The 72089-nt window shown below is 42.4% G+C and overlaps 1 protein-coding gene across 1 annotated transcript; it reads right to left on the reverse strand.

Moving 5' to 3' along the window:
- Positions 1 to 11797: 11797 nt before the first annotated feature.
- LOC124776899 (protein takeout-like) lies at positions 11798 to 51391 on the reverse strand. Its single transcript, XM_047252090.1, has 6 exons — positions 51254 to 51391; positions 38764 to 38856; positions 34551 to 34698; positions 27185 to 27318; positions 22253 to 22405; positions 11798 to 12073 (listed from the first exon to the last, which is right to left on the reverse strand). The coding sequence occupies exons 1-6, from the start codon at positions 51345 to 51347 to the stop codon at positions 11916 to 11918; spliced, it is 780 nt and encodes a 259-aa protein (XP_047108046.1). The 5' UTR covers positions 51348 to 51391; the 3' UTR covers positions 11798 to 11915.
- Positions 51392 to 72089: the final 20698 nt, after the last annotated feature.

Here is a 72089-nt window from a genome sequence, read left to right on the forward strand (position 1 = left end):
TCTACATTAGCCCGCATCTCGTGGTCGTGCGGTAGCGTTCTCGCTTCCCACGCCCGGGTTCCCACGTTCGATTCCCGGCGGGGTCAGGGATTTTCTCTGCCTCGTGATGGCTGGGTGTTGTGTGCTGTCCTTAGGTTAGTTAGGTTTAAGTAGTTCTAAGTTCTAGCGGACTGATGACCATAGATGTTAAGTCCCATAGTGCTCAGAGCCATTTGAGCCATTTATTTACATTAACTTTTGTATGTGAAGTTTAATTATCTCGAGAGGGATTTAAGATTCTATGTTCAGATCGTTGTGCTGGCTTTTAACAGTTCATAAGGTCACACTATGAAATTCATGACTAGTTTAACACTAATTATTTCGCCAAGATTACCAAATACAGCTCCTGGGCGAAACAGTAGTTCCTTTTAGTTCTAGATACAGTGTTGAGTATACGTGCAATTTTTCTTAACATGGTGTCAGTCACAATGTGGTCACAGGCCACTCCAAGTCTATCAGTAACTCATTAGCTGGATTGAACTAAGATACAAAAGACGAACGAGCAGCAATACTCACTGTATTAAATGAATCATTTGTGACCTTCTAGAATTTAGCGCAGTCAGGAATGAAAGTTTACCCTCTCGCTAATATCCGTCTGTCTGGTTTCCCTGCGTGTGTGTGTGTGTGTGTGTGTGTGTGTGTGTGTGTGAGAGAGAGAGAGAGAGAGAGAGAGAGAGAGAGAGAGAGTGAGAGAGAGAGAGAGAGAGACTTCCCAACGATAGTTAACTGTCATTCGAGATTATTCCACTTCCCTTTCCTTCAGAGAGTATTTGCAAGATGTTAGTAGTCTACCAAATAGAATGCATAGTGAATGAAACAAAATAGCTTCTTCGCTGCATGCTCGTGCTGGATCTCATCGTATCTGTAGCGTTTGTTTTTCCTTTATCATATCATTGAAACAGGGTATAGCTTAAATGTTGTATTGTAAAAAGTCGTTATGCAGTACAACCCTTGCATTTGCAGTGAACGTTCATCCGCCTATGAAGTGAACTACCCAGACTGAAAGAAATCTTTTCCTGTGTATTGCCCCCGCTGTGACAGCAAACAACGTTCACGATTGACCAATGAACATAAATCCGTTTCCGTGTGGTGACAGCCGCTTAGAGTTACTTTATTATCAATAGTAGCTAAGCAGAAAATTAAGATACCCGCGTTTCAGGTGGTGATAAAGCTTAGGACTGTTTCATGTAGTATTACCATGTACTATACATCAATTTAAGATATCCCTTAGAGCACCTTTCTTGCTAGTTATTTATTTTGCAGCTCTTGCTTGTATAAACAACCTGAAAAACCGTTTCCTAAACAATTCAGAAGACATAGCACTTTATTTTCAAGTAGACTGACCAAACGGGTATGAAATCTATAGTCGAATTTATGTATACCTAGATGCAGTTCTTTCTATGAGCGTCGTGCGCTTTCCTTGTTTATTATGTAGTCAGACGTTGAGACATCTCACGAGATTCTATATATCACTTAATTAGTGACACTAGCAGCCTTCGTGTTATATGAAATCAATTGCTTCGTCTTTGATTTTATGATATTTCCAAAGTGCTTCCTTTTTTATTCATCTTGGGGAGACTGCTGCTGGTAAATATAAAATGATATCGTTCTTTTTTCTCCAGTTTGTCTGGCTTGTAACTGACTGTTTTCGTGTATAAGAAGGCTCCATTTCCACTAGAGCTAGGAAACGGTTCTGTAGATCCAACTGGCACTTCACCGAGTACCTGAAATCTAGCGTAGTTTCTAGTCTCTTTGTAGAATAATGAAGAATTGCAACAGGAAGAAGGAGTTGTGTAACATAAATGAAAGTTGGTAGGGGTGTTTTTAGATCTGAAAGGTGGTGTCTACTCCAATTTCAAGCCAGTCGCAGAAGCGTAGCATTAGTAGCGCCACCATGAGGATCAAATCAGATTTGTTTTAAATGCAAGCTGCAAAGGTCGTGACCGTTAATTACCTTTGTAATTGGATGAGGTGAGTTGATGTTAGTCAAGAATGGTTTTAAGGTGACAAGGACCCCATTATTAACGCCTTACTGAGTTTGAACGAGGTAGTGTAGCAGGGCTACGAGAGGAGGATGTTCCTTTTGCGATACTGCAGAAAGGATTGGCAGGAATGTAACCATTGTACATGGTTGCTGGCAGTGGTGGTCGCGAGTACGTACAGTCGCAAGAAGACCGGGCTCATGAGTCCTACATGGCACTACCGGAAGGGAAGACCATTGTGTTCGGCGCATGGCTCTGCCGCATCGCACTGCATCTGCAGCAGCAATGTGACCCGTAGTTGGCACCACGCTGACACTACGAACTGTTACAGATCTGTTACTTCAAGGATAGCTCCGAACCGATTGTCCTGCAGCGTGCGTTCCACTGGCCCTAAACCACCACTATTTGCGTCTTCGGTGGCGACAAGCGGGAGCTCATTGGAGGGCAGGGTGGAGCTCTGTTATTTTATGAAAGCTGGTTCTGGCTCGGCGCCAGTGATGGCCGTGTGTTGGTTAGAAGGGGACCAAGTGAGCACCTGCAGCAATGCTGTCAGCGTGCTAGACACACTGGACCTAAACTTGCAGTTATGGTCTTAGGTGCCATTTCGTACGATAGCAGGGACACACTCGTGGTTACGCGACATACCCTAATTGCAAAATTGTACGTCAATGTGGTGATTCGACTTGTTGTGCTGCTATTCATCAACAGCATTCCATAGGGTGTTTTCGAAAAGAACAACGCTCATCCACGTACCGCTGTTGTAACCCACCATACTTAAAGAGTGTAGAAATATTGCCTTCGCCTACTTGATCACCACATTGTCTCCTATAAAGCACATATCGGACATCATCGGACAATTCCAGCGTCATCCACAAACAGCATTAACCATCCCTATATTGACCGACCAAGTGCATCAGGCACGGAACTCCATCCCACAGACCAACATCCGGCACCTGTACGACACAATTGATGCACGTTTGCATGCTTGAGTTCCACGTTCGGGCGTTTTCATCAGTTATTAAGGTACCAGAATTTCACATTTACAGTGGCTTTTCTCGCGCCTATGTTAGCCTGTTTACCTGCAATCGTTAATCGCTTAAATATGTTACTTAGAAAAATGAAATTCCTAAAGTTCATCACTCTACATAATTACTTTTTGGTGTCGGGATTTTTTTCCATTGTGAGAAATATCTACACTCATGCTCGTAAATTAAGGATTATTGCAGAATGTGGTGACACAGAATGTGGTGCCACACACAACTGACACTAATAGCATAGGCACATAGGGAACACACGACACAGATCTGTAAGTCCACGGTATTGGTGATAAGTTGAGAAAACCGTACCGAAACACGTGTGCTACAGACCGCCACTGTTTCCTGCGCATGTACCCCGACATCAGTATGGGACATGATCACCATGCACACGTACACAGGCCGCACAACGGGTTGGCATACTCTGGATCAGCTGCTGGGGTATAGCCTCCCATTCTTGCACCAGTGCCTGTCGGAGCTCCTGAAGTGTCGTAAGGGTTTGAAGACGTGCAGTGATACGTCGACCGAGAGTATCCCAGACGGCTCGATGGTGTTTAAGTTTGGAGAACAGGCAGGCCACTCCATTCGCATGATATCTTCTGTTTCAAGACACTCCTCCACGATGGCAGCTTGGTGGGCCGTGCATTATCATCCATCAGGAGGAAGGTGGGACCCACTGCACCCCTGAAAAGGCGGACATATTGGTGTAAAATTACGTCCCGATACACCTGACCTCTTACAGTTCCTGTGTCGAAGACATGCAGGGGTGTACCTGCACAAATCATAATCCCACCCCACACCATTAAACCACGACTTCCTTACAGGTCCCTTTCAAGGACATTAAGGGGGTGGTATCTGGTTCCTGGTTCACACCAGATGAAAAACCGGCGAGAATCACTGTTCGGGCTGTACCTGGACTCGTCCGTGAACATAACCTGGGACCACTGTTCCAATGACTTCTGTGTTCTTGACACCAGGCTTTACGGGCTCTCCTGTGACCAGGGGACAGTGGAATACACCTTTCAGGTCTCCGGGCGAATAAACCATGTTTGTGTTCAGTCGTCTGTAGACAATGTGTCTGGAGACAACTGTTCCAGTGGCTGCGGTAAGATCCCGAGCAAGGCTACCTGCAGTACTCCGTGGCCGTCAGCGGGCACTGATGGTGAGATATCGCGTTTTCTTGTAGTGTTGTACACTGTGGACGCCCCATAGTGTAGCGCCTGTACACGTTTCCTGTCTGCTGGAATCGTTGCCATAATCCTGAGATCACATTGCTGGGTTTGACGAGCCGGCCGCGGTGGTCTCGCGGTTAAGGCGCTCAGTCCGGAATCGCGCGACTGCTACGGTCGCAGGTTCGAATCCTGCCTCGGGCGTGGATGTGTGTGATGTCCTTAGGTTAGTTAGGTTTAAGTAGTTCTAAGTTCTAGGGGACTGATGACCACAGAAGTTAAGTCCCATAGTGCTCAGAGCCATTTGAACCATTTTTTGTGTTTGACGAACCTCCAGTCGCCCTAGTATTCTACCCCTAATAACGTCATCAAGAGGTGTTCTTTGAGTCATTTTCAACATACAGCCATCATTAGCACGTCTGAAAACGTCTGCACACTTACTCGCTGCACCGTACTCTGACATGCACCAACACACTTCTGAGTATGTGGACTGCTGCTAGCGCCACCGTGCGACGACCGCAGCTCAAATGCACCGCATGGTTATACTCCGAAGTGATTTAAATCCGCAAACCGCCCACCAGAGCCTTGTTTCGCCATGCATCAGCATTATCCTTAATTTATGAGCATGAGTGTAGTATATGAAGGAAGCTACATTTACTGTTATTTCCTTCAACAAAGTTTTAGTATTGTGCAGTGGATTTGTACTTAGCGACACGTCTTGATTCCTCTCCAGCCTAGCTGTCCGCATCAGCGCTGCTGTCGCGCTAGTGCTTGCGTAGGGGGCGCTCTTGGCGGCGAATGTGGCGCAGCTGGCGCCGTTTCAGACATGGTCCACGCCACGTCTGTCTGTTGCCACGAGTAGCGCACCGAAGGGACGCGTGGCAGAGGCGTCCAAATGGGATGCTGCTGCCTTCATTATCTGAAGGCACCCGATGCATCTTAAAAAAAAAAATTTAAAAAATATGTAGATGAAGAAAAGTTGCATCCGTCCTGTGGATAGTTTCCCAGTAGAACTCCTACTTTTCCTGTAAAAAATGAAAAACCACTGTTTTGCGATCCATGCGTGTCTTTCTTTATGTGGTTTTGAGAAAACTATTCAGCAATGAAAAAAAAAAAAAAGATTTTTCGATGTCTTACAGTCTGACAGCACAGTTAGATATTGAACTAGCTTTATTTTCGTTATTGTCCATAGTTGTTGTGATAGTTCCTAAATAATTAAACCACTGTGCATATTTTGAAACTTTTACAGTGAATAATGTAGTCGCTGGTCATTCCAGGGCTGCAACATAGTGTACAGGGTAGGATAAATCCGCTGTATTGAATGTATCGAATGATCAGTAATGTTACACACGGGAAGACCATGGGTACAGTATGGCACGTTATGGCTGTTGTGTGATGACATGCTGGTCGTGTGGATGTTTCCTTTAACAGTGAGATCCTTACTGATTTGGTTATTTATACAGTATGAGCGTGATTGATTTTGTATGCGCCACTGAACACATGGTGATCTTATTATTGATAAGCTGTGAGTGTGACTGACTTTGTTTGTGCTAAGCTGGCATGCCAAACTCGGTAACTGCTTTTGATAAAAAATTTAAAATCGCCAATTTTATCTTAAAAATGCATGCTATAACTCTTGAATAAATTTATAAAAACAAACTAACAGCAATTCAAAATTAAAAACAGCAGTCAGACAAATCCAATTTAGCAAAAACACTTTAATTACACAACAACAATTTACAGTGGGACCCCCTTATCACATGTTCTGCACACACCAGTTTTTCTAATGCCGCAATTTAAAATTTGTTCATTTACCCAACAATTTGAAAAAATGGCAGCAAAAATCCTTCGTATGAACATCAAATTAAGAGATACGAAATGTTCAATTTCAAAATATAATCACTTAGCTCAAGAACAGATCTGCAGCATTATAATTCATCCGCTGCTACCTCAATGGATTTACAGAGCCGTAATCTTGCAGTCTTTTTTTATTTCAGACGTCAGTTTCGCACACAGTTCCTGTCAATGCATTACACACATCATTAAATTGGTGTGATAATGCCTGAAACATAAATCAGTTACCACTGGTCCCACAGATGTGTGCAAAATAATGACCCCCGCGAGGGCAAACTCAATGACAGCCATATAACATGAACAGTTAAAACGAACTAATGGCGCCTCACAAGGGCGATTCACTTTCAGTATAGCAAGACGAACAACTGACACATACAGATGGGCAAATACTCAATTATAAGGTTATTCAACTTCACGTGTAGTTATCCAACATTCGTGTGTAAATGTAAGCAGGGTGCAGAGACAGTACAGTGACGACTGTACAGACTTCCAGCCGTTGGTTTAAACGCCGATCTCATTCGGGCAACACCAGCATTGTGCACTCGATTCCCTCCTGCATGCAAAAGGGAGCTCCTTTCCAAATTAAAGCTTTCCAAACAATGGCTCTCAACTACAACTAGGCCGCGCCATCTCTCCAAGTGCGGCCAAGTCGCTTTCCGACACATTCACGAGCTGCCACCTTCCTCGTGCCACTGCTAACACTAGCCCTCCGTCGCTGCCTGCCCCGCGCCGCCTCGCGGATCACAATCCCGTTACAAGCCTCCCTGGCAAAGAGAGGCACAAAGTCGAAAAATACCAGAACTTTATGGAATGTTTCGGTGCACGACACACTGTTGATTATACAGAATCAAGGTTTACCAATTACGAAGGCAGCTGAAACGTAAGGTAAATAAGATATAGATTTGAAAAAGGCAAATAAAGGTGTCAAAATTTTTAAAATATCTCGTAGCATACTGCAAATGAGATTAAAGAGTGGAACAAAAACAATGCGAAGCTGCAATTGTCCGCAAAATGAAATTTAGTGTCAGTTAAATTTTATTACAGCGGTGAAAACTTGGCTAGCTGGGCAGTAATTCACATTTTAATGAAATAATATCTACTGAAGAACTTTGAAAAGCATTTGGTTATTGTCTATAGATTTATAATATCTGGAGAAAATACTAAAATGAAAGAGCAGGATGATGGAGAAATTACTTCAGTTGGGAGATGGCCCCCAGAAGTTCATTTTTGAGATTCGGAAACAGTTCATGAAATAACTGATTTATATTTTTGCATAGGGAACAGCACACGTTGGATTATCGCAACGTATGGTGAGACATCATATTCACTTCTGCAGAGGAACTGAAAATATTAGCCAAATAATAAAGCCAGGTTTCCGTTTATAGTGCATAGCAATTGCGAGACAGGCAAGAAACATATATGTGTAGTATCTTGTTGAACTATTGTGTGTGCACATTACAAATATTTTTATCACATTTTTTCCCCTTATGCAAAGACGTGTTTCGGAGAAGCGATGTGTGCACAATGTGTTTCGTCTCCAAGAGACTTAATACGTACACCTGGGAAGTGATTATGTTTCCGGGACTTCTCTGGGAGAGAGAGAGAGATCCTCTTCCTTGGGATATTTGTGTTATAAAGGAGAAGATGATATGAAAAAACCTTGCTAATGGTTACTAATCACATTTTTCCTGCTGACTCAGCAGAGAGGTGCGAGTATAAAAGCCGGAAGAGTCGCTAAGAGGCCTACAGTTGATGCTTTACCACCATAGAGACAACACTTTGGAGAAAATCTAAGTACAACTTGCACTGCTTCTAATACGAATCTATAGATATATTTTACATATGAAGTACGTGCTGTAACACATTAAAGCATGCATTTTGTGTTACAGAACTTGAAGAATCTGATTATTATACGCACTGTAAGATTGTCAATGTTGAACGCGGAGCGGCCCTAGCCAGGAACGATGTCACCGCCAAATCTGTATCAATGTTGTTGATTTATCTGAAGGACCGCAAGATACGAGGCGTGTTTTTTAAGTAAGTGCCGTTTTGAAATTTAAAAAAAGACGTGCTAAGATATCTTAATAATTTTATTTTTACATGAAAGCCTGTACCTTAATCTATGCACTGACCCTATTACACTCTCATTCTTCCATCTTTACGTTGTGTACTGAGTGTTTAAGATGCCTCCGGTAATCGTGAGTCCCGCCGACTGTGAAGTACGGGCTGTCATAAGATTTCTCAGTGCTAAAGGCCTAAAAGCGATCGATATTCATCGTGAGATCTGTGCAGATTACGGAGAAAACGTTATGAGTGATGGAATGGTAAGAAAGTGGGTGAGAGCATTTAAAGATGGCCGCACAAATGTGCATGATCAACAACGGAGTGGGCGTCCTTCGGTCGTTAATGAAAGTTTGGTGCTGTAAGTGGACAGTAAGTTGAGAGAAAACAGAGCTTTGCGATTTCCTCCTTGCGGGATGACTTTCCTTATGTTTCTCGTAGTGTTTTGTATGGCACTGTGACCGAGCACTTGAATTACCGAAATTTGTGCGCACGTTGGGTATCGAAAATGTTGACGGATGTGCACTAAACCAAACGTTTAGACAGTATGTATACTAAGATGGTATCTGTTCTTTCGGACATGTCCGAATGAATAGATACCATCTTAGTATATATATAGTTAAGGCTCACCGGCCACTTGACCATCTTCTTCTTCTGTGCGAATGCACAAACAGTGCCCGAACTCTTACGGGAATCGGCAACGCGCCGTGAGTAATGAGTACAATGGGCGGGGCACTACGAATGTAGTGCGGGACAATACGTTGAGAATGTTGGTTTCGCGGGAGGCGTGCCAGAGATAAATCCCTGCAGTCGCGCTATCCTCTGTTTTCTCGGTGGCTCGGATGGATAGAGCGTCTGCCATGTAAGCAGGAGATCCCGGGTTCGATTCCCGGTAGGGGCACACATTTTCATCTGTCCCCGTTGACGTATGTCAACGCCTGCGAGCAGCTGAGGGTGTTCATTTAATTGTAATTTCGTCTGGACAGTGCATTGACCTTCCTTAAGCCAAATTGTTACGGGCGATGAAACATGGGTGGCCTACATCACACCAGAATCAAAGTACTAGTCCATGGAAGTTGAGCAAGGGCATCGTTTTGCTGAAAGACAATGCCCGTCCGCATCTGGTGAATCAGACCAAAGATCTCATCATATCTTTTTGATGCGAAACTTTAGATCATCCTCCGTACAGCCCCGATGTTACGCCCAGTGACTACCATCTGTTCCTGCACTTGAAGAAACACCTGGGCGTTCAGCGTCTTCAAGACGATGACGAAGTCAAAACAGTGGTGATGCAGTGGTTAACGAGTCAGGCGGCAGACTTCAATGAGGAGGGTATTCAAAAACTGGTACAACGCTATGAAGAGTGCCTCAATATTGACGGAAATTATGTAGAAAAGTAGATTAAAGTACAGGCTTTCATGTAAAAATAAAATTATTGGGGTACCTTCGCACGTCTTTTTTTAATTTCAAATCGGTACTTACTTAAAAAACACGGCTCGTATATCTACCATCAAGATGCTTGACGATCAGTCCTGCCAAACTCTACTTCCTCAACAGTAGTAGCATGTGCAAAATATATCGCAGAAGAGTGAATAACGATTTTTAAGACATTCATACGTAATTGTTTGTATATAAAAATTCAGTTTCTATTCACTAAGTATCATACAGTCGAAGAATAGGTGATACTAGTATTAGATCTCTAAAAGAATGCAGTTACGATTCTTTATATTATTCGCAGGAGTGTTTAGTTCTCATGTATAAAGTGATTGGTGATTTAAAAGCTTTACTGAAATGAATGAGATGATAATACACTCGTTTCAGAGAAACAGCTTTATTGTTTCTGAACACTGTGCTGTTGCTGACGTATACAATATATATGAAAGTATTTACTACACAGAACTGTTCCTGTTCCATTAGAAGCTGGTAAATTGCTATATTAGATATACATTATTCATACTATACAGTGTTTGTTCATCCCATTCAATGCCATTCGGTTTTATTGAGGCTGATACAGAAGTGAAATCTTGGCTGTACAATGGATTTGTTCAACATATCTTCTTAAATTGCAAGGAACTGCTATTTGCAATATATGATGTTATAAAAAGTGTAGAAGACGATGTAGAATGTGCTTTGAATTCATATATTCCCACTGTGTGACAGTTATATTGTAAAAGTAATGTCTGAAAATTGGTTGTTTCCCATGTTATTCACTCCGGAATATAATGATAAGGTAATTTCAGACATTTGTGTACGTTTGTGTGTGTGTGTGTGTGTGTGTGTGTGTGTGTGTGTGTGTGTGTGTGAGAGAGAGAGAGAGAGAGAGAGAGAGAGAGAGAGAGAGAGAGGGAGGGAGGGAGGGAGAGAGGGCGTAGTATTTGCCATATGAAATACAGAGAGATCACATGTTTGTGTGATGTTTGTGTGTTTGTGTATGTCATTTTACATACATTAGATATACCGTTGACTTCTGAATATTATGCCAGAGATAAGCAGCTACGTGTGCGTAACTAATGCATCACTTTGACGTTAGCATCACTTTAATATTACTTCAGAGATATCTATGTGTACATAAATAATGTAACTTGTCACCGTTTTTACTCCAGAAATAATGTATATCTTTGAGTTTCATGGAGGTTAAACAACTTTTTACTAAGTTTTTGGTGGTTTTTCTGTGTCTCAGATTAATACTATGCTCTGACTGGTTGAAAAGAGAAGGTGGTTTTTAATGTACCATTGATGGAAACGCAGTATTTCCAACATCTCGGATTTTGCATTGGTTGTTTCATTTTAAGACTGTTGGAGTACAGAGGGTGATAAGTTTTTAATTTTCCATTGACACAGTTTCGTTAGTTCTGTCACGTTGAATTTATTTTATTGGCTGTTTCATTTTTAATGCTTCACTGTGATTAGATGGAGACAGTGGTGTGAGAAGAGAGGGGAGGTGAAGAGAGGGAATGTGGTATATAGCACAACTCAGATAGCTAGGATCTTCTAAATGCATATTATTTATTTTATTGAGTGACTGATTGAACTATAAACTGACTGACATTATTGATTGGTGACATCACTGATAAGTGTGATGACAGCTTGAGTACGAGGTCATCGATAACATCACGCATGACCTTCATGATCACATGATCACCTTGAAGGCGATGTAAAGGTCAAAGTGGGCTCTAACATGAGTAATATTACACCTGAATTGTAATATGCCACCTTAAATAATGTGATAAATTATTCTGTATAAATCTGTGGTGTACGAGAGGTAATCATTAAGTTTTAATTATCACCACGAAAAATAGAGTTAAGTAATTAATTTTTCTTTGTTTACAGACCTCCAAATTTAGTACACGTTAGAACGCCGGTGCCATAATACTTCAGGACGCGGCTAGAGGACCCGAAAGAGAAGGGCACAGACCAGTGATATAATGGACAAATGTGCCTTTACTTTTTTTTTTGCGGCAGCAGGAAAATTTTGTAGCTGTGTCACTCCAATATCGAGGGCTGAAGAAGCATTACGCTTAAACGCATTGCAAGTAAACTAAAAACTATTTGATAACTGTCAGCTACCATTGGTAACTATACTGCTGACGTTAGGTGATGCTACTTCAAACGCAGAGTTCACGGTATTAAACGGGTTTTAAGTAAATAATCGAAGACATAAGCAAGAAGTATTTTGGATTTAATTTCACCACTACACAAGAACTTAACAGTGTCTACATCATGTCAATAACAGAATCAAAAATGTGGCTCGTTCTGTGGTGACTGGCGACGGCGGACTACACCGCCTCCGGGAAGACCTCGTCGTAGGGCACGAGGCCGGCGATGCCGGACAGCACCAGCGTCACCACCTGGGACAGCGCCTCGGCCAGGGCGGGGCCGATCTCCTTCACCACCTCCTGCCAGTTCTCGTTCAGGAACTGGTTCGTGTTGTCTCCTGTCCAACACAAGAGGCGTCTCTCAACAACACATCATCACGCTTTGTTTCCGAGAAGGACCAAGTACACTGAGGTGACAAAAGTCATGGGAAAGTAATATGTACACATGCAGATGGCAGTAGTATCGGGTACACAAGGTATCAAAGGGCAGTGCATCGGCGGAGCTGTCATTTGCGCTCAGGTGATTCATGTGGAAAGGTTTCCGACGTGATTAAGGCCGCACAATGGGAATTAACAGAATTTGATCGTGGAGTGGTAGCTGGAGCCGGATGTATAGGACGTTACTTCGAAAATTTTTAGGGAATTCAGTATTCCGAGATCCAAAGTGTCAAGGATGTGTTCAAGAACAGGAAGTGGGCAACGGCCCTCACTTAACGACCGAAAGCAGCGGCGTTTGCGTAGAGTTGTCAGCGCTAATACACAAGTAACACTGCATGAAATAGCCGCAGAAATCAATGTGCGATGTACGACGAACGTACCCATTATGACAGTGCACTGATATTTACAGTTAATCGGCTGTGGCAGCTGACGACAGACGCGAGTACCTTTGCTAACAGCATGACATCGACTGAAGTGCCTCTCTTGAGCTCGTGACCATATCGATGGGACCCTATACGACTGGTCAGATGAACCCGATTTGGACGCGTGGAGTGACCGCATGGTTTGAGGCGCCATGTCATGGAACGTGCGGCCCCTCCCGCCGGAGGTTCGAGTCCTCGCTCGGGCATGGGTGTGTGTGTTGTTCTTAGTTAGTTTAATTTAGTTTAAGTAGTGTGTAAGTCTAGGGACCGATGACCTCAGCGCTTTAGTCCCTTAGGAATTCACACACATACATACATTCATGATTCCAGATTTCACCTGGTAGGAGTCGATGGTAGGGTTCGAGAGGGGCGCGGGCCCCACCAACCCATGGAGTCAGGTTGACAACAAAGGAAGGTGGAAGCTGATGGTGGCTCCATAATGGTGCGGGCTCTGTTTATCTGGAATGGACAGGGTCCTCTGGTCCAACTGAACCGATCCCAAACAACGATGGAACATTTACGAATGACATTACGCCATGTCAACGGATCACAATTTTTTGTTCGACGAATTACTTGGCACCCATATCGCCCGACATGAATCTCATAGAACATTTATGGGACATAACCGACAGGTAGGTTCGTGCACAAAATCCTGCAGCGGTAACACTTTGCCTATGGAGGCACCATGGCTCAATATTTTTGGAGGGGTTTCCAAAGACTTGTTGAGACCATTCCTTGTCGAGATTCTGCAGTATGCCGGAAACAGGAGGTCTGACACGATATTAGACGGTATCTCACGACTTTTGCCACCTCAATGTATAGGTGGGAGGAACAGCGAGGGAAGAAAGTTGGCAGGTCAGGGAAGGATACGTCACAAGAAAGGCGAGGGTTACGGTTACCGAAGACTCGTGTGCAATATAGACCAATGTGAATATTTGTAATGCAACACAGACAGCAGGGGAAATAATACCATGTTTCTGTTTAAAATTCAATTGAAAACAAGAACAACTTAGCTAAGATTTTGAAAAATCTAAAACATTTATTAGCCCTTACGTACAGAAATTTCAATGTTAATTTTATGTATGTTTCCAAGATTGCCGAGAAATTAAGATAGTGTAATGATGGTATTTCACAAATAGGCTAAAGCCTTTTACGCACTCAACGGTTCCTTTACAGAAAATTGTGAGATAAGTTGACTTCGCTGAATATTTCGGCACATCAGTCGATGAAAACAGTAATAAAAAAATGAGAAAAGTGCTATCATGGTCATGCAAGACACGTTTCATTTAAGCTTAATTAACCTCTAACTCGCTGCAACGTATCTGGTATTATTCGAAACAATAATCAATAAAAGTTTCTTCTTATTTTGCTTTTGTTTCATATTAATGCTAGCGAAATATTACGCAGTTTGCAACTCGTTTCTAACGGTGTAAAATGTGATAATCATAAAAATTTCGTGTCTTTTGTAGCACAGAGACATGGTGCAAACTGCTTCACATTTTGTGAAAGAGGTAAAACAATCCATTCCGTTTGCGAAGCCGAGGTATTGGTTGAATTTTATTCACTTTTTGTTCCGACAACATAGTGCGTGTATTGACATCTTCGCGGTGACAAAATGTCATCCACTTTAGGGTACTAACCACATCCATCACATCGGTTTTCGATACGTGGTTTCGGATTAGATTTGTATATTTTTGCTTTTTTTAAAGAGCGTAATTCATTTAACAGCAACATACACTTCTGCCCTCCTCTTTGAGTCTGTAAAGCTAAAAGAGTCTCTGTGACAGAGACATCCAAATTTGAAAAGATCCGTAATGATATTTTCCTCAGGCGATTTTCACGGCAAGTGCTCTGCGAAATACAGTAAACGTTGGCCCAAATCACTTAAATCAGAATCAATTATACAATGAAGAAATCTGATCTGTTAGACCGACATACAAAAAAAATGCTGTGCATCAAAGCTTTTCCATAAAAAACGTACAAAATGCTGTGACAGAGAGAGCACACGACTGTGTCCATTAAAGGTTAAAGTTATAATTTAAACACTTAACTCGCATAATCACGATAGTAGAAATGTAGCCTAAAATTACTATACATAGACACGAAATTTCCAATAATAGCCGATAGTACAACATTACATACTCCTTTCCTAGCAATCATACAGAGAAGATCGCCGAAACAGCTCAATTTAACGTAATTGCAATTACTGACCTCGCGAAAGCAAGGTGCGTCTTTAGAAAACTCAGTTTCATGCACTGGGGTCTATTAGCACTGAGGGGCAGCATAAAAAGAGAAATACCTAGCGTAGAGCGTACACAAACGTTGTAGGTCGATTGAAATAAAAATTAAACCTGTGTGATCTGGAGGGCTCGGATAGAAAGGGATAAGGGTACATTACCCGAATTTTGATATGTATTGGCTTTAATACATTATCAATTATTGCCAAGGTGGTGGTTTCTGTTAAACAGGAGCCCGTTTTAAGGAGAAGCGCGTGTTCACTTGCAATGAAGGGCCTGCAACGTGAAATTCACATTAAAAAAATCTCCATGACCTAAAAACCTAATGTCATAAAGCGGTTGCTTTAGATTTTGATGCAAAAAGGGCCAATTATTCCATTCGTTTTGTGGTTCACGATTACGATACCTCGTATTAATTTAATGAGAGTGGCAGAAATGGGAAAACATGGCAGAGCCATAAAATCAACCAAGCTTCCGCTCAGTCAAAACTGCTCTAGAGCCGCTGAACCATGGCTCATAAATCTCTCCCTCTCTCCCTCACTCGGCTCATTACCTGACCTTCCTTAACCAGTGCAGATCTGCTTTACCTTTACCCGAGCCATGGCAGAAGAGACTGTTTTTATATTTCAGTTGGTTTACGCACTCTCTGCCATCTTTTCGAGATACTATGATTTAGTCCGTGCTCCCTAATTGTCTGTACGTTTGAAGACCATCCTCTGAACAGTGTTTGTATAACACCTTTCTTTTACTACATTTTAACACGTATTCATAACCGAGTCATATGTGACTGATCAGAAAGACTAGGCACAAAATCACCATTACAGTATGAAAACAAATGAGAGCCTTTGGAATATCACCGTTGTGGCAGGAAGTTTCCTATTTTTATTCAGTACTTGGCGCAGGCAGGGGATATTTTAGACACTATCCCGCCTGAACATTGGCCACAGTTTTGCAGATTGTCTCTGGGTGCAGAGAGTATACACACTGAAGTTACTGACTGTTGATTTTATAACAAATGTGGAAACCAGAACCCAATAGTCTTACAGTTATTCATCATCTCTTCTCCGATGTTTCCCCAGTGCGCAGACCCTTGAACTACTTTAGACGTATCGAGAGATTGCCATGCAGAGGAACAAAGAAAAGTATGTTTATTAGAAGGTCCTCAGGAGACGTCATTTGATTTGGTTCCTATATCCCTTGAAATGAAAAACTGTCTGTCCTGAAGTATTCCCCTACAAACTCGTCTACAATACTATCTTTTTATTCTAGACGAAACATGTTTTTTTTTCTCCAAGTGAAGACAAGTAAGCGTGAGTCAGTTCATAGCGACCAAAGCTACTGATCAAACGGGCTTAAGCGTACAGTGATTATAGTGCAGCGTCGAACGCAATTGAGGTAGAAGCCTCAGCTGAGTAGTAGTTTACAAAATTTAACAACGGAAACATTTGTTCTGGTATGTGTGAGCGTTCTGTAGAGTATCTTGAAACTACTCTGAGGGAATAAGTTAGAGGAAATAGGTAGAGGAAATGCTCATGTTTCACCGAATACCACTATACTCACTGGAGTTAAACGACAGTTTTTGTAACTTGTAAGATTTTTTCTGTGGAACATTGACGCTTATAAACACCATCCTCAGAGACACCAACGCTCGCTTATGGGTAAGCAGGCGTTCAGGAAGTTATCATCTTTTGAACAGCCCTCTCTTATGTAGTAATAAAATAATTTCAATGTCGAAGTAGCACAGATTGCAACAATAATTATTACAAAAGGATGGAATTTTGATAAATGAGTCTAGGCCTCTTCTTTATCAAGTGGAATAACATGAAAAATGCAGTGCAAAATTTGCTTCTCAGTGACGGTTTGGTTTGCTGCAAGACCTTTTTTGTATACTATTTAGAATTTCACTCGAATGTATTTGCAAAGTAAATAGTGTCCTGTGATTATCTGAGAGGAAATAAAACGGCTATCGTCATAGATGGTACTTTAGATCAATCTGGCTGCACATCCCCATGAACATGAACAAGAGTTTGATTGGTTTGCATCATCACCGGCCATCCTCCGATCAACGTACAACGAGCACAAACAGTGGGTTGTCACAAACTGTCTGTCTAAGATATAAAAATATTGCGCTAGTATCGATAACGTTGAAATAATACCGGGTGATGAAGAAGTCAGTACAAATTTGAAAACTTAATAAACCACGGAATAATGTAGATTGAGAGGTGAAAATTGACAGACATGCTTGGATTGACATGGGGTTTTATTAGAAGACGAAAAAAAACAAAGTTCACAAAATGTCCGACAGATCTCTTGCGCGCGTCGTTTGGTGATGATGGTGTGCTCAGCCGCCACTTTCGTCATGCTTGGCCTCCCAGGTCCCCAGACCTCAGTCCGTGCGATTATTGGCTCTGGGGTTGCCTGAAGTCGCAAGTGTATCGTGATCGACCGACAGCTGAAAGTCAACATCCGACGCCAATGCCTCACCGTAACTCCGGACATGCTTTACAGTGCTGTTCACAACATTATTCCTAGACTACAGCTATTGTTGAGGAATGATGGTGGACATATTGAGCATTTCCTGTAAAGAACATCATCTTCGCTTTGTCTTACTTTGTCATGCTAATTATTGCTATTCTGATCAGATGAAGCGCCATCTGTCGGACACTTTTTGTGTGTCAATCTGTACCTCTCTATCTACATTATTCCGTGATTTGTTCAGTTTTCAAATTTATACTGACTTTTTGATCACCTGGTTTATCAACCACGGACAGTGTTTCGGTGTCTCAAGAGACTAAAAACGATCCTATCTGAAAGCTTGAAGTATCATCGCCAATAATCGTCTCCTCCGCTCCTACTTGTTGCCTTAATGCTCCAGGACGATGTTCAGCCGTCGGTCTGCAGCCTGTCGTTCCCAGGATACACGACCATCGCTAAATGCAGGGTTACAGGTTGTTACGTGATGGGGCCTATATTGATACTTCGGGTGTTGTGTGATGTCCTTAGGTTTGTTAGGTTTAAGTAGTTCTCAGTTCTAGGGGACTGATGACCCTAGATGTTAAGTCCCATAGTGCTCAAAGCCATTTGAACCATTTTTGAACCATATCGATACTTCGATATTTCTGTAATTTATATGTATAACAACTTGAATTGGACGAGTATTTCCGCTTCTTAGCTTTTTAAGTATTTCGTCTCAATTCCCTGATTTTGAGTACTGGCTGCAGACGTTTATGTATGGCATTCACAAACTTCGCCAGACGAACAATGGTTCCTTATAGGAATCATTGTGTTAAAGACACATAAGGGAATGTCTTTGAGAATTAGCCGCAATTTATATTGCAACGAAGTCAGATCAGTTGAATATTTAATCAACGAAATGCTACAGTCGATTTCATCTTATCAAACAGCGTTCGTATTGCATCTTTAGTGAACTAGTTGTTCACTACACAATACAAGGCTGGGTAAATGTGATATTGTGGGAAGACGATAAATTCATTCTGAAATACGAAGTAGTTGCGGGCGTCTGAAAGTCACATCTTTACTGACACATCTCCTCAGTGAAAATGGCGGTGTGTCTTATTTTTGTGAAGTACGCTGGTAGACCAGAAGGATTTGTTTCCAGCGTTTTTCGAATTTGCTTAAGGACAGAGCGCTATTGATGGATATGCCCTCAGAAGGCATAAGATCTTGCCTTTCCAACAGGCCCGACCAAGAACCTGCACTTCTTGTACACATCTTTGCACGGAATCATTTGACACCGTTTTGAGTTTCAAGAGAAAATTTCTTTCAGAAAGCTAGTGTGTGTACTTTCGAAACGTTTGACTAGTTGTAAGTGAATAACTCTGAGAAAGGAAACATGGAAATGACATTTCAATTAATTTTTTTACTGCCCTATAACCTCTGAGAGAAAATTTTAATAATAGATTTACACATTTAAATTGGTTTTATTTGATTTTAGTATTTTGCATCTTCTTTTGCAATGGACGGAGAAAAGGTTCCTCCTGAATTTCTCTAGGAGCTCACTGACTTTCAGTGCAATCTCACGGTAAGATAGAGTTTAATACTATAGAAAGTTGGAAATCTCTTACAAAAATTATCCTCCTGAAATGTTCCTGTAGTTGTATAAAACGGCAGCTTGAATCTGCAATATCCTGGAACAATTCACTACTGTGAGAGAGGTTTTTCAACATCAAAATTAACTGAAACAATGGAAGTAGTCTCTCTGATGCAAATGCTACTGGAGCAACGACAAATAGTTTAACACTGAACATCGAGGTATCAGAAAAAGAGATGAAAATATGATGATTGCTGTAAAGGAGCGTTTCTTTCTCGCATGTAGTAGGCCTGCTTCGAAGTTAGAGCTTCTGTGTAAGATTAAATGAACGATCTTAGGAAACGTTTAATAAAAAGCATATGTAATTTGCTTGTTACTTTACATATGGGCGACCATAAATTTTAAAATATTTTGGCACGTTTCGAAATTGACTGGACCTAAACTGTGGTCCGAAACAGGATCGTGTTTTCAGCCTGTGACGGGCAGGACAGCTGCAGACTCTGTCAGCGCCGGTTTGGGAATGTTTTTCCACACAAGCGACTTCTCATTTGCCCCCCCCCCCCCCTCCCCAACCCGTTTTCCGTCATACACTTTCAACCGTGTCAATGATACGCAAGGCCCCAAGGGCGTCGCTTGCACCTTAACCCAGCCCTGGTCTCTGCTGAAACTTTCCCTGCAGACAAGCTGCACTTCCGTAACGAGCCATCCGCGTTGCCCATCAGCCTTCCGGGGTCTGCTCTCATGCCCAGCCCCGCAGTACAACACGAAACAGGGAGACAGAGCGAGGCACACGAACTACATCTTTGTATCTGTAGCGACGAATTATAATCTTCTGTTGTCAACAGCTGTACACCAGTACGTATCTGGAGAGCACACGCTCTCCACCTCTGCAAAGACTGTCAATGCAGTATACTTAAGGCTCTTGAGCTTAGAAAATACATTTGCTATAAAGACTATTTTATATGCATCCTCTTAATTCAATCCTTGTCCGAATGGCTCATTCTGCTGTTACCCCAAAGATGGTTTGTTCAACCAAAAGCTTCTTTAAGAACGTTTGTCTTTGAAATGCGTTTCTATACTTTTGTGTGGCATCGACGCAAGGTCAATCTAGCATAAAAATTTAGAATAAAAATAAATTACAGTAGGCCTACTCTGGGACACGAAAATGTAATGGTAGAGGACTGGAATTCGATAGTAGAGAAAGGAAGTGAAGATGAAATATGGACGTGGGAGAGTGGGACAGGGATAGGAATAAATGCGTAAGCCGCCTGGTACAATTTTCCACAGAATATGTTTCAATCATTGCTAACACTTGCTTTAAGAATCATGAAAAAAGAAGAGACTTGCAGACACAGAGAGGTTCCAGAAGACAGAGATTTAGAAACTAGACATTAAATTCCAAAACATTTACAGGGGCTGATGCGAACTCTGACTGTCATTTTTGTTATGAACTATAGATTGAAAAAGAGATATTACTGAAAGGCAGGAAATTAAAGAGATGCGATCTGGATAAACCGAAAGAGCTAAAGGTTGTTGATAGTTTCAAAGGGACCATTACCCAATGATTGACTAAAATAGAGGAAAGGAATATAGTAAAAATTGAATCACGATATTGAAATATTAAATAGTTATGGCAGCATAGATTTAAACTGGCAAAAAGACAATGCCTAGTGGAAAACCTTGATGACACACGAGGCACTGAATTTAACTGATGTAAGGCGAATGTATAAAAATGCAATAAACGGACGTTTAAAAATAGGGAATGGCTATATGGCAAAATCAAGGATATAAAAGCATGCATGATTGTGGGAAAGACCGATGCTGCCTATAGGCAAATTAAAGAAACTCTTGCGGAGAACAGAAGCAGCTGCATAAGTATCAAGAGCTCAGAAGGCAAACCGTTTGAAACAAATAAGGGAAAGCTGATAGGAGGACAATGCCTAGTGGAAAACCTTGATGACACACGAGGCACTGAATTTAACTGATGTAAGGCGAATGTATAAAAATGCCATAACCGGACGTCTAAAAATAGGGAATGGCTATATGGCAAAATCAAGGATATAAAAGCATGCATGATTGTGGGAAAGACCGATGCTGCCTATAGGCAAATTAAAGAAACTCTTGCGGAGAACAGAAGCAGCTGCATAAGTATCAAGAGCTCAGAAGGCAAACCGTTTGAAACAAATAAGGGAAAGCTGATAGGAGGAATGCACAAGGGAAGTAACTAGAAGACAGTACTATAGAAAGGAAAGAGAAAGTAGATGATGAAAAGCAGGGGGTCATGGTACTGCTAGAAGAATTTAAGACAGCATTGAAGGACGTAAGACGAAACAAGACACCTGGTGTAGACGACTTTCCTCCAGTATCATTGAGATTCTTGAGAGAGCCTGCCATGACAGAACTATTTCACGTTGTTTGCAAGATATATCTGCTAGGTGAACTAACCTCAGTATGTAACTATTACGATTCAAGCGAAGACACGAGCTGATAATTGTAATATTACAGAACAACCAGTAGCTCCTACATAATGATACGAATTACAGTTAGAAGAATGAGAAACTGGTATACGCTGACCTCGGGGAAGATCAATTTGAATTTTGAAGTAATGTATAAAGACACTAAGGGCTGGATGAGTACAATACGTAGGTTCAAATTGATATAGGTTACGAGGAGACAGAGGTTCATAGGACAGATTAGCGTTGAAAGCACTATCAAACCATTCTTAGAACTGAAAATCACCACCACACGAGTAGCAGCTTGCGGTGTTATCTGTTGTTGTTAGCTGACAGTTGATTTTGCTGCTCAGAGGCACTGATTTATAAACCTCTCATTCGCATAACTAATAAAATAACAGATTTATCCAAAAATTCATTGAACCCAAAGAAATTGATGACTTTGTCATTATTCACTCTTCTGCACCTTTTATGTTTTACACAGCTGTACGCTTTAATCCACTATGGTCTGTACACCGTAGAGGATTTCGAGATCTTCACGGTTAATTAATAATAAATACTTTTGCATCTTATAACTAAACGCACACATTAAAAGAACGCTGTAATAAGGACATGGACACAAAAAGATTCAGCACTTTTGGTGCCGTCTTTACCTCTCAATAGCCTGTCTTAATTTTGTAATCGACTAATGACGGCCGACTCACCGATTCCTATAATTTGTTTCACTGCCATTCCACTTAGGAGAGCTGCTGTGCCAATGTTGATCCAAAGTTACATATAAAATCAAAGAAGGATACGAATTTTGTTTCTTAGAATTGGGCTTGAACAATGCCCGTAACGAGTAACAGAAGGTTTTACTCAATAGCTTGTGCTCTGACAGTACATTCTTTCCACACAGTAGTCTGACGCCACTTACCGAGAAGCTTGTCCCCGTCGAACAGATTGTCCAGGTACATGTAAGCGCGGCTCATCTCGTACTTGATGTCCGAGTCCACTGGCTTGATGTACTCCTTCCCGTCGTCTTTCGTCTCCAGTTCCCACTGCACCGTGATGTCGACATCTAAGTCAGCTAGGAAAAATAAGCACACTGAGTCGTGTTTACCACCTCTACTGGCAATCCGTGTGTCCAGTGTTGAACCACTTCTTACAGTGTATAAATATGAGTATAATGCGATTCCCTGATGATCATTGAAAATAAATATAACTATTGACGTGAAACAAAGAGCAGTCTAAAATGATTAGATCTATGCTAGATGATGAAGAGGTGTGAACAAATCAAAGTGAACAAAATGCACTGCAGCTATGACCTGTCAGAATGCTTTACTGTGAAAGTTTGGTGTAGCCACTTATGTATGAGCTAAAAATACCTATTTGGAGGTATTATTACAATGTAGTACAGTACTGGAGCTGAATAGGTCGATTCAAAAAAAGGCATGCAGCCGGTGAAAACTTACTTCATAACTCAAATTGCTCACTTAACGTGTTTCGGATTTATTTCCTTCATCAAGTATCGAAGCGCACAGAGGATCAAAGGATACGAGCGCTACTAGATGTAGGTGTATGTAACATAAGTTGACAGATTACTTGATTAGACCGTCGACTTATGTTGCATGTACGTGTAGTAATGACCCTCAGTGCACTTGGGTCTGTTGTTGTTGTTGTTGTTGTGGTCTTCAGTCCTGAGACTGGTTTGATGCAGCTCTCCATGCTACTCTATCCTGTGCAAGCTTCTTCATCTCCCAGTACCTACTGCAGCCTACATCCTTCTGAATCTGCTTAATGTATTCATCTCTTGGTCTCCCTCTACGATCTTTACCCTCTACGCTGCCCTCCAATACTAAATTGGTGATCCCTCGATGTCTCAGAACATGTCCTACCAACCGATCCCTTCTTCTAGTCAAGTTGTGCCACAATCTCCTCTTCTCCCCAATTCTATTCAATACCTCCTCATTAGTTATGTGATCTACCCATCTAATCTTCAGCATTCTTCTGTAGCACCACATTTCCAAAGCTTCTATTCTCTTCTTGTCTAAACTATTTATCGTCCACGTTTCACTTCCATACATGGCTACACTCCATACAAATACTTTCAGAAACGACTTCCTGACACTTAAATCTACACTCCATGTTAACAAATTTTTCTTCTTCAGAAACGCCTTCCTTGCCATTGCCAGTATACATTTTATATCCTCTCTTCTTCGACCATCACCAGTTATTTTGCTCCCCAAATAGCAGAACTCCTTTGCTATTTTAAGTATCTCATTTCCTAATCTAATTCCATCAGCATCACCCGACTTAATTCGACTACATTCCATTATCCTAGTTTTGCTTTTACTGATGTTCATCTTATACCCTCCTTTCAAGACACTGTCCATTCCGTTCAACTGCTCTTCCAAGTCCATTGCTGTCTCTGACAGAATTACAATGTCATCGGCGAACCTCAAGGTTTTTATTTCTTCTTCATGGATTTTAATTCCTACTTCGAACTTTTCTTTCATTTCCTTTATTGCTTGCTCAATATACAGATTGAATAACATCGGGGATAGGCTGCAACCCTGTCTCACTCCCTTCCCAACTACTGCTTCCCTTTCATACCCCTCGACTCTTATAACTGCCATCTGCTTTCTTTACAAATTGTACATAGCCTTTCGCTCCCTGTATTTTACCCCTGCCACCTTCAGAATTTGAAAGAGAGTATTCCAATCAACATTGTCAAAAGCTTTTTCTAAGTCTACAAATGCTAGAAACGTAGGTTTGCCTTTCCTTAATCTTTCTTCTAAGATAAGTCGTAGGGTCAGTATTGCCTCAAGTGTTCCAACATTTCTATGGAATCCAAACTGATCTTCCCCGAGGTCGGCTTCTATCAGTTTTTCCATTCTTCTGTAAAGAATTCGCGTTAGTATTTTGCAGCTGTGACTTATTAAACTGATAGTTCGGTAATTTTCACATCTGTCAACAGCTGCTTTCTTTGGAATTGGAATTATTATATTCTTCTTGAAGTCTGAGGGTATTTCGCCTGTCTCATACATCTTGCTCACCAGATGGTAGAGTTTTGTCAGGACTGGCTCTCCCAAGGCTGTCAGTAGTTCTAATCGAATGTTGTCTACTCCGCGGGCCTTGTTTCGACTCAGGTCTTTCAGTGCTCTGTCAAACTCTTCACGCAGTATCATATCTCCCATTTCATCTTCATCTACATCCTCTTCCATTTCCATAATATTGTCCTCAAGTACAACTCCCTTGTATAGACCCTCTATATACTCCTTCCACCTTTCGGCTTTCACTTCTTTGCTTAGAACTGGGTTTCCATCAAAGCTCCTGATATTCATGCAAGTGGTTCTCCTTTCTCCAAAGGTCTCTTTAATTTTCCTATACGCAGTATCTATCTTACCCCTAGTGAGATAAGCTTCTACATCCTTACATTTGTCCCCTAGCCATCCCTGCTTAGCCATTTTACACTTCCTGTCGATCTCATTTTTGAGATGTTTGTATTCCTTTTTGCCTGTGAGATAAGCTTCTACATCCTTACATTTGTCCTCTAGCCATCCGTGCTTAGCCATTTTGCACTTCCTGTCGATCTCATTTTTGAGACGTTTGTATTCCTTTTTGCCTGCTTCATTTACTGCATTTTTATATTTTCTCCTTTCATCAATTAAATTCAATATTTCTTCTGTTACCCAAGGGGTTCTACTAGTCCTCGTCTTTTTACCAATTAGATCCTCCGCTGCCTTTACTATTTCATCCCTCAAAGTTACCCATTCTTCTTCTACTGTATTTCTTTCCCCCATTCCTGTCAATTGTTCCCTTATGCTCTCCCTGAAACTCTGTAAGGTCTATGATGACGCAAATAAATCCGAAAGGAGTCAGGGGAGCAATTTGAGTAATAAAGCATTTTTCACCGGCTGCATTAATTTTTTAAGCGATCTATTCAGTTCCAATATAGTACCACATTACAATATAACCGTGATTGCCTGCCTCATGTCTCATCTATATAAAAGTATTAAATTTTATTTAATTGTTATATACTTTTTCTTGTTCTTGTTCTTCTTTCTCTTCTCAAGGTGTCGTCTCCCGTCAGAGAGGCGGTTAATATTGTTTTTAACTGTGCATATCTAATCAGTGGTAGGGACGTGCATCCAAACCACTCTCTCAGATTTTGTAGCCACGTTGTTCGTCATCTTTCTCAATTCCGTATTCTTACTGATTCGCGTTAGAATTTCTTCACTGAAAATTATTTGTGTCCAGGATGTTTTTAACATTCCACGATATTCTCACATATCGACTGTCTCAATCTCCTTCATTATTGAAGTATTAAGTGTCATGCCTTTGTTCCATACAAGAGTTCTGCGATTACATAAATATTACATACATTACCTCCTATTAATCGGCACGATGTTACCGACCACTTGGCATCTTTTGATCTTTTAATTTAAAAAATAATCAACAGATATAAAACTATACTAAGTTTAAAAAACGATAGCTTCATAACTGATATGCCTAATACTTTCTCCTATGGAGTTCTTCGTGTTGAGATATGTAGGTAACTGATTGTATGGGGATTCTGTTCAAGATGATGTTTTCTGAAATGATGAGATGACCAGAATTACAGCTTTCTAGAAAAGGGGAGAGTTCAGTGTATAATCTACAGCTAATAATATGTACAGAAACCAAGCGTGATTTTTCTGTCCAGGGTGGGGAGGGGGCTTTGAAGGGCGTTAAATATTCCCTAAGAGAGGATATGGAGTGTTTGCACATGGATGGGGGCTACACTAATATTGGATCGTTGTCTTGTTGTTAGTATAAGACTATAATATTAGACATGTGTACAAGTTCGCAGCTACTGCAGTTATAAGCTTCTAAGTTACTGATTAGATTTTGAATTAAAACTATTAGCAATGGTAGTCGAAGTTTTCCGGTACAAGGAGTCACTAACATAGTAACAACGGTCTTGTGAAATATAGTGGTGTAGTGGATAGCGGTCAAGAGCAACCTCTTACCCTTATCGTGAAAAAATGCGCCTTAAAGAAAAAGAATCAGAAACGCAGAGGGCAAAGAAAACCTCTGGATTAAAGACATGTAGTATGTCTTCAGAGGATACTCACGACCTGTACCAGAAGAAGTACCATAATGATCTGTCCATTGGAGGAAATGTTCAAATTATTTCCACATTCGGATTTCCGAGGGTGGAGTGCCAAGAGAAAAAGATTGAATAACCAACGAAAGGGTAACATTCTGCAAGTCGGAGCGTGGAATGTCAGAAGGCTAAACAGCAGTGAAACTTATGCTATTATAACACTTCCTCATAACACCAGAGGTAAGAGTACTTGCCATACAAAACAAGGGTTTGCTTTGAATTTTGAATTCCCTGTTTAGTGCATGGCTTTAATAGTTATATCTAACATTGTCAGAGAAGGAGAACGCGATCACATACAGATTTCTTAAAAATATATATGTTATTATCTCTATCGCGTACATTATAACACATTAAAATATAATGACTAGTTTCCCTTGACTAAGCAACCATCTTCAGACCACTAGTGGTAAAATGCATGTCACCATACAGTGTACTGAAAACTCTGCGCCGTCTATATATCTGGGAGCATGTCTCCACGTGAATAACAATTTCATACAAAAACTGAATAAACCAGCAAGGTAAAACCAATTAGTTCAAAACTATGCTTAATGAGGTTTCAGTCAATTTTGAAATGGATACAGAACATATCTGCACCGAGAAACCTGTGAAAGTTGAAAAATGTCTGTGTTCAGTAGGTCTGATATGACAGTGACCGACTCACGACTGTAGCAAGACTAACAGGTACGTCGAGTAGTTGATAAGCGCCGGCGAACTTACTGAGTGTGATGTTGGCTTCTCCGCTGCCCTTGATGGGTAGCAGGAGGACTTTGCCGTCCACCTCGTATTTCCCCAGCAGTTGGCCCACCGGGACGGATGCCTTAATTTCCGCTTTGTTGTTGGCGAGGTCGAAGCTGTAACGAAGGCGGAAACACTTGCCATTAAAATTTACAGCCACACGAATCCAAATAATGATGCTACTTAGGCACATAACTTTAATTAAGGCGGAAATAACGCAAAGATTTAAGAGATGTCATACTTGAACAGGTTTCATGGATCTTAAGGAGTGATTTGTGCCTAAGGCCACATCACAAAATACAAATCACGATTTGGAAGAAATTGTCGACGTTGGTCATCGTTTGACAGTAAAAATATTCGTTACTGTTATTTGTATATCAAAATTCACTTTATCATGTTATGAGCTACATTCCTAAAGAATCAGACGAGACTGAGGTATAACTATTAAACTCACTGCGGTGTGGAGCTTACGGACGAAAGTAACTTTCGCAAGATGTGTCACTGCCACGTGACAGAGGTCGAGGAAACTTGGACTATAAATAAGATGAAATGCTACGGTGTAGTAGAGAAAATAGCGCAAAGACATACGCAATGAGACAAACAGAAATGACCCTTTTTTGTTAAGAACTGTAATTGTACTATAGTCACCGCGGTTCATAATGGTCCACTGGACATTACAAACGGTGGTACACTGTTCTTAATAGGATGTCTGATGCATGGTCACCACAGACGGCCATGCACCCTCTACAACGTTCTCCCATGTATTTTGGTAAGGTAATCTTGTGGTAGGGCGTCCTATTCCTCCACTAGCGCGATAGAAAATTGCTGGATGGTCGTTGGTGTATGAGGACGTGCTGTAATACGTCTCTCCAACTCGTCCAACACATTCTCGGCGGGAATTAAGTTGAGGGAACGGGTAGACCAGTCCATCCGCCAAATACATTCGTATTCCAAGAGCTCCTTTACCTGCGGTGTTCGATCTATAAAAATGATGTCAGAGCCGAAACTACTGAAGAGACATACACTCCTGGAAATTGAAATAAGAACACCGTGAATTCATTGTCCCAGGAAGGGGAAACTTTATTGACACGTTCCTGGGGTCAGATACATCACATGATCACACTGACAGACCCACAGGCACATAGACACAGGCAACAGAGCATGCACAATGTCGGCACTAGTACAGTGTATATCCACCTTTCGCAGCAATGCAGGCTGCTATTCTCCCATGGAGACGATCGTAGAGATGCTGGATGTAGTCCTGTGGAACGGCTTGCCATGCCATTTCCACCTGGCGCCTCAGTTGGACCAGCGTTCGTGCTGGTCGTGCAGACCGCGTGAGACGACGCTTCATCCAGTCCCAAACATGCTCAATGGGGGACAGATCCGGAGATCTTGCTGGCCAGGGTAGTTGACTTACACCTTCTAGAGCACGTTGGGTGGCACGGGATACATGCGGACGTGCATTGTCCTGTTGGAACAGCAAGTTCCCTTGCCGGTCTAGGAATGGTAGAACGATGGGTTCGATGACGGTTTGGATGTACCGTGCACTATTCAGTGTCCCCTCGACGATCACCAGTGGTGTACGGCCAGTGTAGGAGATCGCTCCCCACACCATGATGCCGGGTGTTGGCCCTGTGTGCCTCGGTCGTATGCAGTCCTGATTGTGGCGCTCACCTGCACGGCGCCAAACACGCATACGACCATCATTGGCACCAAGGCAGAAGCGACTCTAATCGCTGAAGACGACACGTCTCCATTCGTCCCTCCATTCACGCCTGTCGCGACACCACTGGAGGCGGGCTGCACGATGTTGGGGCGTGAGCGGAAGACGGCCTAACGGTGTGCGGGACCGTAGCCCAGCTTCATGGAGACGGTTGCGAATGGTCCTCGCCGATACCCCAGGAGCAACAGTGTCCCTAATTTGCTGGGAAGTGGCGCTGCGGTCCCCTACGGCACTGCGTAGGATCCTACGGTCTTGGCGTGCATCCGTGCGTCGCTGCGGTCCGGTCCCAGGTCGACGGGCACGTGCACCTTCCGCCGACCACTGGCGACAACATCGATGTACTGTGGAGACCTCACGCCCCACGTGTTGAGCAATTCGGCGGTACGTCCACACGGCCTCCCGCATGCCCACTATACGCCCTCACTCAAAGTCCGTCAACTGCACATACGGTTCACGTCCACGCTGTCGCGGCATGCTACCAGTGTTAAAGACAGCGATGGAGCTCCGTATGCCACGGCAAACTGGCTGACACTGACGGCGGCGGTGCACAAATGCTGCGCAGCTAGCGCCATTCGACGGCCAACACCGCGGTTCGTGGTGTGTCCACTGTGCCGTGCGTGTGATCATTGCTTGTACAGCCATCTCGCAGTGTCCGGAGCAAGTATGGTGGGTCTGACACACCGGTGTCAATGTGTTCTTTTTTCCATTTCCAGGAGTGTATATGGAGATGGTGTACCGCGTCATGATACCGTTGACATGTGAGCATACCGTGTTCAAGATTTGGAGGTCAGTACGTCCATGCAACACCATGTCTCCCCATACCTGGACTACCAAATTTATTGAGCTGTAATACTTGACAATGACATATCATGCGAAAGCTACTTTCGTCTTTAAATTTTGCACACCAGGTGAGAAAGAACTTCTTCCTGATAGTTTACTGATTCGGGGACAAGATTCTGGATTGTACGGTAAAAAAGAAAACAAATATTAGCTAAAAAAAGAAGAGCTGAAGAATAAGAAAAGAAATGAAAAGATCTCAAGAAGTAAGAAACTGAGAACCCTAGTAATAATAATAGGAGTATTCTCACAGGCACGAACCAAAAATTTGGAAAAGTATGAAGAAGGAAACATTTATTTTTAGAAATAAATCTTACAGGAATTAGAAAAGTACAAGCAGATGAATTTCCGGTTAAATAAGAGATACTAAACTTTAATGGCAATAGAATGAAAATACAGGACTTGGCATTATATCTGTAGCACATCACGCTTACGAACGATATGAAGAGAAAGAGTAAATGAAAATGAAAAGATATCTCAACCAGAAATGCGAAGAAACTCAAGATATACAAGCACACCCTACATTAAATGCATGTTTGGTTAGTCAGGCCTATAAGTACTATCATCATAAATACAAATAGGAACCACAGTTAAGGTTAAAAGAATAAGGAGGTGGATACGCCAATATACTGTAAGAAGAGGAAGATCTAGATTGCACGGCCACAAAGGAAAAGTGAGACCAAAGTGAAGAAACAGGCGATATGGGGCTGCCTTCTGAATTCAAGGATGTTCTCAAATTCTCGAGCTCAACCAAAACTAAAAACACTAATACCTTTGGAACTAACATAGGAAATAGAAAGTTATGAAATAAGTTATCCTAAGTACATAAAATAACATATAACATGGACTAAAGACCAAAGAACATATCTAAGCCCTGTTTACGAATTAAAATTACGTTTGCCACCACCAATGACAAAAAATAAATAAAAGAATAAAAATTATAAAAAATGGAAGTAGCGCGTCACAACACCCGTCAACCGACTGTTTTAGCAGTAGTAGTAAATGTGAAGTGTCTTCCTGTCACTGCAATAAATTCCATAGCAGAAATGCGTAGGAATTACATAATATTTTTCTACAAGCAAACCGTTTCAGACCCAACAAATGTAACAAATCCGCAATAGAGAAAAATGCCAGTGAAGGAGACCACAGTGTCACAGTAGCTGACCCAAAAATGATATACATTTTGCAGAATGACTGCAAAAAGACGATTTAGAGGTAATAGAAATTTATATCAGTGGCCTTAAATGAATAACTAGGAGGAAATGGCGCAAATATCAGTTCCCTAACATAATATCACTCATGTTAAACAAAGTAGTTCACGGAATGTAGTACGAACGTATGAATTTATATTTGCAAGCTATATCCTCATGAGTGTAGTAACCGCCGTGACACAAACATATTTATTGGTTGGTTGGTTGATTTGCCGGAGGAGACAAGACAGCGAGGTCATCGGTCCCATCGGTTTAGGGAATGACCGGGAAGAAAGTCGGCCGTGCCATTTCAAATGAACCATCCCGACAACTGCCTGAAGCGATTTAGAGAAATCACTGAAAACCTGAATCAGGCTGGCCGGACGCTAGTTTGAACCATCGTCCTCCCGACTGCTCCACCTCACTCGGTAAACATATTATTAGTTTTTAGATGTACTAAATAGTTTATTAGCTCCATGTTAACTCGCTAAGCCGGCCGGTGTGGCCGAGCGGTTCTAGGCGCGTCAGTCTGGAACCGCGCGACCGCTATGGTCACAGGGTTCGATTCCTCCCTCGGGCATGGATGTTTGTGATGTCCTTAGTTTAGTTAGGTTTAAGTAGTTGTAAGTTCTAGGGGACTAATGACCTCAGATGTTAAGTCTCATAGTGCTCAGAGCCATTTGAACCATTTAACTCGCTAAAAAAAGCAAGCACCGTTTTTTTCGTTGAGGGGAAATGTGTTTTGGATATTTGCCAAAAAACATCCATAGTGAATTGGTACTGACATGGGGGAAAGTTGTTTTTATCCGCTATCTAATTTTAGTAGTCACTGAAAAAATTGGTAGTGATTCAAGCATCCTTACTGATGTTAATAAACCGTTAGTCACAACTGAATAGTTGGATGATACCAAAGCACCCACTACTGCCGAACACAGTGAATGCTCCCCAATAAATCATACTAACAGCAGGTGACTCAGGGAAGTAAGACTTCCTTAGGTATATTGTACTTCTCCTTATCCGTATCGTTTCCTCCGTATAGAAAAGTGTTATTTCTTTCTGATACGTATTTTTGTATATTATACATCAAATGGAAGGAATGTCAGCAACATAAGAAATTTTTAACGGTAGTAGAGATAGAAATGAGCAGGTAGGAAGGGCAAAGAGTTGGTGCGAACACTTCAGTGGTAGGATCATTGACATCAGACTCGACAGGAAACGAACATGTCGACGTCATAAGCAGACGAAAAAGACAGAATATACCAAGAGCATCTTCACCGAACACTACCAAACTTATAGTTCAGTATTTCCATCCATTTGCGAGCATATTTTCATTGGGGAAGAAAGCCGTTCCTATACATAAGAAGTAGTGTGAGCACATGATGGCTACTGGGTGTATCTCACGTCACTGGAACTTTTCAACAGGAGATCGCTACACAGCACGCCAAGAGGATGATCACGTGCAGCTTATCACCGTATTTCACATTGACAAAAGTCGAGCCATTCTCATGAAGAAAAGGAGAGCATCATATCGACATATTCCACTGCCAGTTATCTGACATAACGGCAGAACAAGTGGTGACTAGCTGGACTGAGGGCAACAGTTTCGCAAAGATAGTAGACACGGGTCTTTCCACAAGGACTACACCGCGAGAAGATCGCACGAAAACGCGGACGGCAACAGCTGAAACCCGGCCAGAAGCTACATGCATCACCCATCGAAGACACTTTTTAAATTAATGCTCTGGACAGCCGTCAGATACTTAAGGATATGTACGTTTAACCATCAGCCGTACAGCAAGTAAAGCTTTATTCTTCAGCGGTTTTGGTCTCCCAGAGCTTAATTACAGGAAGAAAATCCAAAACATCATTTTGGAAACCATTTCAACTTTCTGCTACATGTTTCCAAAGTCCATAACGTTACAGTAAATACGCATGACTATCTTTCATATACCAGGACCTTAAACAGCATCAAATTGGTCTTAAATAACGCATAGCCGAATGTGAAGGAACTATCGTGAAGTATGATCCCAGTTAACTAGCGCTGGTCAGCCTACTTAAAAGACCTACCAACGTACAAGTCCGAGCAGACCCTTACCAAAATGCTTAGGTCAGTTATTGAAATATTGATTAATAGATGGAACTGTCTACATCGCTTGAGATCCAAAACTATGTCTCACAGTTTCTTGTATGGTGACTCGTATCAGGAATGATATATGGACAGGGTGACTCAGGTGTTCCTATCGCTGTCGTTTTATGAAACCCGCAACGTTGTAGCTGGCCTTCATAAACCATGACCGAGATTTTCAAATTCTCTCGCTCGCTACGCGCAGACTACTAGTCGTACCGGAAAAAAATGAGCAGCCCCTTTTTCTAGAACATTTATTGCAGTTACATTTTTGTTCCAGGATAAATTTTCTCTAGTGACCATGTTTTGCGAGATATTCTAGGAAAACGTACAAACGTGACCTTCAAACGCACCTCCACTCCACTCTTATTTTCATGAGTTAGGATTTCTAGTATGTTTTTCGTGATACTCCTTCCTACTACTGTAAAAAATTCCCGACTAGACAAACTATTCCCGATATTCGACCTTTTATGGTCTCTATCGATTGGGCCATGAAACCACCAGCATAATCTACTACTTCGTTAACACTGTTAATTTAATTGTACCCGTGACGGTAAAGTACGTAAAACACCTTTCGTAAGCATTAAGTTAAAACTAATTACGTTGACAATTCGATCCAAACTTAATCCTTACAACACATTAGTTTTGTGGTCATAAGCCCTGACAAATACAACGATGTAACTGTTGTTTTATACTGGTAAAATTCACAAAATTGTTAAGTAAAATTTACACAAATGTCAGTTTTACAATCTGTATTTGTTCGACTAAACCAGTGGCATAATACGACCGATAATTGAAGACCAGAAAATGACAGCACAGTAGTAGGAGGGAGGTCTACGAACAACGTACTAGAAATCCTCACCTGTAGGGGTGAAGTATGAGAGCAGAGGTGCGTTTGTAGGTCGCCATTTGTACGTTTCTCTTAATAGATTGAAAACTAGGGCCTCTAAAGAAAACGTATCCCAGTGCAAAATTTTACATTAAATGACCTACGAAACCGTCCTGCACACTTTTTCTATAGGACTAGTAATTTACGCTCGTAACGATTGAGAGAACACGAAAATCTCGCGCTTGGTTTCTAAAGATCAGCTGACAGCTTAAAACGACAGCGTTGGGGACATCTGAATCAACCTGCTGTTGCACACTGATTTACGATCGTAGCTTCGCAAATCTGCTAAACATCGTAAACTAATTAATTTCATATTGCAAACTTTATTGGGCAGAAAGTACAAATCAGCAGGTAATCTAAATCTGCAGCACCTCTAAGAATCTCATTGTCGCGGTGTTTTACGGTGTTGTACTGCGTAAATGATTGGGCATTTCAAAGCTTAGAACTGAACTTAAAACAGTGCGTTATAAACTGGCGGCACATGCAAACGTACCGCCAGACAGCTCAGCCACACTTCCGCAGTGGGTTATCACGGTTGAGGTTTCGCGTACCTCGTGAAAGTAGTTTGAACCAGTACTCACTTAGTCTCCTTGACGACCGCCTCAGTGAAGCCGTGGAAGCTGACGTCACTGAAAGTGATGTCTAGTCCTACGCTGCCTTCGCCGCCGCTCACCTTGATCTCAGTCACCTTGAGCGGGTTCAGCGGCGGAACGTTGTACTGGCGGTCACCTGCGAAACGGAGCAACTGTTATCATACAGGCCTCTTCGGCACGTTTCATAATTGTGTCTCCCCGAAGCCAGTACCAAGGCCATACGTCTGAAACACCACAGTAAGATTTATACACATTATCCATGATTGCTTTTCGCGGGAATGTGTGTTTACTTTGCAAATACAGGAAATATTACAAACATCGTTCATACTTTCATTGGTCTACGAGCAGGTGAAGGAAGCACCAAGATCGAATTCATTTCTAGAGGGAAAAAAGGCTTCCCTCAATCAACCACTGTGTCCAACACAATTCCCTTTTTTCACATATAAAATCTCTCAAATGGTGAACGCAAATACAGGACATTGTACCATACCTTAACCAAGTCAACATAAAACGAACTACCTTCACAAATGTACGATTGATGGGGATTCTCAATAGCTAATGATTGATGTTTTAGTTATCAGTCTGAAGGCCGGTTTGATGCAGATCTCCACGATAACCTCTCTCCTTATCTGCATAACTACTCCACCCTACTTCCTCCTAATACTGCTTATTGAATCAAGTTCAGGCCTACATTCACAAAGTTTACCTCCCTCTCTCTCCCCCTATCCCACGCTTCCCTCTACAACCAAATACACTAATCCGTGAGGCCCTCTATCTATTCCACCAAACTTTTCCTTTTGCAGTCAAGATTAGGAGTACACTAACTCCAGAAATAAACTTAAAAGCAACGAGGAAATGAGGTCACTTGTGGAATTTCGAGAGTGTGGTACGCTATATTTTAACAAATGTAGTGGAAAAAAATATGTCGTCACGTGAACGCGATAACGAAGTTGCACATGGACAAGTACTTCGTGTTAATAGTTATACGAAATGTTCAACACCGATTCGTGCCACGTAAAACTCGTAAACCTGTGTGCCAGTTCAAATGTTTGGTACTAAGTCCATCACGAGAGAGTGGTTCCGCACAAGACGTAACAATGACGATTTAAATAAAAGTCAAAACACAAATGAGTGTAAAGCTGAAGTTATTGCGGTGCTATTGGAAATGGTACGTTCTTTGAAATACGCTCTGAGACGACAAAACAGTAGAAAAGTGAAACACATAGACCTCAGCGAAGCAGTAAGCACTAGATATCAGAAAATGTAATTGATAATCTTTAAGAAAAATGTAGGAAAACGATGAAAATGGCGTTGTGTGTTAAGCGCGAAATAAACTTCATTTTCGAGGTGGGAAGGTAGACCCTTAAATTAAAGAAGATGAAAATGCTTTGAACAAATGAAAATTTAATAGAGGAAAGAATATAGTAAATTCAGACTTTCTTCTGATAAATAGGAAATGCTAAGTGATGACAGTACCTCTCTGTTTGAAAGAAGTGACTGCTTTCCAAATCCGTATTGCTACAAAACCTCATAATGGGCAGCGCAATACCCACCGAGCAAAAGGCGCGCACGTTGTAGAATCTTCCAGCTTCATGGAATAATCAACGAAAACGTGCGAGACACAGAAGAAAAAGGCTGTTGTTTTATCTGACAGCCATGGAACGTATTTGTGTAACTTTATTAGCTCCGAGTTCGAAGAAACTTACAATATACAGCTCACCAGTCCGTCAAATGATAAATAACGTATTCCGGCTAAAGATTTTGGTAAAGTGATACAGTATTTGTTGTGGCCTGCGTAAATGACAGTGAGGCATTTAATAGATGACTTGTTTTATCTGTAAACGGATTTACTCCACGTTTTTGCAATGAATAACAAATATGACAAAGTGGAGACAAGACTGAAATATCACAACTCATCTCTGCGGAAAGAAACTAGTCATCGTAACAGACAAATAAGCCCAATCCCGAACCCTGAATCTTTTTGTTGCACTAATTACAGACTGCGTCCCGATGTCACTTCAGTAGCATATTATTTATCGTTTCAATTGAAAAAATTAGAGATTTTATTCGACCAGGAACATTAGCTGTACGCTTAGCTTCAAATATAATTGCTGGACATAATTGATTATCCTCGTCCTTCTTACTTTCTGTTCTAGTTACTCCACTTAATTAATTTATTTACATTTACTGGCCTAGAAATGAGAAGACACCCAGTATTTGGTTTGTTAGGATCGTAGCGTCTGAAACCCTCCCCAACGGAACCGAGCTAGAAGTGGATCGGCGAGCTGTCTACGAACATCCAGCTGTACTGACACAACAGTGTGGTGTTACAACCCCGTACCATTTCGAAGTAGCGTGCGAGTGCAGGTATTTTTTGTGAAGCCTATGTTAAATTTCTGTAATTATATCTCTATACACGATGGTTGCGGGGCCTCACTATAAAATGTCAAATCAAAGTCACCTTCAGTCGTCTATATTACAATTTTATTTTATTTTGCTGCCAGTTTCTGCGTTGCCTTACGCCATCTTCTGGCACACTGACTGACGTGTAGGACGAATGTCAATCCTTGTACATCCAAAATTACGAGTTCCAGTTGTTAAAAAGAAGTATACGGATACTAGTGACTGTAACATTGCCCCTATTTCAATTTTTAGAGAGGTGGGGTTCTTCCTACACGTCTGTCAGGGGCTTGAAGATGGCGTAGGGTAATACCGATTATTAAATGAAACTGCAAATAAAGACAGATGAAGATGTTACTGATTTGTTTTTTGCGTTAAATTTATCCTGTAAATAACTTCTACCACACAGTCAACAACACTTGAAACTAACGAGACTAATGGGACCCATTTTCGATAGAACTGAAGTTCCTTTGTTCTTCATTCGAGAACAGTTATATTACTGCATTCACTGTAACTTAGAAATTCAGATATTAATTGTTTATTTTTACGAAACAGAATACTATGCAGTGTTGAGATGAATATTTATACAGTAAAAGAAAGTACAATGTATGAGACTGTGAGGAAAAGGAGCAGTTCGTTGTCTGCACCGCCTGATGTTCACTATACGTTTGTAGTTGTAGCAAGGTGATGTCGAAGAATCGCGTGAGAACAATCATCATCCGAATCACACGACCTCAGCCCGTAGGTTCCAGAGCAGCCGATGCCGCCACGAGATAGAAGAAAGTACGAGCTTCCCCTGCCGGTGCTGGTTCCCGGCTGGCGACTACAACGTATCTCTCTGACTGTAGCGCTGCGGTCACTCAGTTAAAGAATTATGTTTCCTAGGCAGCAAAGAAGCCGTTGACGAAAGAAGCAAGGAAGACATCAAAACCGGCCTGGCACTGGTAAAAAGGGCATTCCTGGTCAAGAGAATTCTACTAACATAGACTTTAATTTGATGAAGAAATTTCTGAGAGTGTACCTTTGGAGCATGACATTGTATGGTAGTAATGCATAGACTGTTGGAAAACCGGAGCAGAAGAGAATCGAAGCCCTTTAGATGAGGCGCTACAGAAGAATGTTGAAAATCAGATAGACTGAAAAGGTAACGAATGAAGCGGTTCTCCGCGGAATCGGCGAAGAAAGGAAAAATTGAAAAAACTGCCTCGAACAAGGAAGGGCAGGATGATAGGACATCTGTTAAGACTTCAAAGAATGACTTCCATGGTACTACAAGGTGCTGCAGAGGATAAACCCTGTGGATGTAGACAGAGATTCGAATACATCCAACAAATAATTGAGGACGTAGGTTGCAAGTGCTACTCTGATATGAAAAGGTTAGCACTGGAGAGGAACTCGTGGCTGGCAGCGCCAAACCAGTGATAAGACTGACGATTAAAAAAAATCCCCTTCATAACATAAATCTGCAATTTCTCAAGATCAGAGACGATGCCTCACAAACTCTCCATACGGTGAGTGAAAAAGATATGCCGCTCTTGAAGACAACATTTTAGATTCTAAACATGTTAAAACGTAAATAAGAACAGCTGAATAAATTAAATAATTCTCTGCGAGAAAAATACCGTACCATCACCTTTATCATGGTACGGTCTGTGATTCCCACAAGCAGTTTGTCGCTTAGATACTCTGTTAACTCACTAAAATTATTTGATTCGTTTTTAGAAAATAATCCTCGAGACCCTTTTATATCTTCGCACATTTATATTTATCGATATGCATTCCATTAAGAATTAGTACTCACCTTTTATAAGGTTCGGTATAGCTTCCAGAGCGTTCTTGTATGCACAAGCATTGAGATCCGGATCGTTTCTGGAACACGCTTTGATGTATTCGGCTGAAAGCAAGAAAGAGAGAAAAGTTAAACTGGTGATTATTTCTAGAACCATAGAACAGGAATGCCGGCGAAAATTCTTAAAGCTACAGACAAGATCACTGAAGGATTAACACAAGTCTTTTAACTCGGGAAATCTGAAAAAGTCAAATGTTATAAGCGACGTAGCAGGCATAGTGAAATATGATAATGGTCAATACCTCTGAAATGAGCAGTGCTTTTCGAATTGCTGTTATTGACGGCCAAATGTGTCATAGAATCCACCAATGTAGCGAAATGCAGGCAGACCTACAGAGACTCGACATAGATTGTAGAGCTGGCACTTGACGTTCAACGTAAACAAATGTAACGTACTTCCTGTAAATAAACTGAAATACTCCCGCTATTGTCTAATTACACGATTGCCGAACAATCGCTGCAGACAGTCATTTCCATTAAATATCTAGGAGTACACGTACGGACCGTCTTAAAGTGAGACTACCAAATAAAATGATCGTAGGGGAGGCAGATATTACACTGATTATGGGCATTCTAACGACGTTCCGTAGCTTACAATGTTTTCGTTCGACCGACACATGAGAGTTTCTCTACAGCGTGAGACCGTTACAAGATAGCACTGATATAGCAAACATTGAAACTAGAAAGAAGAACAGGACATTTGGACACGGTTTGTTGCAGTAAGCATGAAAGCGTCACAGAGATTCTCAGCTTTCTCTATTGTCGCAGGCTGCTAGAGAGGAGAGTGTCATCAAGGTATGGGCTACTGATCCGTTTCCACAGACGTATATTCCCAAACGAGTCTATCAATATATTGATTCTGCCTACACATATCTCAATAGAGGCAATAAAGGTAAAGTTAGAGATTCGGGCTCACATACAGAGTAACCAATATTCGTTTATCCGCATACCATCATTCACAACTGGAACAGGAGAAGAAAAAAATGGTTCAAATGGCTCTGAGCACTACGGGACTTAACTTCTGAGGTCATCAGTCCCCTAGACTTAGAACTACTTAAACCTAACTAACCTAAGGACATCACACACAACCATGCCCGAGGCAGGATTCGAACCTGCGACCGTAGCAGTCACGCGGTTCCGGACTGAAGCGCCTAGAGCCGCACGGCCAGAACAGGAGAAGAGCGAAGTGACAATGCTGCGCGAAGACACCTGCAATCAAGACGGCTTGCATAGTATGGATGTGAAGATGTAATTCTTCGCTCTATGCAGCTCCACTCTGTTGTTCACCATAGGATGAAAGTTTGAAAATCTCTGTCTGACAGTTAAGCACTCCGTTTTCTTAAGTAAAAAAGTACCCATTCGTCACTGTAGTTCGCCTTCTAAATTAACGCACTATGCCCACCGACTTTCTAATTAGTGAATACTATCTCTAACGTCTGATTCCTTGACGTGTGCTGCATTCCCATCAGTAACAGTGACAATTTTTTCAAAATGTGCAGAGTATATTCCAGGCACAGGTATGCTTAGACATGAAAATAACAGGAAGTCCAACGATCTGGTGATTGCCCTCTTAGTAATTAATCGGCACACGGCATCACATACATTTTTCTTAAAGTCTTCAAATTGTGCTGATAAGCACTTTTTTACTTTTTTTCCGCGTTCAGTTGTTGCGATACCCATGTCGCAAACTGATCCCGCAATCTCTCTTGTGTTATGTCGTAGGCGCCGTCTATTTCATACACCTTCAACCCCTGATTACTAAAAACATACTGCACTCTTTCCCATTTTCACTTGCCGTTGCGGTTTTGAGAAACCCTTATTAGTGGGTCACCTTCAAATGAAATCGGACACGTTTTAATTCATACACGTAGCTACAAACTGAGAAACACATTCCTCATTAACCTTCACTAAGTTTGGCTACAATTCCACTATTAATGCAGTTTCTGGAAAGAGACTGTGTCGCGCATACTATTCGAGGTAATCCATTTGGACTACTGATTTGAAATGCTGTATAAGTGAAACAGTTTCACAGACCAAGTTTAGTATTAACATACGTTACTGAAAAAACATTTACCGACGCAAAAAGGAAATATTTTGTTGATAGCCATCTCTGCGTCATTCCGATGAGTATTCAGATGGCTCTCATGTTGAGTGACGGGCACCATGGTGCGCAGCGCGCTTCAGTCACAGTAACGTGTGGCCTTCTATCTGGACGTGGATAAATAGTATGCAGGCTCCATTAACTTCTTTCATTGTTGCTCTCACAACGAACTGAAAATGAGAACCAAACGACGTAGTGCAATAGCTGTGATGCTGGTCTGTGCATAGTCGTCCTCGTTCAGATTTGTCTCTCCCTTCCTTAAGCATATTACAATCAAGGAAGAACTGTTACTTCGAAGAAACCACATCCTTGTTGCAGTCGTAATAGTACTTGGAATACTTTTTGTAAATCTACAAGTAGTGAAATTCCATTGCGTTATTTAAATGTTATTAAGCCATTTCCAATGGTATTTTTAGCACCATAACGTATAAACGATTGAGAACTTGCAGATTATTACAATGAAGGAGTGGATGTAAATGACGAGAGGTACAGATTAATGCAACTTTGGGATGAGTTGCTTATATTGTAGCGTTTCCTAATTTATACCATGGAAAAGTGGTACAACGGCAGTAGGAGTCGATATGAATAAAGCAGAATGAATAGGGGAGTGAGTGAGTTATTGTCAGCAGTTAATTGATAGGATTGTTCTCATAAGAATTGACAGCAAACCATCACCGACAATAGTTCAGGTATGCATACCGACGTCACAAGCAGAAGAAGAAGCTATGAAAAAAGTATATGACGATGTAAAACATGTAATTCAATACGTAAAGGGGAAATCCGATAGTCATAGGGGATTGGAATGTGGTCGGAGGGGAAGGAATAGAGGAAAGGGTGACTGGAGAATATGGGCTTGGTAGTAGGAATGAGAGAGGCGAAAGACTAATTGAGTTCTGTAATAAATTTTCTCTAGTAATAGCGAATACTTTGTTCAAAAGCCACAAGATGTAGAGGTACACCTGAAAAAAGCAGGGAGATACGGGAACGTTCCAGTTAGAGTACATCAAGGTCACGCAGATTCCGAAATCAGACACTGATTAATGCAAGAGGCGTACCCAAGAGCAGATACAGACTTTCGATCACTATTTGGGAATAATGAAGAATAGGATGAAGTTGAAGAGACTAGTCAGGCAGATTCAGTGCGCAGGGAAATGTGGTACGAAAATGCCAAGGAATGATGAGATACACTTGAAGCTCTCTGAGGCTATAGATACTGCAACAATGAACAGCATATCATACAGTTCAAGTAAAGAGAAATGGACATCTTTAAAACGGCAGTCACAGATGGTGGAGAGAAAAACATATGTACACAGAAAGGAACTGTGTAAAAACCGCGAGTACAAGAAGAAATACTTCAGCTGATCGACGAAAGAAGGAAGTACAAAAATGTTCCGGGCAATTCAGAAATACAGAGATACAAGTCACTTAAGATTGGAATAAATGGGAAGTGGATCGAAGCCAATGCGGAATGGGTACAGCAAATACACTGAAGAGCGAAAGAAACTGGCACACCTGCCTAATATCCTGAAGGGTCCCCGAGATCACGCTGAAGTGCCGCAATACGATGTGGCATGGAATCGACTAATGTCTCAAGTAATGCTAGAGGGAATTGATACCACTAATCCTGCAGGGCTGTCCATAAATTCTTAAGAGTACGAGGGGTTGGAGGTCTCTTCTGAACAGCACGTTGCAAGACATCCAAGATATACTCAATGATGTTCATGTCTGGGAAGTTTGGTGACCAGCGCAAATGTTGAAATTCAGAAAGTCTTCCTGGCGCACTCTGTAGCAATTCTGGACGTGTGGGGTGTCGCATTTTCCTGTTGGAATTACACAAGTCCGTCGGAATACACAATGGACATGACTCGATGCAGGTGATCAGACAGGATGCTTACATACGGATGACCTGTCAGAGTTGTATCTAGACGTACCAGGGGTCCCATGTCACTCTAGCTCCACACGTCCCACGCCATTATAGAGCCTCCACAGCTTGAACAGTCCCCTGCTGACACGCAGGATCCATGGATTCATGAGTTTGTCTACATACCCGTACACGTCCATCCGCTCGATACAATTTGAAACGCGACTCTCCTGACCAGGCAACATGTTTCCAGTCATCAACAGTCCAATGTCGGTGTCGACGGGCCCAGGCGAGGTGCAGTGCTTTATGTCGTGCATTCGTCAAGGGTACACGAGTGGGCCGTAGGCTCCCAAGGCCCATATCGATGATGTTTCGTTGAATCGTTCTTAGAGTGACCCTTCTTGATGGCCCAGCATCGAAATCTGCAGCAATTTGAGGAAGGGTTGCACTTCTCCTGGGTTGAACGATTCTCTTCGGCCGTCGTTGGTCCCGTTCTTGAAGGATTTTTTTTTCAGCCGCGGCCATGTCGAAAGTTTGTTGTTTTGCCGGTTTCCTGATATTCACGATTCACACGTGAAATGGTCGTACGGGAAAATTTCCACTTCATCGCTACCCGGAGATGCTGTGTCCCATCGCTCGTGCGCCGACCACAACACCACGTTCAGAGTCACCTAAATCTTGATAAGTTGCCATTGTAGCAGCAGTAACCGATCTAAGAACTGCGCCAGACACTTGTCTTAAATAGTCGTTCCCGACCACAGCGCCGTCTTCTGCCTGTTTACATATATCTGTATTTGAGTACGCATGCTTGTACCAGTTTCCTATACCTGTTCCTTTGGCGCTTCAGTGTATGTGAAATATTCGAAAGTGAAATGACTGTTGCAGGACTGACTTGCATATATACGAAAGTCAAAGGAACCTTCCGTGAAATTAAAGGCAAGGGCTGTAACCTTAAGAGTTCAATGGAAAATTAACTGTAAAATGCGGCGGACAGAGCGGATAGGTGGAGGGATTACACTGGAAACCTCTACGAGAGAGAAGACTTGTCTGATGACGTAATAGAAAAACAAATAGTAGTCGATAGGGAAGAGAGAGGGGAATACAGCATTAGAATCAGAATTTAAGAGCTTTGGATGACTTAAGACGCAATAAGGCAGAAAGGATAGATAAGATTCCATCGGAATTTCTAAAAACCATTGGGGGAAGTAGCAACAAAACGGCTATCCACGTCAGTGTGTAGATTGTATGAGACTGACGATATAGCGTAAGACTTCCGGAAGAACAGCATCCATACAATTCCGAAGATAGCAAGAGCCGAGAAGTGCGAAAATCATCGCACATTCAACTTAACAGTTCATGCACCCAAGTTGATGAAAGAAAAACATAGAGAGGTATAGAAAAGCAAAGTTAGTATCTTTTAGATGACGGTCAGTTTGGCTTTAGGAGAGGTAGGGGCACCAGAGAGGCACTTCTGATGTTGAGCCTGGTAAACAAAGCAAGACTGAAGAAAAAGAAAGACACGTTCCTAGCAATCGTCAACGTGGAAAACGCTTTCGACAGTGTAAAATGACGGAGGATGTCCGAAATTCTGAGAAAAATAGGAATAAGATGTATGGAGAGACGGGTAAAATATAGTATGTACAAGGCCCTGAAGGGAACAATAAGAGTGAGAGACCAAGAACGAAGTGCTCGGATTAAAACTGTGTAAGACAGAGATGTAGGTTTCCGCCCCTAGTGTTCAATCTATATATCACAGAAGCAATGACAGAAGTAAAAGGAAGTTTCAAGTGTGGGATTAAAATCAAGGTGAAAGGATATTAATGATAAGATTCGCTGATGACATTCCTATCCTCATTGAAAGTGAGGAAGAATTACAGAATGTGTTGAATGGAATGAATAAGCTAATCAGTCGAGAATATGGACAGTGAGTAAATCGAAGAAGGTACTCAGAAGTAGCGGAAATGAGAATACCGAGAAACTTAACATCAGAATTGATGATCACTAAAAAAAAATGAAGTTATGGAATTCTGCTAGCTAGGCAGCAGAATAACCCATGACGAGCCGGCCGAAGTGGCCGTGCGGTTAAAGGCGCTGCAGTCTGGAACCGCAAGACCGCTACGGTCGCAGGTTCGAATCCTGCCTCGGGCATGGATGTTTGTGATGTCCTTAGGTTAGTTAGGTTTAACTAGTTCTAAGTTCTAGGGGACTAATGACCTCAGCAGTTGAGTCCCATAGTGCTGAGAGCCATTTTTGAACCCATGACGGACGGAGCAATGACGACATCAAAAGCAATCTAGCACTCTCAAACAGTGCATTCCTGGCCAAGAGAGGTCCACTAGTATCACATCTACACCTTGGGGAAGAAATTTCTGAGAATGTACGTTTGGTTGATTTGCAGCAAACTGAAAAACAGAAAATGACATCTTTGTCAAAATGTACCGCTAGAAGTTTTAGATATTGTACAGGTGCAGTATAATAAACGTGATCATATAGCAGGCTTTAAAAATGCGTTTACTATTATTATTGCCACATAACGTTTATAAATGGTATGGTGAATACCAAAAGCGTTAATTAAGTAAGTATTTTGTAATATAACATGGACACAGAAAGGCTTTATGGGAAGTGGTGCACAGATTAATTGCATTTGGTTGTAAAACAATATTTAAATGAAGATCGTGGATTAAATGAATTTGCACACATACAAAATGTACCTTAGCCAACAATTAAGATGCATATTCAAAATAGAAATAAAATGTAAACAGGTATATAAAAGTTTCTGGCCGCATTAAAGTGTTTTTCATCGAATCTGAAAACAAACTGGAAGAGTAGATTCTTACACATGAATAGATGAGTTTCGGTTTAAGCATGCCGGACATAAGAATAGTTCCGTTAAGCATTGCAGAACGAAACTGATTGCCCCGTAATATCAATGCCACCATGGAAGGCAAAAAGTGAGATGAAGGTTTCCGTTCAATAGATTTCGCGGAATCCGAAGAAAATGATGAAAGCTCCAACCAAAATTTCAGGATGGAGCCAAGAAGCCTATAAGCTGATAAACAGCCCATGGTATAAAAGTAAACGAATCACAAGAGAAGAAATGTAGAACCGCGGCCCCGCCTGAAAAAAAAAATGTTTTGGAGGCTCTGCGGGTAAGCCATCACAGAAACCCATTCATAAAAGGGTACAGCGAGTTGTGCGAGGAAGATCGAACGGAAAATAATCATATTCATGAAAATCAAAACGCGTATTCATGAAAAGTGCGGTGAAAGTGGGGGGCGGGGGGGATAAAGGAAAAATTTGTATTGCAATGCCTGTAGAGGGGTGAGAATTAATATATGCAACTTTCCTTATACTTCAGAGTAGTATATATCTTTGAGCGCAGAAAGATAGGGGTGGTACAATTTATGCACCCAATGGAACAAATCGAGAAACCAGATTCCTAATTTGTACCGCTTGGGGATGCTTAGAAAATTAAGCACAGTGTGTTTATTTTTCTCGGAATTTCAATCCTTTACTTTACATGCGAAGAACGACATCCTGTAGATGAGAATGGCAGTGGTTAAATAATTTTGAAGCTTAGTGTTTAGGCTATAATATATGAAATCTCAAAAATGGTACAATTTAGGCATGTCTCCCCTACATGAGGCGAGTACCAGTCAGTGAATGGCCTCGTTAAAATGACAGTATATATAAATATGCAGAAATATTAAACTACGAAAAACAATCGCAAATAGTTTTAGTTACAGGTTTCGGTGGTGAACTGACAACAGACTTCATGTAATAAATTGTTGTACCATCATGATGCGATCATCCGTTGCTTGCCAATTGCTTGAGAAATTCGGTTTATACGTCTTTCTAAACTAGCCGTGATGTACGTAAGTCCTTGAAATCAGTACACCGAAATATGATGACGTTCTTTTTGTACGGTTTATAAAGAGTGTGCACCGTCAATTTCGGCATTTAAGCACTGGGTGGCTGATTGCAAAACTGCTGTATTGATTATGAAAATGATGCACACGAAGTACGTCTGTCTCAAAAATGAAACCACAGTCGAAACCAATGAGAACATGCACAATGTGTTATTGGATGATCAGCAAATGGGAGGTTCTTGTAAATGCGAAAACGGATTTCTCATCTATGTTTGAACTATTAAAAGTATTCAACTTCTTTTGTGCCCCAATTTGTACCGTAGATGATACGTTGGTCTGCTACGTAAAGGCTGCAATAAAACAGCGTTTTATGTATTAGAAGGCTATGCACTTGCACCAGGAAGGCTAAGTTCCAACTTCTTACCTTCGAGCGCGTAACGCTATAACTGTGGGCTACTACACAAATTTCTCTGTACTGAAAGCATTTTATATGTCCACCGCAGACTGCCAAGACTTTTATGAACTTGGAGCATTCTGCAGGTGAAAAATAGGTCCGCAAATTTTCATATAAGTGAAATAAATGGTTGTAGCTTCGTCATAAATTGCACTGAGAAGCAAACTGTTAATTTTCTGTTTTAAGTCGGCGGTATATGCTTTGTTTGCTGCAGGGACAGTTTCTGTACATGGGCTATCGCCTGTATTTGTCACACATACGGCACGGATGGTTTGAAAATGGACACGGGTGTCCGGAAATAGTCACATCAAGAAATAAAAACTTATACTTCTCAATGCAACTTATGACGAAGCTACAGCCATTTATTTCACTTGTCAGAATTTTTGTTTTCATTTATGTGGATGAATTTTATTGCGTCATGAGTTACATTAGTAGCCAGTATCGGCCTGTTTCCATATTCTGTAGCGTCCTTAAAATATCTGTCACATTAGAAGAGACGATATATGCTGTTTTCGGCGTGTTTGTTGAAACGGGATTCTGTTTCACACGTAACGCTAAATAGTTTTAAAATACGATACACATTTCACCGACACAGCTGGATTTAAAAATGTCGATAGGCTGAAACTGGTCAGAAATGTAATTCATGTTGCAATAAAATTGATAAATAAAAAAATCTGAGAGCCTTTGGTGGGGCTTTAAAATGGTTTTAGCATTTAGAAATTACTTTGAGGCCGTGGACTCACACATGAAGAAACTATTACTACGCAAATATTCTCAACCAGTTGAATGAAAAAATATGCAATAGGTTTGTTTTGCAAAAGAAGAAGCATCTGCGTTTTGCCAGATTTAAAAAAAAAATGCTTGGGCAACGGGAAAGTTATGGTATTTGAAGTAACAGTTGTTAGATAATTCATACCATTGACCAGGAATGACACCTGTTTACTACTACTTATTTACATATCTGAAGACGTTTGTCGATGAAAAGTGCACTCAGCATAGTGAAGAGATAATAGCAGCCGCAAATAGGTAATTTGAGGATCTGCTAGACTTTCACTTAGTGGCAAAACAAATTGCATCTAAGCAACAGGCGACTGTGTTGGAAAAAAAAGAAAAAAGAAATTATGATGTCAAATAGTTTCCCACATTGTCCTGATCTTTTCGCTAAACAAGCGACTTTGACGGGACCGATAAGAGTACCGCTTTAGCAGATAGATGTATCCAGCGATGATTGACATGGCTACATTGTCGACAAGAAGGATGCCTCAGCGGCAAATCGCTGGCAGACAATCAGTCGCAAGTAGCCGGCCGTACGGGCGTAGTCGCTATTAACGCCCGATCATAATGAGCTTGTATGGGTGTCAAGCACTGCCGCCTATCCACGTAACAACAGCCTACCCCTGCATGCGTACTTGGTACTGGAAAATGTTATGTTAGACGACATCGTGTGGACTAAATTTGTGTATGCCTTTATTCATCCCTCTCGACGACTCACTTAATTAACTAACGTTTTATGCTTAGAATTCGCTCTAAGAGTTTCCTGTAAAAAGAACTTACACAGTTGTTGGACCATATTAAGGAAGCTCCGCGAGAAATGCATGACTGAACATAAACGCAGGTGCTAGCCAAGCCGGCAGGTTGGGCCGTTGCATTTCGCCACTAAAGGAACATGTGAAATGTCCTTAAAACGTATAAAGAGTCAGTCGTGATTGGAACAGCGTTGTGTCTAGTTGTAAGTGCGTCATGTCGGAGCTCAGTGCATACGAACGTGGTCAAATTGCTGGTATGGTGGATGCTTCCGTAAGCAAGTGTTTGTTGTTTCAAGAGTCACCGTGTGGAAGGTTTATACCCTATACAGCGACGGTGGAAAAGGTCAGCTGGTAAGTCAGAACCAGGATGGACGTGTGTGTAGAGCGATCATGACAATCTGCCGTTGAAGAGGATTGTGACGGAAGATAAAAGAACGAGAGCTGCAAGAACCACTGCAGGACGGAATGTCGCACTCGCAAATCCTCTCTGCGTCAAAGCAAGAAGAAGGCAGCTCCGTAAGTAGGGAATTGCAGGGCGAAGTGAATTCTGTAACTTCTCATCAGAGTTGCAAATGCTCGTAATAGGAAAAGTTGTTGCCGAAGCCATAAAACCTGGAGTATGGAGCAATGGAAGAAAGTCTTTTGGTCAGATGAGTATTGTTTCACAGTGTTTCTAACTTCTAGCCTAGTTTACATCGCAAGATTGAACCATGGCTGGGGTTCTGTGATGGTTTGCGTAGTCATATCGTGGTATTCCGTAGGCCCTATGATTACTCTGTGAGGTCGCATAACTGCGAAGAATTATGTGACCAGATGAAAACTGTGTGCCGGACCGAGACTCGAACTCGGAAACTTTGCCTTTCTGGGGCAAGTGCTCTACCAACTGAGCTACCCAAGCACGACTTATACCCCGTCCTCACAGCTTCAATTCCGCCAGTACCTCGTCTCCTACCTTCCAAACTTCACAGAAGCTCTCCTGCGAACCTTGCAGCTCTAGCACTCCTAGAAGAAAGGATATTGTGGAGACATGGCTTAGCCACAGCCTGGGGGATGTTTCTAGAATGAGGAGAGCTTCTGTGAAGTTTGGAAGGTAAGAGACGAGGTACTGGCGGAACTGCAGCTGTGAGGACAGGGCGTGAGTCGTGCTTGGGTAGCTCAGTTGGTAGAGCACTTGCTCGCGAAAGGCGAAGGAAGGTCCCGAGTTCGAGTCTCGGTCCGGCACACAGTTTTAATCTGCCAGGAAGTTTCATATCAGCGCACACTCCGCTGTAGAGTGAAAATTTCATTCTATTATGTGACCAGCTTTCGAAACGTGGTGCTACAGAAGAATGCTGAAGATTAGATGGGTAGATCACATAACTAATGAGGAGGTATTGAACAGAATTGGGGAGAAGAGGAGTTTGTGGCACAACTTGACAAGAAGAAGAGACCGTTTGGTAGGACATGTTCTGAGGCATCAAGGGATCACAAATTTAGCATTGGAGGGCAGCGTGGAGGGTAAAAATCGTAGAGGGAGACCAAGAGATGAATACACTAAGCATATTCAGAAGGATGTAGGTTGCAGTAGGTACTGGGAGATGAAGAAGCTTGCACAGGATAGAGTAGCATGGAGAGCTGCATCAAACCAGTCTCAGGACTGAAGACCACAACAACAACATGTGACCAGTTTGGCTGATCAGGTCCCCCCCCTGTTACAATGTTTTTCCTCAATAGTGATGCTGTTCCAGCGTAAAGTCAAGCGCCGGCACGCCGGTTTGGAAGGTCAGAGCAGAGAGGCCTATGAATAAGACGTTAGCCATTTGCACGCGGACCGACCCCTCCCTAGGACGACACCCCGACGGCAGCGCCCTCGGCAGGAAGAGGACGTAAGCGCCTGGCCGCGGCACAATTTAAGACTAGCCAGTTCTGCGAGTTCTACGACTTCCACAGCGGCATCAAGAACAGGCACTTGTATAGCAGCGACTTAGAAACTGCATTACTTTTCTTGTATTACGATTTGTATATGCTGAAGAGATTTCTTGTATGTCTGTTGTCTTTTGCTCGTGACACATCTGTATGAGACAGAGTATTTTAATCATTTACTTTCCATAGTATACTTCTCTAATTTGATTTACTTGAATTATTGTCTAGCGATCCGAGAAAGGAGGTTTCTTAGGCACCCCATATTTGACGTGTAGGCGGGATACAACAGGTGCTGTGTTCTAAGACGAATGGTCCCTGTTCAGACAGCCCGCATCGTCCGGGACTGGTTTTACGAGCTCGAGGATGAGTCGTCACATCTCTCGTGGCCTCCACAGTCAACAGAACTCAATGCTGTGCACGTTCATCTTCGATTGCTGAACTTGCGACTGTTTTTCAAGATGAATGATATAAAATTTCCTTGGAAATCACACAGGACCTATATTCATTCCGGGATACGTGGAAGCTGTTTTGAATGTCAACAACTCTCCTGCACCTCATTAGCCACGGTAATGTGTTTGTTCTTTTGGTGTTTCCACACTTTTGCGCAACCGCTGTATGCGTGTGTGCGAGTTTAGACCAAATAAAGCAGCTTTTGGCAACCACATCTAGTACATGTCTGATAAGCAGCGAAACTAAACCGTCTTCGCATCCTGTCATGTGGCTACTCACGCAACTGGAGGGCTGAAGCTGGTGCGACGACGGTGATGACCAACGCCAGAAGCAGCAGCGGCGGCAAGCGGCAGGCGGCGGCAGAGGCGGCCATGTCGGAGTCGCTGCGGGGGCCAGCTGCACTGAGATGAGCTTAGAGGCGGCTGCCCCAGCGTTATATAGCAAGTGTGGGGCTTGAACCCCGTGCCCATCACCGGGACGCGTGCTCACGTGTTGCGCCACCCTGCCCATCGGAAGGTCATGGGAGACGCCTGACTTGTCCGGACCGCCTGTCCTCGGCTGTCGCAGAACAAAGTCTCCGAAAGCTGCAAAAAGACAACACCACTGTACACGTTGCCGAGGGCAATGCGTCAACAAATGCCTCTGAATAGCTGCTGGTGCTCTGTCTTCCATCACTCATCGCTCTGCCCTGCGTGTGTCTACCTTCTTTTTTTTCCTTTTACGTGACTGAAGTCATAAGAAACACACCTCTGCCTTTCATCGGAGAACCTCATGGTATGACTCACACTCTCTCACGTACTACGGATTCAGTTCAAAATTTCTAAGCTTCAACCGCTATTCGTGGGAAATCTTACGGATACCGCTCTTAGGACAGTTGATTGAAATTAATCTTTTTGGGGAGATAAATTGATTGAAACTAAATGATCTGACGACAAGAATCGTGCAGTCTTAGGAGTTTCTTGGAAAGTTCAGTCCTTTTTGCCAAATTTGAAAGCATGAAAATGAACCTGTTTCGCATTTACTTGTCAACAAAATTAATCACAAGCTGTGACATTGTCGCTAGCAAAACAGTGACCCGTATATACAACAAGTTTCCTTTAATTTGCGTCTATGGTAACAAACTTTTTGTTAACAGATTACCGGTTTCGGTCTATAATGACCATCATCAGATCTGTTTTATAAAAACAAAGTCCTAATTTACTGCATCCATAGTGGCATCTTCAAATATTAAATGCAAAATCAGCACCAGCATCGTCAAATATATATGCACGAGTCATGTTGTCAGTAGCACATCAGGACTTTGTTTTTATAAAACAGATCTGATGATGGTCACTTTAGACCGAAACCGGTAATCTGTTAACAAAAAGTTTGTGACCATAGACGTAAATTAAATGAAACAAAATGAATTCCTGAATCCTAGGGTACAGCGTTCAGTGACGACCAACACATAACGACTGGTGTTTCCAAGCTAAGAATTGCCATCCACCGTCGCCACCAAAGACTACGACCACCTGAGAAATCGTCTATATTGGAGCACTGCTTAGTGGTTGAGGGGATGAATTCGGCAAGATAATGTACTTGCTACCACGTTCTATTGCTAATTCTTCGTACACAAGGAATAGATTGAAACTGATTTGGTGCATAATATAATTAACAGAAACAAGGACTCTCCTTTAATTGGGATTGGGAACCTCCTTGTAATCTATCTGAGGAAAATGCTCTGAATTAGCAGGCAGACTGTTTATGGTGTCAATCATACACAGCGATTCATCGCTCTTACCAGCGGCCAACACGTGACGCTCAGGCTGCATTGTGCGTTGCGCTGGTGGCCCCTGGTACAAGGCCCAGACAGGGCGATGCCACCATGACCACGCCACTTCTTTAAGACTCACCACAGTCTCATCTTGGAAGATGGTGAACAGCTGCACTGCTGTTTATTTTAGGATACCACAGAAAACTTTTCAATAATACTATGAAAATCTCCTTCTGTTTAGATCCATACAATTTTTGCAAAGAACAGTACGTAATGTAATCTCTCAGGTTTTCTCCACAAGTATTTCCTGTTTTATTGTGAACTAATCGATGGTATGGCGACGGGTGGTCCGTTATCGCCTGTCGTGGCTGACCTACACACGGAAAACTCTGAAGCAAAGGCACTAGGATCCACCACGTTGAAACCCAAGTGTTTCTATAGTTACGTGAACGACACGTTGCTGCTGTGACCGCATGGAGCATAAAAGCTTCAAGAGTTCCTCGACGTATTAGTTAAGACCGGACTGATCCCCAGGTCATAGTGCATACAGAAAACCTACACAGAGCGACCCTTATCTGGACGCCCCTAGCCTGCACCAACCGTCACAAACATATTCGGTGCTAAAGACTCTGGTCCATAGAAACCGAACACCTTCAGACAAAAAAGAACCTCACCGGAGAACTAAAACAACTACACTGGCGTTCCGATGGAATGGGTTCTCAGAGCGTCAAACTGCACGGTCGATGCAGTCACAATCAAGAACGCTGAGAAAAAGATTGAGACAGAGACTGAGGAAAAGAAGCCAAAGATGGCTTATCTGCCTTATTCTGGCCCAATACCCAGATAGATCGGTAGACTTCTACGGATACATGGCATGCAGTGTATTTCGCTCCCTTCAACTAAGATAAAATGTAATGTTAAACACGATCTACGTCTCCGAAAGCCGGGTGTGTATCGCATTCCTTGCGAGTGTGGCATGTCGTACATTGGGCAGTTTATTAGAACAGTCGAGGGGAGATGCAAGGCACCTCAGCGAGCGACGCACCCGACTAAAACAACAAAGCAGAAAGAGAACTACAGATTCAAAGGTCGTTACTGTACAGGTGAAGACTCTGGTCCATAGAGCTTGAACGTTTTGAAACAAAGAGAGCCTCACCGGAGAGTTAAAACACCTACACTGGTGTTACGATGGGCAGTTAATTAATATTAAACTGTTTCGGGAGATAAATTGATTATAACTTAATTATTCTTCATTCTGCTAATGTACGAACATGACCTTTTATAGTCAATGCAATACAAACGTTATTTTATGTAACAGTTATTTTATGCTTCACTTGCTGATGTAATGTTGTTCTCATGTTCATAAAAGATCATTCTGTGATATGACAGGATATAAGATGCATTTGGTCAAGATTCAGTGAAACTGGTCATCATAATAAATGCTGTACTATAGCTATCTTTTCTGTTTGAAGGCGTACTTGTCTTTCTGCATTAATCTATATCTCTCCCTAACTTAACAATGTCAATCATATATAACAGAAACGAATTACAGTGAGACCAGTATCTTGTTGCAAACGAGAAGTTTTCTAACAGCAAGATGCAAGAAAACCTAATAACCAGGGATGAAGCTTTCAACTTCAGTGAACCTTGGGGTCCGGCACACAATTTATTCAAATCTCTCGCTGAGGTAATATGCGTTTTACGGAGTATCAGTGCGTGCTCTGCAAAATAAAAGAGCATCTAAGGGCGCAGTGGATGTCGGGTATCGAACTCGGCTATAAATATTGGCGCGAGGTCAATAACAACTCACAGTCCGAAGTCCAGCCGCCGAGTACACATAACAGCGAAACTGAATCGTCCGACAAAATAGTGTGCGGAAAATGGAAACAACTCCGCTGAACACCTGGGAGCTCACTGTTAACCAGTAAGAAATATTTATTCTGTCTATTGGAAACTATCTGCCAAGCCGGTTTGTTCTCATTTCATACAGTCCGCTTCGACTTTTACTTTCGACAATGAATATTCAAAAGAAGATCTATTATTCATTGAAGTATAAATATTATCAAACTGGTTTTTTGGATATAAGGATTAACACAAAATCTGTGTAAAGAATTTCTACAGTGACAGAGGCACGATATTTGTAAAGTTGCGTCTTCCAAAATTCCTAGGACGAGTCCACTCAACTTCTCTGATAACATTGGCACAATATCTAGAGAGCGCATTTGATCATACGCTCACCAGACAAACATTAGTCTCCTCCTTACCAGGTAGTTTTGGAGCGTTGAACGTAGTGTACACCCATAATCTAAAATATTATGACTGTTTAATAGCGTGTTGGTGCACCATTCAAACATAATGCAGCAGGGATTCTGCTTGCTATGGGTCCGAGAAGTCCTTGACGGGACTCCAGAGGTACATGGAACCAAATGTCTACGCACAGGTCAAGCAATTCCCGAAAATTACGGGGTGGTGCTTTACGGGCACGCAGCAGGCGCGATATGTGTTCCTGTGAGTGCAGATCAGACACATTTTCTGGTTCAAATGGCTCTGAGCACTATGGGACTTAACTACTGTGGCCATCAGTCCCCTAGAACTTAGAACTACTTAAACCTAACTAACGTAATAACATCACGCACATCCAAGCCCGAGGCAGGATTCGAACCTACGACTGCGTCAGCAGCGTGGTTCCAGACTGAAGCGCCTAGAACCGCTCGGCCACAACGGCCGGCTTCATTATAATGCCCCTCGAACCACTGTAGCACGATTCTGACCTTTGAACGTGGACAGTTATCCTGCTGGAAGATGTCTTCGCCGTAGGGGGATAATTCAAGCTTGAAGCGATCCAGGTGCTCCGCGATAATGTTCAAGTAGTTCACTACTGTCATGATGGCTTTGGTTATCATCACTCATCCCATGGGAAGCTCAGCTCAATGTACCCCACAGCATAATTCTACCCTTATCGGTCTGCAGCTGCGGCGTGTTGCATGTTTCGTGCAGCTATTCGCCAGGATGACGGAGTGCAATGCCACAACCATCGACCTGGTGTAACAAGAAATGCGATTCATTCGGTAGGCAATACGTATCTATTACTCCACCGGGAAAATTTAGTGATGCTGCGCCCAATGCAATCATAAATGAAATTATCGTTGGGTCAATACGGGAACATGTAGGGGTCGTGTGATGTGGGGCTGCATATTTAACAACGGCCTTCGAACGGTGTGCTCTAAAACATTTGCGCCTGCACCAGCATTGTACTCTGTCTTCAGATTTGTCACAGATTTCTGCCTATCCTCCGTCCCCTACGTTTTGTTATGAGACGTAATGGTCCAATACTGCACGGCCTACTCGTTATTCCACCAACCTTCAACCAGTTTGAGAACCACTTATATTAGTTGATTTCCGCGTTTGCGGCCCATATCTTTGCTATAATGACTTCCATTTGTCTCTCTTCCCCTTACATTCCTCCCTTATTGCGTCAAGTGCACTCAACACCACCAGGAGGCATTCAGCCCTGCGGTGAGCATTGGTCGTAATATTTGTCTCATCAGTGTCGAACTTGTCTCGTGTAGTGATGTAGCCCTAGACAGGCCACATACGTCGTTGCAGTGGTGCGTATGCAGTCGGACGTATGGAATCATCGCAATAGGATGGGTCGCTGTGGAGCCGTTACAGAGTGGCAGCGGCATCTACTGTGCCCGGGCATACCCACGACCACGGTGTGAATGAAGTGGTCGGGTTTGTCCGTGTATCAGCGCGCGGGAACTTTAGAATTCATAAGCAATCAATACGAGGCGTCTTTGGAGCACAAATGTCGTTCATAATATGTTTTCATCTTCACTAATTGGTGCAGAGAGTCACAGTAGTCGTGTAGAGCACCTGATGTTCCCAGCCTTGCTCCTTTCCACCACTGACTATCATTAGTTCCAAAAAGTGCGAAGAAATGTTTTCTGCAAAAGTTAAGAGCTGTTGCGCCAGTGGTAAAAAGTCTTCTCATTCACCAGAGTGATTCTGTGAAGGGCTGCGCTAACGAAAGAGTGCTTTTGTAGTTAAGGAAATTGTGTTATTTGAAACCACCATGAGAACTAGTGGGCTTACACATTTCTCCCGGCACTGTGGACTGCTCCAGTTTTAGTGAATCAAGATTTGTTCCGACCTATGGACCACATGGTAGATGTACCTATAGTGTGACGCAGCATACTAAAAACACGTCGCAGATGACATTTGTTAGAGGATTTATCCATGGTCGTCCCTGATGAAAATAGTTTCCAAGAGGAACATGTGTGTTTTTATGTATGTATCTAAGTATCCTTATGTACATAAGTACGTGTGTGTGTATGTTTCAAGTTGCTGTAAATTTAATTTAATATTTTATCTTTGTAGTTAATGTCTAACAACTACATTCACATACACATATTTTCGACATGTAACTAAGTCTGTAATGACGGTTCAAGAAAGTACGGCATGTATACTCTAGCTGTCTTCGAAGTTTACATATACAATCATATGCGCATTTATACATATACTTATTATTATTATTATTTGCATCGGGACCCTGTTGGATCACGCAAAGAATTCTGCCTCATTTGAGCATTTTTTCAGATCTTTCACGAATCTCTCTTTTTTTTTCTCCATGGAAACTCTTCCTATTCTCAGTCCACTTGGTCCCTGCTTTCTTTGGGACTTCATTCCTGCCTTAACGTTCTTCTTGTATATTCTGTCTTTGTATATGTCTGTGTCTTCAATTTCTGTTGGATCGTTTTCTAATTTTCTTAGGCCGTGTTTGACTTGTGTGATCCATGATATTGTTAACTTGACCCCTTGTATGAATGTCAGAATTCTGTCGGTGAGCCTTGGAGGCAGGCTGCTCATGTGACTTTAGAGCTTTAATCTTCTTTTTTCTGACATCTGCTAGGTTTAACAACTTCTATGTGGTTTTCCTAGAGTATAATCTGTACTCTTCTCCAGTCAGCTTTTGGCCGAGAATTTTTTTCATGATTTCGCGTTCTTCATCCATTATCCTTTCCATGTCACTTTTCGTATGGAATGTTGGTGTCTCACTAACATACAGTATTTCAGGTTTGATTGCTGTGTTGTAGTGTGTGGTCTTTGTTTTCCTCCTGTAGGTTCGAGGGTTTCACCTAGATATACATACAGAGATACACATATAGAGACGTACACTCATACACACATACAGGGCGAAGAAAACATGCAGCACTTGGAGGCTAATAAGCCATTTCTCACCAAGGTTCTAGACATGATTTCCTAACAAAATCTGATCGGATGCATTTTGAAAACACGTGTAGCTTCAGTCTGAAGAATACAGCTCTCCATGCTAGACTATCCTGTCTCTCTTAGTTTCTGCATAACTATAGAAAACCACCTCTAATTCAACCTGCTTACTGCGCTCGTCCTTTGATCGGCCTCCACAATTTCACCCCCAACCCACGCACACACACACACACTAATATCAGCTCACTGAGTAGACTGCTGGGACATCAAACCCACATCCTCAATGGAAATACGGTTCGAATCCTCGTCAGATACCTTCTTTAGATTTTAGACGTCCGTTCCCTAGTTCTCGTCATTCATAAGCAAGTCATCATTTTGTCACATGACACATAAGAACCTATCACATGACAACGAGATACATTAAACTGGATTCATGCGTCTGCTAACCACACAGTGCACAATACACCCTGGTTCTGTCATGTTTGTTCATGTAGGGCTGCTTCCCGATGGAGTACACAAATGATGAATAAGTCGATATGCTTTTGGTGCTGGATGCATCCGATAACCAATCTCCTCCTGCTACCTGTGCGTGTGCTGCACGGCACTCTCAAAGGCGCCACCCTGATAAGTCTGGTTTTTGTCGCCTGGAGCAACGCCCTCGGGAAACGGGTAATCTTCGTTCACAAGTAATCGACACAGGTCGTTCAAGGTCTAGACGTACTCCACAAAGAGAGGAGGCGGCTCTTGAAACCGTTCACCATTCACCTCGATAAAGTAGCCGTGACATTTCAAGGCAGTTCCAAGTATGTCAGAGACTGAGTACTGAAGTATTTCACCATGAAGAACTGCATCCATGTCACTACACGTTAACTCAACACCAGTGACCAGAAGACAACATTCGACAAGTACAGTTTTGTGAATGGCTTTTGTACCAGGTGGAAGTTAAGAAATATTTCATAAAGAACGTGAAGATATTTTCAGTGTCCACAACAGTCATTATTGGCATAAACCTTTGGGCTGAAACCGTCGGAGGGGTGTTTATGCGCCCATACCTGTTGCCGGAAAAGCTGAATGCACTCCTGTATCGAATGTTTCTTTGCAGTACTTTTCCTGACGCATTATAAAACGTTCACTTGGCGTTCAGCGATGGCTATGGTTTTAGCATGATGGTGCACAGCCACACTTTGGAATGAATATGCGTAACTGTATAAATGAAACGTTTCCAGGAAAACGGATTGGTCATGGACGTCCAGTTTTCTGGCCTCCACTTTCTCCAGATCTTAATTCACTAGATTGTCATTTGTGGGGACACTTAAAGAAACATGCTTCTAGTACTCCACCTATGGCTATACACGACCTAATAGCTCGCGTGCATGTCGGTTTGGCAATAGTGAACGCAGGTGTGTTACGTATGGTGACGCAAAGTATAATCGAGTGCCAGGTGGTCGCTTTGAACATCTTCCCTGAGGTGAATATTGGTCGTACGTGTGCATATAGGCTCTGTGAAGATTAGGTTGGACATCAAACGTACAGAACGGAATTATTGTGTGTAGCGTAAATTTGTAATCTAGTGTAGCCCACCTGTTGTGTTTGAAGGAACAATGTGGTCGTTTACGTCTGCAAGAAGTTCATATTATGTCTTAATGTTTAAAAACATGTAACATTAAGAGAAAGAAGTACGCAAGATATCGCATTGTGGAGGTTTAAATTGGGTAAATTTTGACGCTTTAATTGGAAAAAAATTAGCGTGAACGTGACTCGATCATCGGACTGTCTGCATATCAGTTCTCCACGGCATTGCCTCGTCCCCGTTTTTGTTTTATCATCAAACTGACTTGGTATTTTCATGAACATTCAGACGATCATAGTCAAAAATCATCATGTAATATGATCGGCATATTGAGAAAGCAAGTAATTATTAGTAACAAAACAAGAGAAAAAGTTTCTGAGTAACCTGATTATGGTATATACGTCTTTGTATTGAACTGGGATGAGGAACCGCATGTCGACCGCAAAGTGCGGCATTTTTTTCTTCTGTCTGTATGTAGATACACACACCTACTAATGTAATGAAGTATTAAAAACTATAATTAAGTACAAAAAGAACATTTGCTGCTAACCGTTTAGTCATTGTATTGGTATATAAAAATCGACCACGGATGCGACTGTAGCGGAAATGTCGCTGGTCGTCGCTCTTCTTTCTATGCTGGCAAAGTCCACTTGTGCCCGGCAACAGCTTAACGTGACGAGTTTTTTGCTAAACGGGCAGCTGAGGAGACCGGCAAGCCGAGTCTCTGAGCGTTGGGAGACGGCGAGTTCGGAGATAAAGTCATCTGAAAAATTGTAACACGACCTTCATGTGGAATTTTTTCCTATTGAGAAAAAAGGTAGAGCTAATGGTTTAAGAGCATAAAAACTGTCAGCATAATTCATCTGAGTGGTGCTGCTCTGCGTCCGCCATGCGCTCTGGATAGGTGAATGGAGTACTGTCCTGTCCTCATGCAAAGAGCTGTACGTCTGTCCTTCTTCAACCGGCATTCCTTACTCCACTTGTATTTCCCGTGCCCCACCAAACCACTAAATATTACATTTTGTTTTCGCCTACCCTTGTTCTGATGCCACTCCCTTGTTTAGAATTCACCGTTGTTTTGAAATTAGTTACCACGTATCTTCCTGTAAGCAGAACAATAATATACTGATAATTATAATTTGTGTTTAGGGCCAATAGCGAGAAACTTGTTGGTCCTCCTGCTAGCGCATCAAAATAAAATCCCTCTCAATATGAAACTTATTACGTTCATGGCCTCAGAAAGCTAATCACGAATTTTTTGCTCACCAATTTCCAAACACTGCGGTTTCCTGCACCAGTTGACTTCCATATTCATGTGTGTTTTTTTTAAAACACAATTATGTTTCCCCTTTCTAAACGCTGAAGTATATACCCCAAAAATATATTTAAGAACAACTGTATTTGAGAAAGGATATTTCAGAGTACCATGCAACTGAGGTATCGTCATGTCTTGTACTAGATGTCACCGTGGTTCAAATGGTTCAAATGGGTCTGAGCACTTAACATCTATGGTCATCAGTCCCCTATAACTTAGAATTACTTAAACCTAACTTAACCTAAGGATATCACACAACACCCAGTCATCACGAGGCAGAGAAAATCCCTGACCCCGCCGGGAATCGAACCCGGGAACCCGGGCACGGGAAGCGAGAACGCTACCGCGCGACCACGAGCTGCGGACAGATGTCGCCGTGACTGTTAACATCGGGATTCTTGGTGAACATCATGAGCGCGTCAAACAGAAGAGGCGTTTACAAATAATACGAGAGTAGGTCAAAAGTAATGCCTCATGTGTCATAAAAATTTAGTACTGAAGATTAATATGGATCATAGCGTGAACTCTCCTCTATACAATATTGCCGTTCAAGATAGGCACCAAGCATTTACACACATTTGTGCCATAGTTGAACGCAGGCATGAAAATCAGTTTGCAATAAGTCGGGATTTTACTTCTCTAGCCAAGATTTTAAAAACTCATGTTTCGCTGTTGATTGTGAACACTGAAGCGCCTGTCTCCTCACATCACTGGATCAGCACGTGCTCGACTATCATCAGTTACAGACGTTGTAGGCCGGCTAGCTGCGTGGTTTATCTGCAACGTCCGTTTCTCCGTTACCAACCTTCTTCACCCAACGCCTCACATTCCTGATGTCTATTACAGCATCTCCGTACACTTTCTTCACGGATAAGGTTAAAACAGCTTTTAAATAATGGCTCAACAAGCAAAACTCTGAATTTTCCAAATTGTTTTTGATGTTTGAGTTCAACGATGGCACAGATGAGTACAAATCCACGGTGACTATGTAGACGGTAGTGATTTGTATAGCACAGTGCCGGCTACAATCAGTACTAATTACGCTGTTATATGTTCATTACTAAATTTTTTATGACACATGAGGCATGACGAAATGAGATCAGTATTAGGGCACGTGAATGGGAGACTCATATTTGTTGGAAGGGTTATGGGAAAATGTAACGCATCTGTGTAGGAAATAGAATAAAAGACGTTAGTTTGACGTATTTTTATGTATTGTTCCAGGTTTTTGAATCCTTACGAAGAGGGCATGAACGAATTCAGGGACGAGCTGCTCGGCTAGTAACTGGTTGGCACAGCACATGCGAAAGTGCAATAGAAGATGGCCGGGGAACATAAATGGGAATTTTTAGAGAAACTGTATTCGAAGAAGACAGGTGCTTCCACCGAACATCTCGCGTAGTATCTTGCCAATGAGGTAAGAAAGTTCGTGGCACATACAAAGGCATATAGACAGTTATTTTAAGTTTGCCTTATATGTGAATTGAATAGGAAATAAAACAGATAATATTGCTGCTTTGCACCATATGCCATACACTGTGCAGTGACTCGTAGAGTATGTATATAGATGTAGCAGATGCGTCTTGTTAGCACATTTACCCGTGACTTGATGGTGAGCTGAAAGAGGGCTGGGGCGCTCTGTGTACCAGATCGTGCAAATACACGCCATAACGCAGCAATTATTAGCCCCTTCAGTAATTCACTAAATCAACTGATGAGCATCCATATCATCCACAACTACCTCACCTGTGTTTGATATACAGTCCATCGCCCCATCCGTTTGTTTCTGCCCACCGTGCTCCACAGGGTGCGGAGGTTAACATTAGAGCAAGAACATCGCGATTGGGCTCTAGAAGCATAGGAAAAGGTCTCCAGAATGTTGAGTGTCGATACAAATTGATACACACTGTTTACAGAGTGCAAGTAGGTACTATGAAAATCACTTGAGGCGATTCGCCCTGGTGCCTAACAAGGCATCGTTTAGAGAGATGGTGGTGGTATGCTCCCATAAGGTATGTTTATTTGGGAGATAATGAAACCCTTATAAGTTTGTGAACGTCACTTAGTGACAAACTATACTGGAACTAACACACACCTCTTGGGTGTCCAGCAGGATGAGTTGGTCGAGATAAGGCGAGGTTTCGGTGACTTTTACTTCCTCATATTACGTCGCTAAAAGATGATGGGAAACTTCGCGCAGTTTAGACGATCTTATCCAGTTCTTTTTTTTTTCTTTCTTGTAATTTTAGCACCTCATACAGGCGGGCTGTCAGCAGCATAGTACGCCGCTCTTCAGCCTTAAGTGGTACAATCATATGTCAAAGAGGCGACATAGACAATACAATGAAAATGGCGGGCAAAAAAAGTAGAGACAAAAAACAATAAACATGAAGCCGTTCACGCTGGACGATAAAAACACTAACACTTGTTGACACGGCGCACAGAACACGGAGGACAGCGATGGCACATGTGAACAGTGGAGTTGTAACTGCGAAAGAACGCGAAAACACAAAACGAAGCACACACACGAGACACTGAAGGCGATGATCTCCGGCGCGCGAATGTTCACTATGCGTGTGCGAGTCCGGGGACCTGCCAAGAGAGGAGGAGGAGGAAGGGGAGTGGGAGAGAGAGAGAGGAGAGCAGAGATGCCACGGGCAGGGGAGATAGGGGGAAGGGAGGAAGGGGGAGGGGTAGCCCAGTGGAAGAGGGGTGGAGGGAGGGGACGGGGGAAAAGGAAAGAGAAGAGAAGGGAAGAGAAGGGAGGGAGGGTGCCTAAAGGAAAGGACACCGGAAGTGGGGGGTGGGGCAGGGTCAAAGTTGATAGGAGGGGTAGATGGAGGGGAGGAGGACATCATCAGGGAGGGGGAGCCGGCGGAAGCCACCTTGGGAGAGGGTAAGGAGGGTGGAGAGATGGAGACCGGGTGGGACATGGGAATACAGGCACGGCAGTGGGCGGGGGTGGGAGAGGATCGGGGAGACGAGTGGGTGAGGAGGATCGAGTTTATGGGAGGTGTACAGGATCTGTATCCTTTCAAGGAAAAGGAGGAGGTGGGGGAAGGGGATGAGATCGTACAGGATCCACGTAGGGGAGGGGAGACGGATGCGATAGGCGAGGCGGAGAGCATGGCGTTCAAGGATTTTGAGGGATTTGTAAAAAGTAGGGGGGGCGGAGATCCAAGCCGGATGGGCATAACAAAGGATAGGGCAGATGAGGGATTTATAGGTGTGGAGAATGGTGGAGGGGTCCAGACCCCACGTACGGCCGGAGAGGAGCTTGAGGAGACTGAGTCGGGAGTGTGCCTTGGCTTGGATTGTCCAGAGGTGGGGAGTCCAGGAGAGGCGACGGTCAAGGGTGACGCCAAGGTACTTAAGGGTGGGAGTGAGGGCGATAGGACGGCCATAGATGGTGATGTAGAAATCAAGGAGGCAGAAGGAAGGGGTGGTTTTGCCTACAATGATCGCCTGGCTTTTGGAGGGATTGACCTTGAGCAACCACTGGTTGCACCAAGCAGTGAACCGGTCAAGATGGGATTGGAGAAGGTGTTGGGAGCGCTGTAGGGTGGGGGCAAGGGCAAGGAAGGCGGTGTCATCGGCAAACTGGAGAAGGTGGACGGAGGCTGACGGCGTCGGCATGTCCGCCGTGTACAAAAGGTACAGAAGGGGGGAGAGGACAGAGCCTTGGGGCACACCGGCAGAGGGGAAAAAGGTGTAGGAATCTGTGTTATGGACGGTGATATAGGAAGGACGGCGGGAGAGAAGTGAGCCGATCAGACGGACGTAGTTAATGGGAAGGGCGAAGGTTTGGAGCTTGAAGAGGAGACCGGAATGCCATATGCGGTCATAAGCACGTTCGAGGTCCAGGGAGAGGATGATTGCGGAGCGACGGGAATTAAGCTATTCGGAAAGGAGATGAGTGAGGTGAAGGAGAAGGTCGTCGGAAGAGAAGGACGGCCGAAAGCCACACTGGGTAACGGGAAGGAGGCGGTGCTGGCGGAGATGCAGGTGGATGCGTCAGGTGAGGATAGATTCCAGGACCTTGCTGAAGACCGAGGTAAGGCTGATGGGACGGTAGGAGGAGACGGCGGACGGCGGTTTGCCAGGTTTAAGGAACATCAGGATACGGGAGGTTTTCCACAGGTCGGGGTAGTAACCGGTGGACAGGACTACATTGTAGAGCCTGGCCAGGGTGGAGAGGAAAGAGACAGGAGCTTCGCGAAGGTGACGGTAGGTGACACGATCGTGACCAGGAGCGGTGTTGCGTTTTGTGCGAAGTGTAGCAATGAGATCCTGTGTAGTGATAGGGCTTATCCAGCTCGTAACTTGAATACTTATATTAGTTAAAATCGGCGTGAACGACAACGAGATCTTATGATCTTGATCACGTACATCCCTCTGTTCAGTTACAGTATCTCGCAGGCGACCTGTACCTTAAGCAAGACGCAAAAATCCATCACCCCCTGCCTCCGAACGTTTTGAACAGACTCCACGAAGCTGAGCGCTTGTACCCCCATCCCATGTCATTTGACTCTAGACCTACTGAGACTATTTCAGACGTCTTGGACACAGCTCTTCCCAGTCTGGAGTTCTCAATGGAGGAAGAGTACTCTGTAACCAAGATATCTTCCTGACTGCTTCCGTACCGCGTGGAGCCCGTGCTACAAAACGTCACCATCGTCATCAGCGAGAGAGGGGTCACCGCACGGTATCAGACAAGTGTTTTTAATTCAGTTGCACGTGAGTGTAGCTCCACGTCGTTTCAAAGTTACCTTATACTCTTTGAACCAAAAAATATATATGGTAGTACGAAGTTGTTGCTTCGCTTCCAAATGTTCACACAAACAGTTACATTTAGAAAGTTCAGGCGAGAAATTTCATATGCGAACGGTTAAGTCATCACTATACAGAACTATTCTAATCAACAGATATTGCCTCTAAATTTGAAAATGTCTCTGTTAATTCCTGGGTAAAGATATTGTTCATTAAATTAAAAATGAAAGCAGCCTCCTTAGCTAGCGATCGCAAAAGACAACAGTCATTACATCAAGAATTTGTGTCTGTGGATCCATTTTACCGCCGAGTTCGCATGGTACATGGGATCGATGTTAGAGACCGGAGTTGCGTGAAATGAATTCAGAAATGTTTATGGAAAACTATTGATTGTTTTGTCAGATTTAATAATGTTTCTCCTGTGTGATTGTTTAAATCATCTTGTTGACTAGTAAGAAGCTTTGTCATCATAACCCTCACACACACATTTTGCACCTTTGAAATCAGAAACCAAAATTTAGCTCTCATTTTTCCTTGATTAATTCTTTTACAATTGCGACGCTAATAATAACCGGATATAACTTTCTCGTGGATAAGATAAATTTGGTCGTGTGGCATTCAGTTCTTTTTTCGCGCTTGTTTCAAGCCGTGAACTAGATTTGGATTGGTGTTTATATGTTTATAACGTTTCATTAGTATCTTATTTTACGTTGTTACTGAAAATTTGTTTGTCTGGCACACAGACCACAGTAATAAACACAACATCATCGCTTAACATTTTCGCATTCAGCTGTTTTATTCCGAAGACTCTTAGCTGCTATGATAAACTTATATCGATTGATGAAATATGATGGAAATGTGATGTTTTCATAAATGCATAATCCGCAGCTCGTGGTCGTGCGGTAGCGTTCTCGCTTCCCGCGTCCGGGTTCCCGGGTTCGATTCCCGGCGGGGTCAGGGATTTTCTCTGCCTCGTGATGACTGGGTGTTGTGTGATGTCCTTAGGTTAGTTAGGTTTAAGTAGTTCTAAGTTCTAGGGGACTCATGACCATAGCTGTTAAGTCCCATAGTGCTCAGAGCCATTTGAACCATAAATGCATACTTATGTCATGACACATATTAAATAGTATGATGATTGGTATTTCTTAGTCATTCAGTAACGTTAAGACTTTATTTTTTCTTTCAGACGAGTGTATTAGTTGATATTACAATCCTATACACAAACACACCCATTTCAGCGTGATTCAAAGTCATCAGGTCAATCCTCATGAAACATAAACTTCTGTAATTGCCTTAAATTGTTCGCTTCAAGGACCTACTTGAACTGCTACTACCCTAACACTATTCCTCATTTACCAATAAAATTTACATTCAACATAAAGGTCTCACAATGGATTCAAGTATAGTAGGTACCCTTCGGGTCAAATTGAATCAGGTGGTAGTGTGTCCGCAGCCTGTTATATTGAGATAGGGAACCAATGGTCGGATATCATATTTATTGTGTTATGGACGTGCACAACATACACCGCATAACAACAACGTAGCTCACAATAGTTGTTCAAAGTGATGACCACCAGTCTCAAAGCACGTGTTGCAGTGTAGCATACAGTTCTGCCGCACTCTCACAAAGATCCCATGTGTCTATTGTATACTGAAACAGGCAGTGAGTGATAATCAGCGTATATCCCTGGCTACCAAACAGTCATGCTGCACAGAATTTAACTCATACAACTTGTTTCTTGTGACGACCGAATTAATTACACGAGCACGTTAACCTGTGCTTCACACGCACGACTATCCCTTCTGTCAGTTGTCCTTCGCGTCTATCAACTTGTGATGTGTTTATGGTATGGTGCATTACTGTGTACAGTGCATGATGTGTAGTCAAACATGAACCGTTGCTCGGCACGAGAGTTAGTAGTCATGTATTTAATGTATGGTGGGGCTGGATGTGGTGCCTGTAAAGCAGCAGGCGTCACTCAAATGGAAGAAGTTTACCTCTATGGACACCAACTTATGAGAGCCAGGATCGTTCATGCCAGACACCTGGCCATCGTTCCCACCAAAGACATGTCTGAACACCAGACTGAGGAGATGGTACTGTTCCGTGTGGTCGACCACAAAGCAATATGCACACTTCAACTTGCCTGTGAAATTGACACTTTGAAGGATACTGTGCGAAGAGTAGTGTTAGAACAGGTGTTACACCCCTACCATATGTGCAAGCACTGGGACCAACGGATTTTGAGCCCCACGTTCACTTCTGTCAGGGATCATCCACGACAGTTTTGCAGTGCCGAACTTCATACTGTTTATGCTGTTCACATATGAGACCTTATTCACCCATGATGGTGTTTTCAACAGTTCCAACAGCCATGTCTGGAGTGATGACAGTACCCACGCCACGCACATCAGTGGCTACCAGCAACGATTCTCTGTCAGTGTATGGCTGGGCAGTGTCCAAGTTCACCTAATAGAACTTTATTTGCTACCCCCATTTGACTGGTCCACGTTACCTGGTGTCCATGTGAGATCTGCAGCTACAGTTCTTGGAGACTGTACCCCTCGTTGTGTGTGAAAGGATGTGGTTTCAACACAATCGTACACCAGCCTACTTTGATCTTAATTTCCACGAGCACGTGAACAATACATGCCCGCATTGTTTGATTAGAAGGGGAGTTTGTGTCCCATGGCCAGGGCGATCGCCGAACCTCACACCTCTGGACTTTTTCCTCTGGGGTTTACAGAGATTACATCAAGAGCTTGGTGTAAGAAACCCCTGTAGAAATGGATGAAGATCTGCTTGTTATCGCCCAAGCTACCGTCTCCAGGTATATCAGACACTAGGGATCTCTGGGTGAATGCACCAGAACTTTGTGCGCCATTGCCTCACATGCATTGAAATCGCTTATTGTCACTTTGAACGATTAGTATGAGCTACGTTGTTGTTATGCAGTGTATGGTATGTATGTCCGTAACACAATAAATATGCATTTACGACCATTGGTACCCATCTCAATATAATCGCCTGTTTCCGTTTGACTGAAAAGGTTTGAGACACCCTGTATAGCGTTTACAGTAAATAACTTTATTCAAGAAGGTCGATTTTTTTCCCCAGGTGGTAGACACACAGGCACACACACACACACACACACACACACTCACACACACACACACGCAAATGGTTCAAATGGCTCTGAGCACTATTGGACTTAACATCTGATGTCATCAGTCCCCTAGAACTTAGAACTACTTAAACCTAACTAACCTAAGGACATCACACACATCCATGCCCGAGGCAGGATTCGAACCTGCGACTGTAGCAGTCGCGCGATTCCAGACTGAAGCGCCTAGAACCACTCGGCCACACTGGCCGGCCAGTCACACAGACAAACACACACACACACACACACACACACACACACACACACATATATATATATATATATATATATATATATATATATATATATATATATATATATATATAGGGTGAACCGAAATTCGCGCACTCAGGCTTCGCAGCGCGACTCCTCACATGCCAGCGATAAAAAAAACTCTGTGCCAAAATTTCGTCTGGTGATTATATCTGGCAGAAAAAGGATGTTAAAGAGTGGCAATCTGGCAACACTGTAACAACACATATGGTAACTACATCTGACAGGACGTTTTAACCCTGCTGCACAGTTGGTGCAGTGGATAGAGTTTTGGGTTACTATGTAGGAGGCTGAGGGTTCTATCCTGGGTCGGAGTGCATTTTTTTTATTTCCCAATTTCATTCTGACATTTCATACTGTAATACACACTGTTTCTTATGTCACATGTACCCTAAATTTATAACATTTTGTAACGCTGAACAGCCGGCCGGAGTGGCCGAGCGGTTAAAGGCGCTACAGTCTGGAACCGCACGACCGCTACGGTCGCAGGTTCGAATCCTGCCTCGGGCATGGATGTGTGTGATGTCCTTAGGTTAGTTAGGTTCTAAGTTCTAAGTTCTAGGGGACTTACGACCACAGCAGTTGAGTCCCGTAGTGCTCAGAGCCATTTGAACCATTTTTTGTAACGCTGAACACCGAGCGAGGTGGCGGAGTGGTTAGCACACTGGACTCGCATTCGGGAGGACGACGGTTCAATCCCGTCTCCGGCCATTCTGATTTAGGTTTTCCGTGATTTCCCTAAATCGCTTCAGGCAAATGCCGGGATGGTTCCTTTGAAAGGACACGGCCGATTTCCTTCCCCATCCTTCCCTCACCCGAGCTTGCGCTCCGTCTCTAATGACCTCGTTGTCGACGGGACGTTAAACACTAATCTCCTCCTCTCCTCCTGTAACGCTGAACACAGCAAATACGTGGTTAGACAAATAAGAAATTGACAGTTCAAACAATTAATGGGACCATGGTGATAACACATACAAATAGTAACCGAGTTTGGACATTATTTGCAAATCACGTTGCTAATCCTACTGGTAATGTTAAGGCCCTAACAAAATGTAATGGACCTGAACGAGGCAAGAATAATAGTTGGTACTAATCTAGGTGACCGTTAGAGGAGAGTACAAAGAAAACAAGATTCGCTTTTAGTAGAGGAAGTGGTACGAATAAATTCGAGCCCATGACTTGGAAAGGGCATCTTTCAAAGCTGATCAATGTTCTGTTTCTACGATTGTCGTATGTAAGTGTAAATGTTTTCCACGGGACCCTCTGCAATCGCTGTTGACGATTAAGATGTCTGATACCGTATCACTTGGACTACATTTACGAAATGAAAAACTTATGCGCGAAACCAGGATCGAACCCTCGCCTTTCTGCATGCTAACCCAACGCTCTATCCACTAAACCAACTGTACAGCACAAGCAAAACGGACTGACAGAGCTAGTTACTACACATGTGGTAACAGTGTTGCCAGATTGCCACTCTTTAACATCCTTTTTCTGCCGGATGTACTCACCGGACGAAATTTTGTGAGAGACTTTTTTTATCGCTAGCATGTGAGGTGTGAGGAGTCACGCTGTAAAGCCCAAGTACCCGAATTTGCTTCACCCTATATATATATATACCCCACTATAGCAAATATTTTCAGACCCAGCAAAATTAATTAACTGCACACACAAAATGGAAGAAACCTTAAAAAATGCAATGAAAACGTAAAAGTTTATCATACAACTATGTTAAATCAGGAGTAGCTACCCACATTAAGAACTCTGGCCACACCTCCAGAATACCATGAATAATCTTTAGATATTTCATGAAATGGACAAGCGGTATCAAATAGGAAGGTATCGAATGGTAAGGTATGAAGGACTAGAAATTTTCTTTTATGACACAGCACAGATAACAGGTTGCTAAATGATAAGCTAGAAAGTAATATGTAAATTTCTTCAAAACTTTCTCCTATGTGCAGTGCTTATTTTCTCAGTGTAAAAAGTTAACTGAAAGTAATTGTCCTAACATTACAGAATAACGAAATAGTACCAATAGTTACACTAATATGTATCACAACATAAATATGCTTGAATAAAATGGTTTGTATTATCACTGCTTGTGTTATTTTAGCAACTGAAAGAAGTTTACCGTACTAGTTGAGAGTCTCTGAAATATACACATCTCAATGTAAATGTTATAAGTAATGTTGTTCTGTTTATTGCTACATCCTATGTGCCTGGCAAATAAATTTCCAGAAAAAATGTAGTAGATACATTAATACAATTTTTAAACATACAGCTCAAAGTGTAAACTAAAATAAATTAATCTTTCTGTAGAGAATTAAATTTCACGACATAAACTGAATGGCTCATTTAGCAAATAATCCTTACCACACTTCTTATTAATGTACATGTAACTAATGCACCAGGTAAAGGCAGGTCATGTTGTGATAAAAATTTTAGTAAACAGTGATTGGAGATTTAAAAATTATATCATAAATTCGAACACCTCTGTTCTCTTTTTATCGGAACTGCTTATCAATCACGTTTCACTTCCATACCAGGCTACACTCCAGACGAGTTACTCCACAAAAGATTTCATACATTTAAATTTATGTTAAATGTCATCAAATTCTTCTTTTTCATAAAAGCTTCCTGCTTCGCCCAAGATCAGTTTATTTTCAACCTAAGCTGCATACCACATACACAACGTTTAGTGTCTTTTTCTTAGTAAATTCCCTGACCATCACCTGGTCAAATTACGTTACCCTTGTTTTACTTCTGTTAATGTTTATCTTACAACCGATTTTCAAGACCCTACCCCTTCTATTCAGCTGCACTTCCAAGTCCTTTGCCATCTTTGATGGAATCACAGTGTCAGCGGCAATCCTTAGGGTTTTATTTCTTCTACATCATCTTTAATTTCCTTTCTGGATTTCACCTCATTTTTTCCATAGCTTGCTTCATGAACATACTTAATAACGTCAAGGACAGGCTACAATCCTGTCTAGCTCCCTTCTCATCAAGGGCTTCAGGGCTTCCCTTTCATTTCCTTC

Source organism: Schistocerca piceifrons, chromosome 2 (genome assembly GCF_021461385.2).
Source record: "Schistocerca piceifrons isolate TAMUIC-IGC-003096 chromosome 2, iqSchPice1.1, whole genome shotgun sequence".
Lineage (NCBI taxonomy): Eukaryota > Metazoa > Arthropoda > Insecta > Orthoptera > Acrididae > Schistocerca > Schistocerca piceifrons.

Excerpts from the sequence above, each read along its gene's own strand:
- LOC124776899 (XM_047252090.1), bottom strand. The coding sequence starts at position 51,347 with ATGGCCGCCTCTGCCGCCGCCTGCCGCTTGCCGCCGCTGCTGCTTCTG. Across the intron at positions 22,406-27,184 it reads AGAAGCCAACATCACACTCA|CTGACTTAGATGTCGACATC; the intron begins GTAAGTTCGCCG and ends TATTTTTCCTAG. Across the intron at positions 12,074-22,252 it reads CGACGGGGACAAGCTTCTCG|GAGACAACACGAACCAGTTC; the intron begins GTAAGTGGCGTC and ends TGTGTTGGACAG.